General features: G+C 42.9%; 4 protein-coding genes across 5 annotated transcripts; 1 reads left to right on the top strand and 3 right to left on the bottom strand.

Annotated features, from left to right (window-relative positions):
• Window positions 1–4,044: 4,044 nt before the first annotated feature.
• Window positions 4,045–22,937, bottom strand: atg14 (autophagy related 14). The gene is made up of 12 exons (XM_080784898.1): window positions 22,528–22,937; window positions 19,365–19,555; window positions 16,800–16,862; window positions 14,823–14,865; window positions 14,053–14,134; window positions 12,042–12,279; window positions 10,771–11,003; window positions 9,559–9,676; window positions 8,293–8,383; window positions 7,966–8,051; window positions 6,043–6,214; window positions 4,045–4,855 (listed from the first exon to the last, which is right to left on the bottom strand). Exons 1-12 carry the CDS (start codon window positions 22,699–22,701, stop codon window positions 4,730–4,732), a joined length of 1,617 nt encoding a protein of 538 aa, XP_080641024.1. The 5' UTR covers window positions 22,702–22,937; the 3' UTR covers window positions 4,045–4,729.
• A 1,377-nt stretch (window positions 22,938–24,314) lies between these two features.
• tbpl2 (TATA box binding protein like 2) lies at window positions 24,315–28,098 on the bottom strand (the record flags this gene model as incomplete). Its single annotated transcript, XM_080783350.1, has 6 exons — window positions 24,315–24,391; window positions 24,863–24,957; window positions 26,002–26,169; window positions 26,327–26,418; window positions 27,150–27,237; window positions 28,007–28,098. 6 exons carry the CDS (start codon window positions 28,096–28,098, stop codon window positions 24,315–24,317), a joined length of 612 nt encoding a protein of 203 aa, XP_080639476.1.
• A 4,155-nt stretch (window positions 28,099–32,253) lies between these two features.
• On the top strand, window positions 32,254–38,609 carry jmjd7 (jumonji domain containing 7). Of its 2 annotated transcripts, none has more exons than XM_080783629.1 (9): window positions 32,254–32,535; window positions 33,238–33,391; window positions 33,573–33,711; window positions 34,858–34,975; window positions 35,455–35,511; window positions 36,321–36,416; window positions 36,861–36,937; window positions 37,053–37,212; window positions 38,321–38,609. In XM_080783629.1, exons 1-9 carry the CDS (start codon window positions 32,475–32,477, stop codon window positions 38,431–38,433), a joined length of 975 nt encoding a protein of 324 aa, XP_080639755.1. In that variant the 5' UTR covers window positions 32,254–32,474; the 3' UTR covers window positions 38,434–38,609. The 2 variants fall into 2 exon arrangements, with proteins under 2 accessions (XP_080639755.1, XP_080639756.1); XM_080783630.1 differs by having other exon boundaries at window positions 38,263–38,369.
• Window positions 38,610–40,271: 1,662 nt separating this feature from the next.
• On the bottom strand, window positions 40,272–49,775 carry ppie (peptidylprolyl isomerase E (cyclophilin E)). Its single transcript, XM_080783806.1, has 10 exons — window positions 49,736–49,775; window positions 47,174–47,272; window positions 45,607–45,650; window positions 44,930–44,956; window positions 44,554–44,635; window positions 44,322–44,425; window positions 42,313–42,436; window positions 41,958–42,143; window positions 41,332–41,474; window positions 40,272–40,479 (listed from the first exon to the last, which is right to left on the bottom strand). Exons 1-10 carry the CDS (start codon window positions 49,764–49,766, stop codon window positions 40,411–40,413), a joined length of 909 nt encoding a protein of 302 aa, XP_080639932.1. The 5' UTR covers window positions 49,767–49,775; the 3' UTR covers window positions 40,272–40,410.
• Window positions 49,776–57,551: the final 7,776 nt, after the last annotated feature.

Raw genomic sequence — 57,551 nt, forward strand, 5'->3', positions numbered from 1 at the left:
TGTGGGCTTTTCAATGGCCTCGCCCCTCGCTAAAGCATCACCTGCCAAGGCACGGGCGAGCAGTAGACGATGCTGCTGCAGGAATCAGGCCGTCAGGCCACAGGCCTGGAGGGACAGCTTAGCCAGCAGGGGGCAGTAGTTCAGCAGACAGGACAGACATTCAGACACACCATCGCCAAGTGGGTTCATGCCAAGGTCCAGTTCCTCCAAATACTGAGCATTATAGGAAAAAAAACATCAGGGGAAAACAAGTAATTAAATGAGCGACACAGAGATGCTGAGAAAGAATGATACTGCCAGCTCGAATTAAAATTCACAACAATGATATTATATAATATCTTACTTTACAGAACAATTCTCACAAGCTGCTTTTCAAAATAAGTCAAATTGTTTAATGAAATGGATGCCACCTGTACATGTTTGTCTCTAAATGTTGCAGCCCAACTAGCCAAAAGGGCCTACTCATGAATACATGCCCACCCGTTTGTGTAATTCTCCCAAGTAATTTAGCCGTTGACACGTCTCAAGCTCGTCCCAATTTTCTCACACGCCACCACAAATATTGGCGTAGAGGTACAAACGTGGTGCAAAGCTCAGCTGAGGCTCAGTGAAGCCGATGGGGCGAACATGTTACATTGTTGTAACTGATGTCACAAGCAGTCATAGGCCGGTCACATGAAATCCGAGATCTACAAGACTGAGATCCACATTGGAGCCATATCGTTTCTATGTGGATCCCGACTGAGATCCATTTATTTTGAAAAGGTTGGACTTTTCATTTACAAATACAACCCCTGCCCTTTGGCTTTGGCACAGCATAAGTCGCCTCCATGTGTTGCATGCGGCATGCCGGTGAATCAGAAGCTGCATGCACAACAGCTAGTCTAGTGCCTTTTGACAGCTGTAGCCGATTGCCGGTAGAGTTTTATATATTTACAATTATAGCCTATGGATACATTTCACAAAATACAACATAAAATGGATAAACGTCATAGCAGGCGGCACCCTTCACTTGGCTAGTCAGGGTGACATAAAATATGTTTTCTTCCCAAATAAGTAGACCATGCTAAAGTGGTATATAACCCACTTAATTTCTGTCAAAGTCTAGCTAGCATTCTAAAGTAGCTGAAAAAACATAATGACACACACTAAACTTTGACCCAATAAAACACATTAAACTGAAAGCAGAAAAGGAGCTACCGACACCTATAAGCTCACCACAATGTGTGTCACATCTCAGCAGTAAACAAGGAGGGGAAGTCACTAAAAGATCACAGCTCCACCCTGTTGGTGCCAACGCATGTTAAACTATTTCATTTCATTTCCCAGTTTGCACCACTCAGGCCTGTTGTGTGGTCTGTGGTCATTTGTCGTTTCTCATGACTGTTTGGCTGTGCGCTCCATGCACATTGCAGTCGAGTTCAGCTCTCGCTGAATGACACAAATGAGTGCAATCTTACCTCTTCATTTATCCAACATGCTGTGAGTGTGAGGTTAGGATCGTTTGATTTCGCGGAACCATTTTGCCTGTTTGTATAAGAAATCACCCTCACGTGAAGTGAGGGGCGCTCTTATCATCATACATCATCACATTCCGGCCAATCACTTTTGGCGTCCTCACTTTCTGTGCTCATTTTTTTTATCCTCACATTCCGGTGCTCAGACAATCAAATCATCGCTATGGGGTACACGCAAACACACAAAGCATGGGCATAGGAGGGGCTAGCTAGCACCCCTCAAAAAATCACACGTGTGAAATGAGAGGTGCTCTTATCATGATACATCACAGCCAATCAGCTGAGCACATTCCGGCCTCACACACACACAAAGCTGTGCATATAGGAGGGGCTGGCGGCCGTATCCTGAAATATGGACTTCAGGGATACACATGGAAACTAAATGGCTCCAATGTAGAGCTCAGACGTCATGCAGGAACGCCTACTGAAAATGACTTTCCGGCCTCGACAGCCCAAACACCCAAACAGAAAAGTCCTATAATGATAGCATTAAATGATGTTAAACTCTATTACAGACTATAGTGTCTGGAATGCTGAGACGTTCTTCATGCATTCAACACATTATATGAACAAATTTGTGAACACATTTTGGAATTACACGGGATAATTCACTTCTTTAATAACAAAGATGTGCATAAGGATCTATTTTAAAACAAAACTTTTGACTAAAAAGAAACCATCTGCACTATCTGCATCCTTAGCCACCAAACGGATATGGTACAAAATTGCAAAAATAGCAGCCAGAAACATACTGTACATGTAGTAGACACAACGCTGGTCGTCCGCTGTGGATCATGTGTGAACGTGGCCACCATTATGTCGGCGATGTTCGGATCTTTGCCGAACACTGCCGATCTACAAACTCACGTGTCGTATAACTTAAAGGGACACTTCACCCTTTTTGCAAAGAAATATATGTTAATGACGTTTAGAAGCTTTAGATCACTTTCCTGGGGGTATTTATGTGTGTAATATGTGGTTTTAGATATTTTAGATTGTAGCAGTGAGCCTGTTGTCTTTGATGTCATGGACACTGGTCTCACTACCTTCCTGGACTACAATTCCCATAATTCTTTGGTGCACTGCTCCACCTTGTGGATAGGGGGGAGAGCTGTCTTACTGAGACAACATGTAGTCCAGGAAGGAAGTGAGCCCAGTGTCCATGACATCAGAGACAACAGGCTCACTGCTACAATCTAAAATATCTAAAACCACAAATTACACACATAAAGACTCCCAGGAAAGTGTTCTAAAGCTTCTAAACGTCATTAACATATATCTTTTTGCAAAAAGGGTGAAGTGTCCCTTTAAGCTTAGCTTATGGCCGAATGCTGGGGTTGTTTACTAGGGATGCTAGGGTTCAAGAAGCCTCGGTACCCTGGGGCTGGGGAGGTTTGTTTTAGGCTTCAAAGTGGTTCAAGTAAAACACGTGGACCAAAACACACTTTCTTACTCGAGGCAAAGTATACGTCTTGCAGTGGCGTTATAGCAAGTGTCCCCTGACAATATGGCGACAACGTTGATGTAATGTCTTATGATCAGATTTTATGATTTGGAACCATATAGAACCATTGTTTGGTTACGGTATCCATGGCAAAAAGGGCAATCGTGGAGCAGCTGTGACGTGAACAAAGTTTCTCCAACGTTGGGTTGGAAAACCACCCCACTGCGGGTCCAAATTGATCTCCTGTGAGTCTGTAACTGTGTACAAAAATAACCAACTGGACCCTTGTGGCTCCATTTGGTTCCATTTGTAGGCCTACACTCTCAAGAACAGAGGATTTGATAAGAAAAATGGTATCAAATGGGGGTCCACGGCCTGGTGCATATCAAATCAAATTGGTTGAAATAACATAATAAAAAAAAAGAGGCTTAGAAGAATCACTGTTTTATCATGTACAATTTGACACGGATGATCTTGACTAAGACACTTCATAACGTGGTTACATTACAATTATGAAACTACAAGTCGTCACTGTCAGGTGGAAACGTTGTATGAACAAAACCGTCGCTTTTGATGTAGGTCGGGAGATGCTTATTGTCGGCATCAGCCTCCCTATTTTGGCCAATGCCACTGTTGGCAACAACATCGTCGAAACAATGCAGCGTTACCCTTGAAATGAAAATTGTTGAAAATCACTGCCATTAGCCGTGAAAACCTTCTCTTATTGGGGGTCTTTGGCGAATATTTTCAAATCGGGGTCCTCGGGGCTAATTAGTGTCAATTCGGGGGTCCTTGTTTGGGAACCACCAAGTGCAGTACTTAGTTTAGACTACGGTAGTCATTGGTTAGGCCAGCCATTAGTCCTATAACCTATCTCAAAGCGTCACCTCCCACGGGGGCAGCCCACCTAAACCTAACCTTAACCTTTAACGCACCCCCCTCACCAACCTTAATCCGGTCGTCTTAACCCATTTTGGTGTTGGCATCATGTTATGCTTTAGCTATTGAAAAATAGCAGATCTACAAGCTCGTAGCGCGCCACCGAGTGGCGCGCTACGAGCTTGTAGGTCTGCTATTAAAAAAAAAATCAAAGAACGACTGACATTTTTTTAGAATCTGATCTCAGGTCAGAATGGGTTCATCAGACCAGTGTGTGTGTGTCCGGTGGAAACCTCGTATGAATCTGATCTCGAGTCAGAATGGGTTATGACGCACGTCTTAACGTCGTTGCCCCGACAGCGACGACCTCGAGCTAGACAGACACGAGAGCGGACGTGGCGCACAGCTGGAGACGCATGTTTGACAAAGGGGCCGATTCATACTCCCATTTCAGAGCCCGATAAAAGTCGGTTCGGCGCTGTAGGAGCCTCTATACAATTTGACCCCCGTCATGCATTGCAGACCAATGAAACTAAATGAAAACTAGACTTCCCTTATTGATGGACACTAGACAGGTCAAGGTTCTACTCCAGTCTGGCCCAGAGTTCAGTCCCCGGGGACCCTCCCCGGGGACCCCCCCCCCCCCCTGGGAGTCCCTGAGGGGGTGCCGGAGCCGGTCCCCCAGCTAAATGATCCATAGGCCCTAATAATGCACACCAAACTGGGGGACATCCTTTAATATTTTTTTTTTCATTAGAACTACTGGTTTCGTCAACAACCAGTCCTCTGTTCGCCAGAAAAGCCAGTCCAAGTCCATTCCAAAAACCCACGCTAGTTTATATATATATATATATATATATGTGTGTTTTTAAGTGTGTGTGTGTGTGTGTCAGCGCTGTCCAGTGTAAGCTCGGAACCAGGAGGAAACGGACGCGGCGGCGGATGAAATCATCCCTCCAGAATTGGCTGCTGGCTGAGAGACCTGCATCAGAGTACTCTGAGACACATCCATGGGCTGGAGGACACACACACACACACACACACACACACACACACACAGACAGACAGGCAGGCAGGGGTTCAGATCATAGACTGTAAAAAATATGGACAAAGCGTTCCGCGGGTCTAACATGATCGTAAAATGAAGCCTGTCAGTCCTTGCAATGGAAGTCGCCATCTTTCTAGATCCGTTTGGGCCCAGCTGGCCCATTGGCTGGCCCAGACAACGAGGCGGGACTCCCCCCCTTCTTCTTCGTTGGTTTTTATTTTGACTCGAGTGGGTGGGGGATCCCGTTCATAGACTGTAACGGTAGCCCCTCAGAACATGCGCGACTTTATGGTAATTCTTTTCATAAATGGGACCATAATTTTCCAAAAAGAATATTATGACATTAGAAATGAGACTTTAAACTAGTGACTGGAAGCAAAAAGTATTCATGACCATGTTTATTATGGTAATACAGTCTAGGTGAAGTTGGGCCCAAATACATGGACTTCTATGGGGCTATGGGTTTTTTTGGGCCCAATGACAGCGCCACAACAGGCCATTATATGAACTTTCATTTCCTTAGTGGCTTCACAAAATATCTGTCTGACTGCCCCCCTGGTTCAGATCTAATCATAGTACATGTTGATAGTACAATGTGATTGATTGATTGATTGATTGATTGAAGTGTAATGCTTCCAAGGAAGCCCAGCCCATATGCACTTACAGCACACCTTTACCGTTACATTAAGCGATGAACCGACAATGACAAGTTCAAACAAACAACGATCAAATGAATAACCCGACTCAAAACAGCCAAGCTTTCATGGCCGGTAGAACGGCCGGATGGTATAACCGTGAGGGTTCCCAGTTGGATCCCTGTGGGACTCCCCCCAGAGTTATAGCGTCGAAGTGTCCCCGAGCGAGACTCTGAACCCCCCCGGTTTGCTCCCGAGTCCGACGTGCAGGTCGGTGCCTTGCCCGGGTTTCGGTGTATGAATGCTGCGTGTGAATGTACAATGCACAATCTACGTAAAGCGCCTTGGATAAAAAGCACTATATAAATGCACATTTACCATTCATTTAAATATAACGAGGGTGTGCCTATGAGGGCATATCACATGTATAAATACAGTGAAGGCGTACAGTACTACAGTATACCTGTGAGGGCATGTCACATGTATGAATACAGTGAAGGCGTACAGTACTACAGTTACCTGCGAGGGCATGTCACAGAAGCGTGGGCTGGGGACCGTCTCCCAGTCCGTTCCCAGGTCCGTCTCGTCGTCAGTCACCTCGTCCTCTCCGCTCTCCTCCGCTCCGCCCTCCTCTGGCAGCACAAACTCCATCGACTCCTCCAGGTCTGGACTCACCTCGAACGGACCCGTCCTTGCGCACACGCACACACACACACACAGACACGCAGTACAACATCAATTCTTAACCTTTTTGTTTTTGACTCCCGGATTGATATGCCTGGCCTAGGGAGTGTGGTCGTAGGTGTATCTGCTTATCGGTGTTTTGCGAGCATTGTAGATTTAAGGTTCCATTTTCGTCACCGCTAGACCCCCCTTATCCCTAAAACTTCTTTGCCTTTTTTCTTTTTCTTTTTCTCTTTTTAACTATTTGGTTTTGAGCTAAACATTTTTGAATAGTTAAAATGGTCCTTTGGTTCTGGTGGTGACTGACTGAATGTATATCAAATATCTACATGCTGAATCAAGCAACGTACAAACTTGTCTTGGGGATTTCACAAAAGCCTGAGTAGAACATTCTGATGCCATTTTGTAGTGCCTTAATGTGACCAGTGGGTGTCGCTGTTGCTGCACACAGAACAGACAGCATCTGTTTTGCCCTACTCTGGCCTCTTCAGCTCATTACCTTCACCTTCTTCCAAAGTATGTGCTCCGTATTGTCCTCCTCCGTTCACTTCATGGGGCCAGTCTCTTCTACATAGACTTCTATTGGCGAGGAGCACTGGACTCAGGCAACAGCCCAGCTTTAATGATCTTAAATCCCTATAGCCGATCTACAAGCTCACAATGCGTTGAAAACAATGCATTTTAAACTCCAGCTCATCACTCTCCAGGCTGCATGAACAGCAGTTATCTGCCCCTTCAATGTCGTCACTCTGTCTTACTCTATGGCTCTGGCGTTTAGTTACATCCAACCTACCTTCAATGTCGTCACTCTGTCTTACTCTATGGCTCTGGCGTTTAGTTACATTACAATTTTACAATTACAATTTAGGCATTTAGCAGACGCTCTTAATCCAGAGCGATTTACATTAAGCAAGAACAAAAAGCATGGGGAATACATCACATAAAAACATTTATCATGAAACATACGTAAGCTAAGAAAGTAACAGTGGAATATCTATAATGAAACTATAGGCTATACATCTATACTACTATGATATACATTATGTACTATGACGTGCTATGACTACATACAATGCACTTATGCTGTTTACATAACATGCTATAAGTCAGTATCAAATGCTATCTAAGTCTACAGAATTGCTATCTAAGGGGGTGGGGTAAGTGCTATGGGCCATGATGGAGTCTGAAAAGGTGGGTTTTCAAACTACGGCGGAAGATTGGGAGTGATGCTGCAGTTCTGACTGCAATGGGAAGTGCATTCCACAGTTTTGGAGCCAGAAGGGAGAAGAGTTTGGGACGTGTGGAGCGTTGTCCCGGCGTTTTTAGTGAGGGTACTTCCAGCTTCCCTGCGTTGGCTGATCTGAGTGAGCGGGAGGGTTTGTAGGGTTCGATCATACTTGCAAGATATGGGGGAGCCATACCTTTGGTTGCTTTTTAATGCCAGCATCAGAGTTTTGTATTCTGTGCGGGCAGCGACCGGGAGCCAGTGGAGGGAGCGGAGCAGGGGGGAGACATGTGAGAATTTTGGCTGGTTGAAGACCAAGCGAGCTGCTGCATTTTGGATCAGCTGGAGAGGCTTAAGTGCACATGCTGGTAGGCCAGTAAGGAGGGAGTTATCTGTTGTCTGGATTAGGAGCTGGGCTGATTCCTGGGTGAGGAACGGTCTAATTCGTCGTATGTTACATCCAACCTACCTTCAATGTCGTCACTCTGTCTTACTCTATGGCTCTGGGTTAAGGGCGTTAAAGGTTAACCTACCTGCCCAGACTGGGGTTGTCGGGGGCGACCAGGAACATCAGGTTCCTCAACGTGTGTTGCGGGTGGAGCTTCTCACTGTCAACATGCTAGATACACGCACGCGCACACGCACACACGCGCGCACACACACACACACACACACACACACACACACACACACACACACACATGCCAACATACATAAACAGTAATTATGCTACAATGATGAAGAGACAAGATGCATTGTGTATGAGCACACACTGACGCGCATGTGCGTGCAAGCGTGTGCACACACACACACACACACACACACACACACACACACACACACACACACAGCAGTGTTACCTGAGAGAAGCAGAGATGCAGTATGTTGGTGTTGAGTTTGGTCAGAGTTCTGGTGAAACGGTAGCGGCTCAGGTTCTCTCCACAGAACTCACTAGAACACAAACACACACTAGGGCATTCACTAAAACAATTGGTGCATCGATGTCATTAACCCAAATCGATTCAGATTAGGAGAAGTCAAAAGTTAAAAAAAAAATGTTTTTCTTTGCTCAATGTGTGCGTGTTTGTACCGTGTACAGAATTCAAACTGTAGCATTGATTATTGCATACCACACCGGAGAGCATTCGCCTATTAGTTTGCATTGCGTTCAGAACGCGCCCTTAATTCAGAACCTAACTGCAGGTTGTGTACGTGGCTTTCAACGGTGTCCCATTATTGACTGGCCGAATTTGAACTGTGCCGTGTCAGAGAAGTAACAGGAAGAAGCGCGCAAACTTTATCCCCGAACGATATACCCCCCACCTATGTCTAGACGTATGTCTTCTATATTGTGTTCTGAAGGTCGGGCTGCTGACTGCCACCAGTGTTGACGAGTTGTTAATTGGGTAGGTGGAGGTTAATTAGGACAGGTGTGTGTACCTGTTACAGAGCTTCTTAAGGAGTTGTTAATTGGGACAGGTGTGTGTACCTGTTACAGAGCTTCTTAATGAGTTGTTAATTGGGACAGGTGTGTGTACCTGTTACAGAGCTTCTTAATGAGTTGTTAATTGGGACAGGTGTGTGTACCTGTTACAGAGCTTCTTAATGAGTTGTTAATTGGGACAGGTGTGTGTACCTGTTACAGAGCTTCTTAATGAGTTGTTAATTGGGACAGGTGTGTGTATCTGTTACAGAGCTTCTTAATGAGTTGTTAATTGGGACAGGTGTGTGTACCTGTTACAGGGCTTCTTAATGAGTTGTTAATTGGGACAGGTGTGTGTACCTGTTACAGAGCTTCTTAATGAGTTGTTAATTGGGACAGGTGTGTGTACCTGTTACAGGGCTTCTTAATGAGTTGTTAATTGGGACAGGTGTGTGTACCTGTTACAGAGCTTCTTAATGAGTTGTTAATTGGGACAGGTGTGTGTACCTGTTACAGAGCTTCTTAATGAGTTGTTAATTGGGACAGGTGTGTGTACCTGTTACAGAGCTTCTTAATGAGTTGTTAATTGGGACAGGTGTGTGTACCTGTTACAGAGCTTCTTAATGAGTTGTTAATTGGGACAGGTGTGTGTACCTGTTACAGAGCTTCTTAATGAGTTGTTAATTGGGACAGGTGTGTGTACCTGTTACAGAGCTTCTTGGGCAGGTTGACATCCAGGATGTGAGACAGGATGTTAGCTAGCTGGGTGGCGTAGCACAGCGCCGCGCTGATGGTGTGAGCAGGATTGATATGGTCCAGCTCTGTTGCGCGCACACACACACGCACACACACACACACACACACACACACACACACACACACACACACACACACACACACACACACACACACACACACACACACACACACACACACACACACACACACACACACACACACACACACACACACACACACACACAGGGGTCAACATGTTAAACCCTGTATACTTAGTTGACTGAAGTCAGACTCTGCATTGCCTCGCTTCTTTTTACTTCTTTTTTCTACACTGAATATCCTCACCAAAAATAGGCACTCTATATAAGCTCTTGTAGATGGGCTATTTTCACAGGAAGTTCACCCCAGAATATAGAAGACACTAGGGATGTGGCAAAAGCTCAGAGCGGCCACAAAAAGCTTTATGTGGACATAAAGCGGCCAATAATTGCATATCTTTTTGGGGTTCCTTGACATGAAAATGTTGAGAACGACATGGAAACTTTCAGAAAACTGTCAGGACTTGGAAGACATTTTGTAGAATCAGTTCTCAGGGGTAAAAAAAAATGGTTTAACCAATTCAGAACGGGAACCCCTTTTGGTGTTTAGACATTGTGTTATACTTTAGAAAAATAGCAGATCTACAAGCTTGTAGGTCTGCATCTTCAAAATGTGGTGCAAATCTTTGAATGTATATTCTTCCGGAGCGAATGTTTTTAACTCAAGTCTTTGCTTGTGGGTTGCCCCGGTACTCCCCGGAACAACATATTTTCAGATGGGGGGGGGTCCACGGCCAAACACAGATCATTCTGGGGGTCCTTGACATGAAAAAGGTTGAGCACCACTGATATTTCTTTCCAGCTCTAAATGGGTTAACCCATTTTGGGCCGGAACCCCTTTTGGTGTTAGCATCATGCTATGCTTTAGCAGCTATTGAAAAATAGCAGATCTACAAGCTCATAGCGCGCCACCGAGTGGCGCGCTACGAGCTTGTAGGTCTGCTTTTTTTTTTTTTTTTTTTACGGTCAGGATTTAGAAGACATTTTTTTAGAATCGGATCTCAGGTCAGAATGCGTTAAAGAACCACCATTCTTCGGTGGCGTTAGAATCTGATCTCAGGTCAGAGGTGTATCGTCACCTGGTCCTTGTTGGCCGCTGCTCTTCTCCTCCACCCAGCTGTAGTAGGTGGAGCAGTCCCCGTTGCTGGGCAGGGTGACGGGGGTCCCCGTGATGCTGATGCTGGTCTCTCCGTTCTGGTCGTCCCAGACCCAGCGGCCGGACAGGTACGTGGTCCGGCGGGCCTCCGCCAGCTCGCTGACCGTGCTGGAGGTCAGCGCCGGGTCGCACTCCGCCAGCACGTCGGCGGGGTCTCTGAGGGGGACGGGGAAGAGGGGACGCGTCACGCAGTGTTGTTTTCATCCACTGAAACTAGGACGAAAGATGTTCGTCGACTACCTTTCCCCCCCCCCCCCCCACTGACAAAAAAACGACATAAAAACTAAGCCATGATGACTAAAACTATGACAAAATATACTGACAATTTTGCTTCGTCAATGAAATAAAAACTAGACTAATAAAAATGTTAGGAAGGGGACTAGTGGACAAGAGATCCAGTATGAGTCATCTTTACACTTGGTTGCGTGCTGACAATAGCAGATCTCGCGGGGTCCCGTCGCTGGTCGCGTTAGAAGTGATCACACCTCTTTGTTTTTGTTTTTTTGGCTACATCTAGCACCTTCCAGGATGGCACCGTGACACCTCGAAATGGGGTCTGAAGCAGCAACTCGCGGCTCGCACTCAACCGTCGGCACCAGGGGGGGCGCCAAAAGGCCCTGACCGCCATTATATATACATTTAAAAAAAAATATATATTATTATTATTATAATTTTTATTTTTTTTTAAATTATTATTAATATATAGTTTTTTAATTCCCATGTTAAACACGTGTTAAAAAGGCGTTAAAGACGTTGTTGGCAGTCTAGGTCCTATGGGACATCATAAAAAAATTAAAAATAAAATAAAAAGTCCTTGGCAGTCCTTGGCAGATCTACAAGCTCATAGCACGCCACCGAGTGGCGCGCTACGAGCTTGTAGGTCTGCTATTTTTGAAAGACAATCGAAGAACGACTGATGTATAGAAACATAGCTTTTTCAGAAAACTGTCAGGATGTAGAAGACATTTTTTTTAGAATCTGATCTCAGGTCAGAACGGGTTAAATGGGGGTCCGCGGACTAATGCATGTCAAAATTAAAATGGTAACTTGAGAATCACTGCTGGTGCAGTGAAGAAATCTTCTCTTGTGTGTGGGGGTCCTTGGAAAACATATATTCAAATCTTCGACATGAAAATGTTCGGGGGAGGGGGGGGGGGGGGAGAACCTACTGTACCTACAGTACACCTACTGTACCTGCTGCCCTGCTTGTCCTCCTGCAGGGGGAAGATGTGCGCGGTGAGCTCCAGGGTGTTGTCCCGGCGCTCCTGGGCCAGGAGCTCCAGGCGAGCCTGCAGCTCCTTCCGCCGGCGCTCCAGCATCTCCCCCAGGCGGCGGTTGTGGCGCCCGAGCTTGTCGCGCTTCTCCCGGTGCCTCCCGGCTCGCCGCTGCAGCCTCTGGCTCTCCTCCTGGGAGCGCAGGAGCAGCTCCTTACCTATAGCGGGAAAGAAGGAGGAGGAACACCGTTTCTGACCCGAGATCAGATTCTAAAAAAATGTCCCCTACACATCCCTGACAGTTTTCTGAAAAAGCCATGTTTCTGTGTGTCAGTCGTTCTTCGGTTTTTCAAAAAAATAGTCTGCTGACCTATACACAAGCTCGGTGTGCGCCGCGCCGCTCGGTGAGCTTGTAGATCTGCTATTCCTCTGAGATTCCTTGCGAAGAAGCATATGCCTTCAATGAGCGGACCCATCGCCGAGCTTCGGCGTGCGTGAAACAGAAGTCCCGGGGGAAAAGACGCGCTGTGATTGGTGACAAGTGGTCACTTGAGTGTCGGCGAGAGACATGGGCGACGTCACTTTGGGCTCCCAAGCGTGCCTTCAAGCGCTTCCCCAGGTCTCGCGTTGCCAGACTGTTGCCTCTCGCAGTTTTCCAACGGAATAGTTTTCAATGGGCATAGTTCCTGTTATGGCACTATACCGCTTGACTCCCTGCCTCCATTGGAGACACGTCGCTCCAAATGAACCGCTGCGGCCAATGAGGGATCTATGATACATACTATAATATAGTAAATATCATGTTTGCGAAACCACTGGTATATTATACCAGTGGTTCGCAAACCTTTTCATGTCAAGGACCCCCAAATTGACACTAATTTGACCCCCATTTGAAAAGATATACCCCCATAAGGGAAGATTTGTACGGTTCTAGCGGTGGTTCTCAACACGTTTAATTGCAAAGACCCCCAGTTTGACCTGCAAATTAGTACTACAGACCCCCATTTTAATGGCATTTCTATCTCTGGGACACCCCAAATGTATCAAAGTTAATTTAACTCCGAGAGTGTACAAATGGAACCAAACGGGTCCATTTGGTTCCATTTGTATACATACACGCTCAGAGTAACAGACCCATTTGGTACCAAACTATCATTAAGCTGGGGGGACCCCCTGGTTTGGGAACCACTGGTAATATACTGCTATATTTAACAGACTACCGGGGACAAAACCCTTTATGTTCCGCTACGAACTGGCACTGCAGCCATGCTGCTCTGTGTGTGTGTGTGTGTGTGTGTGTGTGTGTGTGTGTGTGTGTGTGTGCGCGACTGAAGCATGGTGATTCATTTGCATACTTGAGTTAAATAATCTCACCTGTGTGAACCCCCCCCCCCCCCCCTACTGGTATTAATAAGTCACATACTCGTGCTCATGACCACTGATACATACATAGGTGTGTGCACTCAAAAAGAGAGAAAAAATTGAATCTTTATATTTACTTAAAAAGGATAGTTTCTATTGCCGACCGTTTGAGGATCCAATGGAGTTGGGAGCGCATTTTAAACTCTTCATTGGTTCTTTGTGTACATATACACACTGTGTGTGTGTGTGTGTGTGTGTGTGTGTGTGTGTGTATATATATATACGGTATATATATTCTAAGATTTGTTTCAGGCTTTTCTGCCTTTATTGATAGTATCAAGTGAAGGTTGACAGGACAGAGGGAGGTAGAGACATGCAGCAAAGGTCGTCATGAGCGGGACTCGAACACGCGGCGCGCCGCCAGGCCAGAGCGCCTAATAATGTGGCATGCGGCCGGGACCACTCGGCTGGCGGGCTGCCCAGTTCAATATTATTTGAACCGACACACAACAACAACGGTGAAAAGGGTGTTCAATGGCGTCCATTTGTGAAAAAGCAAAAGAGGAGGAAAGGAGTTAACCCGATTTCTGCCGGACAGCAACGGTGTTGTATATAGAGGTTAAACTCACATGTGGTCACTTCTTCGTTGCCACAGCAGATGGCTTCTTTCAGCTGTTCCACCTTCATCTTACAGGACATGATCTTCCATTTCTGGGACAAAGAGGGTCAGAATCATCATCATCATCCATCCATCCATCCATCCTTAGCTCTGGCCCACGTGAACAGCACCACTGTTCCTTACTATGCCTGCTCTGACATAGTCCCCAAACAGAACCGCAGTACGGGCAATCAGTCAATCATACTACTAATAACCAGTCATAACAATATTAATCCATAAAGATATCGATGACTTTATCAAAGAAGTTAATCGATTGATAATCAATCCCGATGTCACAATAGACAAACATTCCGCAAACATCTACAAGATCACAGCACGTCACGTATGGAGGCATTTTCTTTGTACATTCTTTGTACACATCTGCTATTTTCAGAGAAGAGATTTGGTGCAGAGGGGGGAAAAAGGAGTACAATAGTACATAACTTAGGGGAACCCCGGGTCAAAGATTATAGCGTTTATAAATCGTATGAACGCCAACGTCCATATTCGGAGGCGATACCTTTGCTCAGAATAGAGGGTATGCGTGTGACATCATATCGCCATACCCGGAAGTTATGTGGGAACGCCTACTGAACTGAGTGGCTATAGACGGTGCATACCGTCTATAGCCCGTAAACATCGACAACAACAACAACGCTATTTTCAGCAACGGTTCGCCTCAGAATATGGACGATAGCGGGTTTATATGCTTTATTAACATGATGACTGACGTTGTCTTACCATCTGATCAGCCTGAATCTTCCCATCCATGGCCTGCATTACACTGGCAAAAACAAAGCCAAAACAATTTCACGTTGTACATTCAGTTACTTCAGTTGTTTGGTGTTCTACACATACAGTAGGCCTGATACACCATAATACTGTCCGGTGTTCGCAGCTATAGACACTGTAGACCAGTGGCTCCCAGACCTTTTTCATGGCAAGGACCCCCACGTTAACCCGAATTGGCAAGCGGACCCCCATTTGAAAAGGCATATGCCAGGGACCCCCGATAAGAGACGATTCGTACGGCTCTAGCAGTGATTCTCAACCCGTTTAATTTCAAGGACCCCCAGTTTTGACATGCATTAAGTCTAAGGACCCCCCCATTTAATGGCATTTCTCTCTTTCTGGGACCCTCAATTTATATTGTAGGAATCAAATTAGAGTGTACAAATGGAACCAACGGGTTCCATTTGTACACTCTCAGAGTTACGGAACCCACAAGGGTCCATTTGGTTCCAAACCATCATGTAGCTGGGGGGACCCCCTGGAACTCCAAGGGACCCCACTTTGGGAACCACTGCTGTAGAGAAATACAAGCCAGGGCCATGTGTGTAGTGTACTGACATACTACTCTGGGTCATTGCTTAACCCATTTTGGATTGAGGGCGATTTAAAAAAAAGGCTTCTAAATCCTAATAGTTTCCATGTCTGTTGTGTTCAACCTTTTCCATGTCAAGGACCCCCGGAATTATCTCTATTGGGCCACGGACCCCCCCCCCCCCCCCATCTCAAAATATGTTGTTCCAGGGACTCCCCAGAAGCAAATATCTGTAGTTAAAAATGTTTGCCATGAAATATATATATTCAAAGATTTGCACCACGACTTTTCAAAAATAGCAGACCTACAAGCTCGTAGCGCGCCACCGAGTGGCACGCTACGAGCTTGTAGATCTGCTATTTTTCAATAGCTAAATTATACCATGTTTAAAACACGAAAAGGGGTTCCCGCCCAAAATGGGTTAAAAATGTTCGCTATGAAATATATATTCAAAGATTTGCACCACATTTTCACGACTTTAAAAAAATAGCAGAACCTACAAGCTCATAGAGCGCCACTCGGTGGCGCGCTATGCTCTGCTCACTGGCAGGTGAGTTAGCAGAATACTAATTCATTTGTCACTATTGTCACGACTATAGAGCGTCGCAGTCCTCCCCCTTTCAGAACAACGAGTGGCCCAGGAAATGGTTCTCCATTCATTTTCTCCATAGGGCTTTTCCTAAAGTATTTATTTAAAGACGGTTACGCCGCGGAAACAAAGCCAACTCGGATCGTGACAAGTCATGACAATGAACACAATGTTTTGGGCCGATCAAATAATTTATGAGAAGAAAAACAACAAAAAATTTGTTGTAACCTGCCGTTTTTTTCTACTTTCTAATTCTGTTTGGCCCAAAACATTGGGTTTATTGTATATTCTTACGTTTTTGGGTCTGAGGCTAAATCTCATAACCATAAATAATGGTCCTTGAAATAAAAAGGGTTGAAAATATAATATATAAAATAAAATAAAGTGCTTCAAAAAAAGGATAAATATAAATATAGTCTCAAGTTTCATTCCAAAGAGAATATACTAGCACAGAATACTGAAAACCAGCGGGTCCCTTTTCATTTGTAATTGTACGGTCGTTACGTTTATGTGAAGCGATTGAGAATCTGTCTGTCTGTATTAATGACCCGTCTGTAGTCTGTACAGTAGAGTACACTGTATCATCGTCAAATCATATCACAAGGCCATTCAACTTTACATCGCTACATCAATATCTGATATATGGTGCAATTTGATAGGCAAAGATCAAAATGGTCAATTACTGAAGAGACTGTACATAATCTCTGAACTAATCATCTTCAAAAAGGATGAAACGCCATTCCATGTCCTTGCATTAAGTTGTTTTTTTAGATGATGTAAGATTGCAAATTAAAAGTTCGTTTACCTCTGTTGAAGCTGCTCCTTTTCTTCCCGGAGCTTCTTCAGTGTCTCTAGTTTGTCAATGTATCTAGACAAAAGCACAAAGCACACACGTCCGTCATTCACATGGAATATGAACGCTTTGCTGTCCCTTAAAACACATTTTGTGCCCAAGACGTCCACAGACGTCCTAGGAATTACCGCATGTGGTGACGTCTTGGTAAAAAGAAAAAAAGAATCCCTTAAAAAATGTCAAAAAGTGTGCACCCTGGGTCGCCAAATTATGAAAGGGCACACACTGTAATGTGTTAATGCAGTGGTTCCCAAAGTGGGGTCCGGGGCCCTTGAGGGAGTTCCAGGGGGTCCCCAGTTTGGAACCAAATGGACCCTTATGGGTCTGGAGTGTACAAATGGAACCAAATGGACCCGGGCCGTTAAGGGTCCATTTTGTACACTCTCATAGATAAATTAACATTGATTATACAATATAAATTGGGGGTTCCAGAGATAGAAAATAAATGCCATTAAATGGGGGTCCGTAACCTAATGCATGTCAAACTGGGAATTAAAACGGGTTGAGAATCACTGCCTCTTATGGAAGGTCCTTTTTCAAACGGGGTCCATGGGCTAATTAGTGTCAATTTGGGGGTCCTTGACCTGAAAATGTTTGGGAACCACTGGCTTAATGCCAAGACGAACAGAGCTTAATGACAAATTTAGAAGTAGTCGATGCACTGATTTGGAAGAAGCAGCGATGTGACCTCAAACTCGCCACTGCCATTTGTGTATTGGCTCATTGATATCAAACACACGCCAGAACACTTAAAACGAGGAACAGGACATGAAGGAGGCACCGTATCAATCAACACGTCGTCATCATCATCATCATCATCATCATCATCACATTATCACATTTCAGTTCTAAACATTGTAGCTGGTACTGGTAGACACTCTCCCTCTGGCTTTACAGAGATGCGTCTACCAGCTACAAGTCAACAAACTGGGTTAGTAACCTGAAGCCTGCTGCTTGGATCGTGGTACATGAATGTTTCACTGTCTGGTGGTAAACACGGCACGGAGCCAACTAGCTCAAACTAACTACTACAGGAAGCTAAACAAATGGGTCACGGCGGTCGCCCCACTACGAAAAATAAAGAATAGATAGACTATGCGCATGCATAAGGTGAATGGCAAATGGCAAGTGGATTTAACGTTGTCTAATGCAATCAGACAAGACTTTTCTATAGAAGAGACACGTTTTAATTCTCTAGGAGTAGTTCTTGACATAAGGTACTTTAATCTGCTGCACTGTGGGGCAAGAAAGTTCCAAATAACTAAGATATTGTCCATTAAGCCATTTAAGAAAAAAAATCTTATTTATATATCAAATGTTCCCTCCTAGTTGTGTACAGATGTACTGTTAGGTTACTGTTAAGTCCTACCGGTTATGAATGGTATGTAAAGTTGTACTGGTGATTGTTAAAGTGAGGTCCAGGGACCCTCGACGGGCATCCAAATGGACCCTTATTGATCTGTAAGGCCCCTTTTCCAGTTGGAGAACCAAAGTTATGTTGGTGGAAATGGAGCCGGAGAGCATTAAAGGGACACTTCACCCTTTTTGCAAAAAAATATATGTTAATGACGTTTAGAAGCTTTAGAACACTTTCCTGGGGGTCTTTATGTGTATAATATGTGGTTTTAGATATTTCAGATTGTAGCAGTGAGCCTGTTGTCTCTGATGACATGGACACTGGGCTCACTTCCTTCCTGGACTACATGTTGTCTCCGTAAGACAGCTCTCCCCCCTATCCACAAGGAGGAGCAGTGCACCAAAGAATTATGGGAATTGTAGTCCAGGAAGGTAGTGAGACCAGTGTCCATGACATCAAGAGACAACAGGCTCACTGCTACAATCTAAAATATCTAAAACCACACATTACACACATAAATACCCCCAGGAAAGTGATCTAAAGCTTCTAAACGTCATTAACATATATTTTTTTTGCAAAAAGGGTGAAGTGTCCCTTTAAGAAATGTGGAACCGAATATGGGTTCATTGTTTTTGCACAGTGTGCACTGTGTCAAGAGTTATGGGGGTCGTTGAAATGAAGACGTTTGAGAACCACTCGTTTGGCGACATTCAAAATCCAAGCCGGGTTGTACTCGTAACGATGCCCCTGGGAAAGTCTATATCCCCGGCCGGGGTCACACCAAAGACCAAATAAATGGGACCCAAATGCCTCCCTGCTTGGCACTCAGCATCAATGGGTTGGATTGTGGGGGGGGTCAAATCAACTAATCAAAATTATTCCAGAGCGCGGCACGGCAGCCGACATTGGGTCAAATGTGGGACGTTGGGTATAACGTGAGACTTAATCGTACGGCTTTGACGTTGTTTTACCGGGGTTAGGTTTAGGCATATAGTTTTTACTGAGTTTAGGTTTTGGGCTGTGGCTGTCAATCACAGCGACTGGCCAATCACAGCGCAACCCGGAGAGGTTTTGTAATGACGCCCACACGCGTGGTGGTGTGTGTGTGTGTGTGTGTGTGTGTGTGTGTGTAACGTTCTACTGGCAGCACGCGAGCGAACCTTTCGGGGTTCCTCCCGTCGATGTACTGGAAGTCTCCGTGGCGGACGCAGCGGGCGCAGGTGAGGCGGCGGCGGGCCGTGCTGCAGAGGGGACAGCGCTCCACGGCCACGTACAGACCCTCCGCATCGTCCACAGACTCCACCATCACGCCGCCACCGCCCCCACCGGCCACCGGGGGGCGGTAGTAGGCCTGCCAATCATCAAGTACACTTTAGTGACTTTAGGTCACGAAGACTGATTGTCACACAAATAATTGCGATTAACGATTTAATTGTGTTTTTTGTTGTTCGATGAACATCGAAGTATATATATGAATAAGAATTAGATTTACGTTTTGGCTTCTATAGGCTTTGAAGTTGCACAAGGCATATATGATAAATAATCCTGAATACAGAAATAAATGACATATGGCATATTTAAAAAAAACATTAGAAATAGCATATCTACAAGTACCGTTGCATTTATATAGTGCTTTTATCCAAAGTGCTTTACAGAGATACACCAATGGTGGAGGAAAGGAAACCAAGGCACCAACCTGCACCATCGGGAGCAATTAGGGGTTCAGAGGCTCAAGGACACTTCTGACACTAACTCTGGGGGAGCCCGGGTTCGAACTGGAAACCCGTTATCCGGCTGTTCTACCGGCCACTCTACCCCTGAGCCACCACCTCTACCCCCTATAAGTACACAACGCATTCCCATCGCAGTGTGTTATGAGCTCGTAGATCTGCTATTTCCACTCGTTTTTTGTTTGAACTACAGCACATGAACATTTATTTTGACATGGAAACGATTATGACGATTATGCAAAAAGAATTGTGATTATCTCAAATAGTTGGGATTAGACGATTATGTAATATAAGTGTGACAGTAATCACATGCATCAAATGCAGAGAGAGACAGTGTAGTAGCAGTGCCTCGGTAAAATGCAGAGAGAGACAGTGTAGTAGCAGTGCCTCGGTAAAATGCAGAGACAGACAGTGTAGCAGGCTAGTAGGCTAGCACTGTAGCAGTGCCTCAGTAAACTAGCATCAGTCGGATAAACCAGTGGTTTTCAACGCTTTTCACATCGAGGCCCATTATTTAGTCTCCATTAGGAGAGGCATCCTTTGGTTAGTCTTAGACATAGCATTGGTTGGTTAGACATAAGGTTGGTGAGGGGTGCCTTAAGGGTTGGGAGAGGGTTAAGGTTAGGTTTAGGTGTGCTGCCCCGTGGGAGGTTAGGGTTAGCGATAGGTTGTAGGACTAATGACTGGTCTAAGCCACGGACCACCACCATGTGATGAGATTTAGCCTCTCACACCCAAAACTAAAGTATGTTCTGTATTCGTTGGATAAGATTTTGTCTACAATTCCGTGCTTTTGGCAAAGGATCAAAATAAGAATTCTTCACATTCTCTAATTGTGTAGAATTAGAATAATGTAACACTTGAGAGCGTAAAATGAAACTCGTACGAGTCCATTTGATCTATAAAACTCTATAAGGGTCCATTTGGTTACCAACTCGGTCATTTATCTGGAGAACCCCTCAAGGACCGGCCCACTTCTGGCGAGCCACCCCGTGTCCGAAACAGTAGAGAAATGTGACAGTTACCAAGTGGGGGTCCCCAGGAGTGTGTGTGTGGGGGGGGGGAATGGTTGGGAAATGACAGTTACCGTGCCGCGGTCCCTCTACTGTACCCTCTACTGTACTGTAGCCTACTGTACTGTCACTGTACTGTACTGTACTGGCACACCCAAAAGCATAATTAGGTTGCGCACAGGTGGTAAAAAACAACCATGTTGTTTTCGTGCTCATACCCAGCCAGCCAGCTACCCACCCAGCTACCCACCCAGCCCTGGTCCAGTGCTTACAGCGAGTCTCTCTCTGACGCCCTGTGGAAGTCCCTTCCGCAGCCCTCTGGTGGTATTCTCACTCCCGTGTGAGGATTTTCAAATCCCAGCAAATAAACAAAACGACGTAACTACTCACCGAAAACAAAGCCTGCTAGACCTTGGTAAAAGTCTATTCTCGGAGCTGGGAAGCGTCTCAGGTCCCCAGCTTCTCTCTAAAATGCACTATTTTAATCATTAAATAAAATGAATCGAACCAGATCGGCGCAGGCAAAACCCGGAAATGCCGTAGTAGAAGAAATTACTCTGCCCGGTAAATTCAGGGTACATTGCGTTATTAAAATGGCACAACGTGCATTTTAGAGAGAAGCTGGGGACCTGCGACGCTTCCCAGCTTCGAGAATAGACTTTTACCAAGGTCTAGCAGGCTTTGTGTCGGTGAGTAGTTACGTTGTTTTGTTTATTTGCTGGGAATTGTAAACACTCGCACGGGAGTGAGAATATCACCAGAGGGCTGCGGAAGGGACTTCCACAGGGCGTCGGAGAGAGACTCGCTGTAAGCACTGGAGCAGGGCTAGAGACTCCTGTTACTGAACAAACACTATATAGCAGTGAATTTCAACCTTTTCCTATATGAATATGTTGTTGTCGTTGGGATAAGATTTTGTCTACAATTCCATGCTGTAATATATTAGGCGAGATAACAGGCAAACATCGATCAGAATGACAATTCTTCTACATTCTCTAATTGTATGAACTCCTCAATTAACTAAAGCAGATGTTTAACAATACTTTTACTCTTGAGAGTGTGAAATGAAACCAAAAGGGCAAGGCTTTATTTGGTTTCATTTTACAATCTCAAGAGCTAAAGATCTATAAGGGTCCATTACTTAGCTGGGGACCAGCTGGAACCTCCTCAAGGACCACTGGTTTAGCAGTGGTTCCCAAAGTGGGGTCTGGGGACCCCAAGCTAAATGACAGTTGACAATTGAACCCCAATGGGTCCATTTGGTTCCATTTTGTACACCCTCAGTTAAATGAACAGTGATTTACAATAGAAATTGGGGGTCCCAGAGATAGAAATGCCATTAAATAGGGGGTCCGTAGCCTATTGCATGTCAAACTGGGGGTCCTTGAAATTAAACGGGTTGAGAATCACTGCTAGAGCCGTAAAATCTTCTCTTATGGGGGTCCCTGGCATTATGTTTTCAAATGGGGGGGGGGGGGTCCGCGGGCTCATTAGTGTCAATGTGGGGGTCCTTGACATGAAAAGGTTTGGGGACCACCTGTTTTAAGTGTCTTAGGGTGGTGACAGACAGACAGCCGTACCGGGGGTGGTGTGGCGGTGCTCGGGGCTTGCGGGGGATGAGCAGCGGGAGGCCCGGCCCGGAGGGGCGGCCGTCCAGCCGGCTGGGACACCGCCGTCGGGGAAGAAGAGGCTCCGTCCTGGTCCTCCTCCTCCGTGAGGTCGGGCACTCGGAACGAGGACGCCGCCGCCGCCATGCTAATGCTAACGCTAACGGCAATTAAACACAACACGTCGTGGAAATTTTAAATTTTAAAGATGTATTTGGCCGCGACGTGACGCGGTCATCTTCTCACGTTGTGTAGTACTGGAGCGGCGTTTTCGTTCTTCAGGGCCCAGGGGGTGTTACGGTTTTTTTTAGGAGGGGAATGCTAATAATAAACACAGCCCTGTTGTTGTTGTTGTCGTCTAGGTACTCGTCTCCTCCCTCCTCCACCACACTTCCTGGTTCATCAGATCACGTGACGTGACGCAGTTTGTTTATGTGGTGACGTACCTGTTGAGGGCAGAGTCTGAAGCCATGCTGCTGCTGCTGTGGTGGGTTTAATATTAGGCCTACATTAAAATGATTACTTGAAATTACACACCTCTCTTTAAAAAATAAAAGGAAGAATCCAATAATATAATGTTGATGGGAATCCAAGTGAATCAAACAAGTGGTTGAAATTTATATTCACAGTTTGTGAAGTGAGGGCTGTACAGTTTATATCCAATTGAGGACATTTTATTGAGAAATGGAATCGAGAAAGAAATAGAAATCCTTTCAACCTTGCTTCCCAGTTTTTGGGAGGCAAAAACATGAAATTGTGAAACAGTGAATCGTGCTCATGAAGGCGATCCTCATATAGTTACTGCAGAGCGCACCTCATTAGTGTGAAGAACAGTATTTACAAAGAATGTATACAACGGAAATGCTATTGCACTGGTATTGTCAAACAGAACTATGAAGCCTTAAAGGGAGTCCATGGTGGAAAGTACAGTAACTATATATTTACTAAGTATAAGTACTGTACTTTAGTACAAATTTTAGGTATTCTTTTACTTTACTTCATCGGATCTCATTTGAAAACTTTAGTTAATACTACTAAACTAGATTTTGATTATTACCCTATTGGCCTGATTATAAGACTGTTTTTTTCCAATGGAAATATCCTAAAAAAGTTGTGAAACTGAATAATGAGTACTTTCTTTCTACATTTTGATAACAATACTTTTGTGCCTTCACTCACGTACATTTTATTTACATAGTATGTCTACATTGTGCCGTGTGATTACTTCTTTCTCCACTGATCAGGCTCACAGCCACACTCTAAAATGTTCATTTTTCAGGAAATATGTTTCAGGAAATAAAGAAAACCTTACATTATTAAAACAAAGCAATACCGCCTCATCAAAGTTGGTATTGTGACTTTATATATTGTCGAGGGGAAGAGGGGGTGGAGTTAGCTGGTTACTGCCAGAGAGCGACAATGATGTAGTAGTGGGGAGTCGCATTGTGGTCTGACAACGTTGAAGACCCCTGTGGCCAGTCCAGGAGTAAGGCAGACAGTGAACATATGAAGAGGAAATGTAGAAGTTTCCAGGCCAAACAATAATTCCAGTTTTATTGCCTTCAGGATGGATTAGCAATATACATAATACTGTACTGACCTTTTGTGCACAATACAAAAATAAAAAATATATTATTTTACCAGCTTTCCATCCACAGCATTACATTTTTAACAAGAAAATTAATATAATAAAGAGCTATGCCTTTTTTTTTTTTGCTTTTCACTACTAAGCAAATGATTGATGTTATACAATTCAATCTTCAGTGCTTCCTGAATCCCTTCAGAATGGGGTAGATGTTCTCGAACGCTTCGTAGATCTCGCCACGGTCTTTGGCTCCTGAATGACCAGAACACAAGCTAAGAATCACACTCCGCCTCACCTGCCTCCTATAACTATAGCAATACTAGTATAATTATGCTGTTTAGCATGTCATACTTTCATATTTGAAATTCACAAGTTGGTAATAATTCCTTAATACTACTACTAATGTATCTATTACATTTTTTAGCACCCTGAGCAGTACAACCACAGTGTTCTACTGTCAGTCACTGGGAGCTGACCAGTACAACCACAGTCTTCTGCTGTCGGTCACTGGGAGCTGACCAGTACAACCACAGTCTTCTGCTGTCGGTCACTGGGAGCTGACCAGTACAACCACAGTCTTCTGCTGTCGGTCACTGGGAGCTGACCAGTACAACCACAGTCTTCTACTGTCAGTCACTGGGAGCTGACCAGTACAACCACAGTCTTCTACTGTCGGTCACTGGGAGCTGACCAGTACAACCACAGTCTCATATCGTTTAGTACCTGTGAGAACAACTTTCCCAGAGACAAAGATGAGGAGTACGATTCGAGGTTTCACCATCCGGTATATCAGACCTGGAAACAGCTCTGGCTCATAACTGAGAGAGAGAGAGAGAGAGAGAGAGAGAGAGAGCGAGACACACACACACACACAGTTGCATAGTGTATACGTCATGATGTGACAGTTAAATAACTGTGCATTACGAGAATAATGTCCTTGTAATGTACCTACTGTAGGCCAGTGGTTCCCAAACTGTGGTGCGTGCTATGGATTTATTTTAAATATATTAACAAATTATGCCAATATATGGCAAGTATATACAGAATATAGCATATTATGCTACGTATATGCCATATTCAGGTTCATATATAGGAAATATTTGTCTCTATATAGATAAATTATGCAATTTGTATTTCCATGTGGGGGGGAGGGTCAGCTAGGTCGAGAGGTAACAGGGGGTGCAATGCAAAACGTTTGAGAACCACTGCTTTAGGCTAAATGTACATTATTGTAATATGTCTCCGTTATCGCTGCCTGTCTGTCTACCTGATGAGCCTTCTGTCTGCCTGCTGAGCTGTCTGTCTACATTCTGGGCTGTTGGGTCTACCTACAGAGCCGTCGGTCTGCATTCTGAGCTGCAGAACTGTCTGTCTGTCTGTCTGTCTGTCTGTCTGCCTACCTGTCTGTCTGCCTACCTGCCTGCTGATTGATCCGTCTGTCTGTCTGCATTCCGAGCTGCAGTGGCGTGCACAGACATTTAGAGGGGCAGGTGCTCAAGTGAAAAAAGGGCACCTTGTGCAGCGCATTTTGGGGCGGGAACCCATTTTGGTGCTTTAGCTATTGAAAAATAGCGAGTGGCACGCTACGAGCTTGTAGGTCTGCTATTTTTTTTTAATCGAAGAACCACTGACATAGAAACATAGCTTTTGATTGTGGGGGCCTAAATAATATAGTAGAAGCGTTTTTTATCAATAATTGATCAATGTCACCATGGTCCACACACTACAAATTAAGAAAAAAAAAAAAAGAAAAAAATATTTTTTTTTCTTTTTTAAGAGCAAAATTGCCAAAAGGGCAGGGGGAGCTCTAGCACCCCCTAGTGTCTATCTGTGCACGCCACTGCCGAGCTGTCTGTGTGTACCTGCTGAACTGTTGGTGCGTGAGCACCAGTCCCTCCAGTCTGATGGGGAAGCAGACGTCACAGCTCGCCACCATGTTCTGGATCTTGAACTCCATGAAGCGCGCCGGGAACCCCAGTTTCTGAACCACGCGGGCGTACTTCCTGGCCGCCAGCCGGGACTGTTCCTCACTGCATCGAAAAGGACGGACCACAGGTCAGTCACGGTCAGTCACACACACACACACACACACACACACAAATCACTTCAAGAAGTTCAGATTTAACCAAGGGATTCCACTGCTCTCTAATGGTGGTCGGCACAGGTGTATGATGATGTGTGCCTGACCTCTTGGCTCCAGTGCAGACCATCTTCCCGGAACTGAAGATGAGAGCCGTGGTCCTCGGTTCCCGAATCCGCATGATGACTGCAGCGAATCTCTGAAAGCACACGACTACTGACGCTGTAGGTTACATTACCTTTATTATTATTCCAAGACAAGTGATGGAGTTTGGAAGCACTCAAACGGCCCTGTGTGTACCACCTGTTGTGGTTGTGTTATTGAAAACGAGCACTTCCAAAGTCCAATACTTATATTTAACTTAAATAATAACCTGCAGGGAATTTCTTGACAGAAAGTAGCTCATAACATGTCTACGGTGGATTAAACAAACACTTTGACATATTGACATAATTCAAGCTTTTCGTACAGCTGCAATGTGTTGGTGTGTTTAACGTTGTTTAATAAAATCAGATACTGTGTAGGACTTTTCTGTTTGGATGTAAGGGCTGTCAATGTTTGGTGCTGCAACTCTAGATTAAACATATTAAAAAACAAACATCTAATGTGGGTGGCTGGCTGGCTGGCACGCATGCACACACACACACAAATTGGGGGGGAAATACCCTGTATTCCAATGGATGCAATGTAGTTATAATAGCTTGTCAAAACCTTTCATTTGATACATATTTAGAAAACCCACAGACACACTTTCAGAACAGCGAAAACAGCACATCTGTGAGCTTGTAGATTGGCGTGTAGATTTTTTACTTTTGTGCGACGAAGTCGGACGTTATTATTTATTTGTGTATTAAAGGAAAAAAAACTTAGAAATGTAGATACAAGGTTTCTGCCCAACAGCGACGATATATATACCATAATGTACAGTACCTTGGGGTTGTACTCTGCATTCCTGGCATGCAGCGCGATAAATTTCAGATCTAGTGGACAGCCCAGGGTCACCGTTGACACAATATTCCTACACACACACACACACACACACACAATGAAGGCGACAATTAAATGTGCAATCCGGACCGAACTTCTTTGAATGACTGTCTAAAACCTTATCGCAGTCACTCTATGTGGTAGCGTATACTAATACAGTGTAACTAGTACATGTGCAGTGGTTGGAGGCTGGAGGTGGTCTCCCTACTCTTATCGAGACATTTTAGGCCTTGGTCAGACTGGCAGCCAGTGGTGGAAAACGTTTTTTTTTTCTAAAGTAAAAGTATCAATAGTGCAATGTAGAAATACTCAGTTACTCAGTTTACTGAACAGGGCCTTAAATCCTGGCGCCCGGGTAGGACATGATCTACTGGTTGACAAATAGTACTCAATATCTCCCCTGGACAAGGAAGAAATTCCCTCTCGAAAGAGTGGCAAAAGTTTGGTTGAAATGCGACGTTCTAAAATCTAAATCCTATACACGAATTGTGCTTATATAACCAGGCCCCGCTTCTGTGGCCAATGCAGAAGTGCCTCTCATCCACAACAACTGCGGACTAGAGCTAAATATATAACTGTATGGATTAGACCGCGCCGTCTCAAACTAACTTGAGCCACGTGAGACCACACAGAGCGAGCTAAAGCGAGCGAGTTGCCGCGTCGAACGCTGCGAAGTTTCGCTTAGCCGACTCAGGGCCGTTCGAGCTGCGACCCGATAGGCCCCGAGAATAGTAAATAATGTTCTTGGGCGAGAGCGTTAACAAAGCTTTAACAAAGTGACTTTGGAATAGCGGACGCACTGCAGCATTGGAATGATTCCAGAACGCTCCGTGACGGGGGTCATGGGCGTCATAGGGGTCATGGGGGTCATGTGGCAGAAAGGAGAGGCCATGGTTCCTGTCCCAGGCTCCGCCCCGAGCGCAGAATCTCCAGGTGCCTCCACAGTGGTGGAATTCTGGGTGTCGTAGTCTGTAAAGATGCCGCTGTCCTGAGTCGCGTTCAACGAAGGGTTTCCACCTGAAAAAATAATACGAAATAGATAATGAAAATAATATATAATGCAAATACATCTAAGCTTCTTTCATTCACTTTCGTTTTTCAGAGATTGGAATATACATGTATAACTTATAACTACTGTCTCCCATCACAGACTTTCCCCACGAGGATCAAAAAGTAATATCCATCTGTCTGTCTGTCTCTGTTCAATTCATTTCAACAGGCTTCATTGGCATAACATTGGAGTTGCAATTTACAATTTACAATTTAGGCATTTAGCAGACGCTCTTAATCCAGAGCGATTTACATTAAGCAAGAACAAAAGCATGGGAATACATCACATAAAAGCATTTATCATGAAACATACGTAAGCTAAGAAAGTAACAGTGGAATATCTATATAATGAAACTATACATATATACTATATACTATACTATGCTATACATATGTACTATGGCATAGTAGTATATATGTATAGGTAGTTTATATGTACAGTATATGTAAAATAATATCCATCTGTCTGTCTCTGTTCAATTCATTTCAACAGGCTTCATTGGCATAACATTGGAGTTGCCAAAGCGCAATTACAATTATGACAAAAAATAAACCATATGACAAAATATCAATTTTCTTTTTTTTTAATAATCTTTATCCCACAATTTTGTAACCCAGTTTTCTTTTTCACCCAGTGCCAATTATCTAATGTAATCCTGGGCGCTACACTTCCTCTGCCAACCTGGGGGGGCAGCGGACTGACCTCATGCCTCCTTCTATGCATGAGGAGTCCAAGCTGCTTCTTTTCACCTGACAGAGGGGAATTTCCCCGGCCGGACGTAGCGCGTGGAAGGGACACGTTATTCCGACCAGTTCCTTTCCCCTCCATCAGGCGCCCCGGCTGGCCAGGGGGAGGTAGTTTTAGAGACCAGGATTACGGCATGTTTTTGTGAGGGTATCTACCCTAGGGGACACGGGGAGAACATGCAAACTCCACACAGAAAGGCCCTATCACCAACCCCCACCTCGGGTATGGGCACTGATGACACGGAGGAGGGAACACGCCGCCAGTGCCCACAGTGTCCCCAGTGGGAATCGAACCCAGGACCTTCTAGCTGTGTAATTGATATTGACAAAATATCAATTAAATGAAATAAAGCAGGTGGTGCGGTATGTTAAACATCAGTCAAGAGTGTTTTCCTAGGCCCTGACTTCATCACTATAACAAAAGAGTGACACACATCTTACACAAAGTAACACTTCTGTCTACTATCCGTCCATAATGCATAAGATACCTGTATTGTTCTGATCGGAGGCTGGGTCTTCCTGGGTGCTGAGTTCGTCCGGCAGGAAGCTGAGATCCAGATCATCTCCCAGTTTGTTCCCCTGCTCCCCCGTCGACGAGGAGAGGAAGCTGGCTTCCTGGAGCTTAGGACTCGCTCCCAGCTCCCCATCAAACATGAAGCTAGATGCATCCTGCAGAGAGAGAGAGAGAGAGAGAGAAACGGCTCTCAACCCATTCTGACCTGAGATCAGATTATAAAAATGTCTTCTATGTCAGTCGCTCTTCGATTAAAAAATAAATAGCAGATCTACAAGCTCATAGCGCGCCACTTGGTGGCGCGCTATGAGCTTGTAGATCTGCTATTTTTCAATAGCTAAAGCACGACATGTAAGTCTAAGTCTAATATCCAAAATCACAGACAATATCCAGTATAACAATAATATAATATGGATATAATATTGATACTAGGGATGTCCAGATCAGATTTTTTTCTGCTCCCGATCCGATTCCGACCACGCGATCGGATCGGGACAACCGATGCTATGTTCTCATTTTCAATGTGATGTCAGTCCAACTTGCCATACGGAATCTATCATTGTAAAGCACAATAATAACTGTTCAAACGTTTAACCACCTGGTAGCCCTATTTTGGGCATGTGTGAAGTAAGCGGCGTTCTTATCATCGTACACTAGTATATTCCGTGCTCAGCCAATCAAACAATTTACGCGGTACACACAGACACACAAAGCTGCGTGCGTGCGTGCGTGCATGTGTGTGTGTGCATGCGTGCGTATAACATCCTAACAACCACACCAATTGAAACCAGCACCGTTAATGTAGTACAGTATGTGCAGAATCGAAATGCATTTACAAATGAGTACTATAAACGAATAACAGTTTAGTTGTACTGACCCCTTATCCATCATTGATATACATTATGGATAATTAGTGTGGACTTAAACTGTTATTAGTCTATAGTAGCCTACTCAAATGTACAAACATCCCTGTGTCGTTTCATCCATGTTCCATCTCTGTGATAACCCAGAGACATCTTTGACAGCTAACCAGACACCAGATGTTGTTGTGGTTGATGAAGAGTCCAGGGAAGTGTCTGTATTAGAGATGCCACGATGGACCTTTGACCTTAGCCGAGGAAGCTTTTATGACCAGACCATTTGTTTTCATATATGGGCCTAGGACATGCTCAAAGATTGGTTGATAGAGGGCTAAGGGCTTCAACAACTTGGGATGCCCAAAAGGGAGGCAAAATGGCTGGTAAAGTACTGTGCTGTCTCTGCTATAACTGGCAGCCGCCTTGTATCGCAGAGATGCTGTTACTTACAGGGGTAGAGAGTGGCTGGATGTGGATGGTAACCGCAAGGTTGCCAGTTCAAACCCGGGCTCCCCCAGAGTTAGTATCGAAGTGTCCTTGAGCAAGACTCGGAACCCCTAATTGCCCCTGATGTGCAGGTTGGTGCCTTGCATGGTGCCTTGCATGGTGTATGAATGTGTGCGTTTGTGAATGGGTGAATATAATGCACGATCTATGTCAAATGCACCATTTTATTGTATCATGACAATTGAAAACATATGCCATGATGTTGTTAATGTAACCTTACAATATGTGTGTCCCTGTAGTTTCTCCTCTATGTGGACATAAATGAATGGTTAAAGTGAGTAAGGGTAAGATAGATAGGCCTCTAAGAAGGGAGGCTCCAAGGAAAAAAGAATGAGAACCACTGCTCATGGGAAACACACTCTTATGAAACATATAGTATAGTGAAGTTATCTTCACCTTTTTTAATAACCTGTGATATTATCAAACATAAATAGGCTATCAGTAGCCTATATCAGACAAAGGGAAATGCGTAGCCTACTTAAATTAGCCGCAATTTGCAACTCTAGTTTTTTTACAATGGGTTGGAAATTGCGGCTATACTTAAATGTACATTTCAGAGTGAACAGAAGCAGGGATCAAATAAAATAGCAGGCTGCTATCTCCACCAGCCATAACAATGCAAAGAGTGGCATATCAAAACAAAAAGCAGAAGCACAGATTATCCCAAAGTAAAATCCAACCCTGCTGCATGTCTTTACTGTTCATTTAGGATTATGATTGACAACACAACAGTCAGTCGAATCCACACAGTACTACCCACTCAAGAGTGTACAAATCAACACTGATGATTTGTAAAGTGCTTTAAATACTAGACCCGGGGTTACACGACGAGATGTCTGTCTCTCTGACTGTACTTACACTGGCAATGGTGTCATCAAAGTAGTGTTCCAAGGCTGATTCATCCATTGTAAACTAGAGAACATTTCAACAGTCACGCTGCAGCAACAACAACAACACAGCGCCCATGCCATGCACCTCTCTGGATCAATCAAAGTGTTGATGATGCACAGGTGTGTGTAGCTACTTGGAAAGAAACTGAAGCCAGCCAGAGCCAACTAGCCAAGTAGCCTATCTATACTACTACCAGGCCAGCCAGCTGTGGAATTTGGAAACGTTTAGTTTCACCCAGTGCAAGCTAATATCTGAAAAGAATGGCCATCTGTTGTGAGAAATAAATCTAATATTTATATTGTATTATTGACTTGTATCATCTTCTGCTCAGTTTTCCTGAATGAGAAGTTGCTGTAGTTCACTAACTGGCCTGTAGGAGGAGACAACGTGTCGCCACCACGTCACCACGCACAGCCTGCAGCTTCTTCTCCTGCTACAGAAGAAGGGTCTGCACACTGTGCGCATGCGCCCAGAATGTAAACAAAGCAGCATGGCCGCCTGGGCTGTGATATGGCTGTGATCTGTCATCTGTCTGCTTCTTAAAATACACATTCATAATTATTATCATCGTAATTAATGTCACGATAACTAAAACAGTCAGGGTGGATGATATAGTCTATTCACTGTTGTGTGTTTTCACGTCTAGAAATGTGAAGTTCGGCCTGCGGTATAGTTCTCTATTAATAAACCAATGTTATTAATATGGCAGAGCAAATAGCAGCTGTGGAGAAATGTCTGACACGGTTTGCTCAAGAGGCACATGGTGAGTCATTCTCATCAACCGTTTTCATATCAAGAACCCCGATTTAGATTTTTTTTAAATGTCGACTGGGACCCTTAAGTTCCTTTCCTTTAATAGAGGTGCTCCGTGGCACAACATATTTTCAGATGGTTGTCTGTGGCCAAATAAATTACAAATGCATTGGGTGCCCTTGCCTTGACATGAATAAGTCCATTTGGTTTCATTATTTGTACACACATGAACACTCAACTATTGTATATGTATTGACTTGACTATTGAGTATTGACCATGAACTTGAACCCACTAGTGTCCCTATATTCTGGGGAAATAATATTTTCAGTGAAAATAGCAAATCTGCAAACTCTTAATGCGTCAGACTCAGGTCATTTTTAATCTATATATCTATCTATCTACCGTATCTGTCTATCTATCTATGCTCATTTATTAACATTGTTTAATATTGAAATACTTAAATGAGCACTTCACCATTTTAAACCTTTTAAACCTCGTTATTATATTTGGTCCTCACCAATTCACTTTGACAGACTGTTGCTGTTTCTACTTTATTTGCAGATGAATGTGTTCTCAGATTTAAAAGCCTGGGCCCCGAGGCTGTATAGGTCCTCACAGAGTAATCTAGTAAGAGAGTGGCGACACTAGCGTTGACTCCCATTGTAACAATGGGATGCGGAAGTTGAAAGTTGAAGTTCTTTTCCCCCCCAGAACTGTACCTGAACCAATCAGTGCCTTACTTGGATGAGCCCCCACCTCCTCTAGACTTCTACCGTGACTGGATTGGTCCAAACAAACCCTGCATCATTCGCAATGCCTTCAACCATTGGCCGGCCCTGTCCAGGTGGAGCCCCTCCTACCTCCGGTAAGGGTCACACACTGTATAAGTATTTGTGGCATTTCGTGCAAAATGGGCCCGTCACACAGAAGCCAACCATAGGCAAGAGATAAGGTCCACGAGTGACCAATTTGCATGAGTTTCGGACCATTAATGTGGAGTAATGGCAAAACGCCAAATGTCGTTTCACTGCTTTTTCCCCAACCAGGGAGACGGTGGGGTCAAAGGTGATCAGCGTGTCCGTGACCCCTAATGGTTACGCTGACGCGGTGAACGGAGACCGCTTTGTGATGCCAGAAGAGCGGCGGATGGCGTTCTCCTCCCTGCTGGACATCATCGAGAGGAAGGTCAACACACAGTGTTGTTTTTGGCAGCAAATTTAGTTTTTAGTCTTTTGAATATATAGCTTCCATTTAGTTTTAGTTACATTTTAGTCACCTGGAATGTTTTAGTGTTAGTCTAGTTCATTTAGTTTTCCTCAGTGGAAAAAAGTTTGTCGACGAACATCTTTCGTCTTAGTATTAGTGGACGAAAACACTGGGTCAACAGATCCATCCATATTACATTCATTATTATTGTGGGCTAGGCCGAACTTCAGATCAATAGAGGGAATGCATGTGACATCATCCTCATACCCGGAAGTTATTATGCCTACTGAGTGGCAACCCCCCCCCCCCCCCCCTACTTTCTGGCCTTGACAGCCTATACAGCCAAACAGAAAAGTCCTATCTGATAAACGATGTTAAACTCACTTTATGCATGCGCATATACCCTCTATAATAATCAGGATTGTTGCCTTTTCAGACCCAACCTCACCCCCTACATGTGTTTCTCCTTGGATTGCTTGTGTTGTTAAAGGGACACTTCACCCTTTTTGCAAAAAAATATATGTTAATGACGTTTAGAAGCTTTAGAACACTTTCCTGGGGGTCTTTATGTGTGTAATATGTGGTTTTAGATATTTTAGATTGTAGCAGTGAGCCTGTTGTCATGGACACTGGGCTCACTTCCTTCCTGGACTACATGTTGTCTCAGTAAGACAGCTCTCCCCCCTATCCACAAGGTGCAGTGCACCAAAGAATTATGGGAATTGTAGTCCAGGAAGGTAGTGAGACCAGTGTCCATGACATCAGAGACAACAGGCTCACTGCTACAATCTAAAATATCTAAAACCACATATTACACACATAAATACCCCCAGGAAAGTGATCTAAAGCTTCTAAACATCATTAACATATATTTCTTTGCAAAAAGGGTGAAGTGTCCCTTTAACTTTCCTCCACCACAAATGTTAAGAATTTTATTTCTGATAAATGCCTACAATCTGGAAATAAAAATGTAATCGAAACGGTCCATTTGATGACATTTTACTCTCGAGAGTTAAATGAAAACTGAGGATTCTTTCTTCTGTATACTAGTGGAGAGGTGCCTTGTACCCTATTATAAAACTACTTACTTACCGTATAATAATAATAATCCTAATGTTATTTCAGGTGGAGCAGCGCGGCGGCGTCTTCTACGTACAGAAACAGTGTTCTAACCTGACAGAGGAGTTGTCTCAACTGACTGAAGATGTAGAGTCTCACATACCCTGGATGAGCCACGCTCTGGGTACCAAATGGCTTCTGATACAATTAGGGATGCACCGATGTATCAGCCTATATTTGCCGTTATCGGTCAATATCGGTATCAGAAAATAAAACTGACATGATGAAACGATGACAGTATAGGGCTATAATATGTATCTCTTTACCTTTTGCGTTGGCTATGTTGCTGTGTTTGTTATATTATATGCAGCCTACCAAGACGTAGATTCTGAACATTTATTTCTTGTATTGAAGAAGATTATTTCCCTGGCACAAAAGGGGGAAATAAAAAATACAAAAAAACTATATAAACATATATCGGTATCAGTATCGGCTAAATTGGGGCCAAGAATGTCCATATCGGCGCATCTCTAGATACAGTGTCATGGTCACATGTCAAGTTATTATTGTATAAACATTTAAAATGTAAAATAAATACAAAACTTTAAAAAGCCCCTAAATGGCATGAAATAAAAATGTTTTCTATGTTTTTCTTCTCCTCAGGAAAGCTACCGGATGCAGTGAACTTCTGGTTGGGTGAAGGCAGCGCCGTCACTTCCAGTAAGACCTCCACCTAACATCATGAGCTGTATTGACTTTACTACTGTTCACCTAGAGATGTACCCATTCCCATACCATTCCCCCCCCCCATCCCGATTCCCATAACTTGCGTATCGGTCGATACGGAGTACCAATCCGATACCCGTGTGCAATTTAAAAACATCCGAGGACAGTGGTTCTCAAAGTGGGGTCCATAGACTCTCGGGGATTCATTGAGGGGGGTCCAAATGGTCCCTGACAGGTGTGCAACTCTGGTTCCATTTGTTCACTCTCAGAGTTATGGGAGGCCTTAAAATGAAAAAGAAAAAAAACCGCCTGAGAACCACTGATACATTCCATTAATAATCATTAAAGTGCAGCTACAAGTTAGTAAAATAATGCAGTAAGGGCTAGATCCCTTAACCCTTATCCCTAAACTAATATGCAATGTTTTACTATTAAAGAAAACCCTTTTAAAAATAGTTAAAATAGCCGATCTACAAGCTCACAATGTCTCTATGTAGATCGGCTAGTTGAACTATTTTAAAATAGTAAATAGTAAAAAAAATGGCAAATACGTTTAGGGATAAGGGTGGCGCAAGATGGAGCCAAATATAAAACACAGGTAAGTGCAACATCAACTGAAGCATTCCAATTAGAAAGTGTATTACAATCATCACGTGATAAATAAAGGTTATGGGAATGGCATAGACTGGCATACTCGCCAACACTTTAGAAATATGGAGATAAAAGGTCCTATAGTAATGTTAGTGCATGTTTCACTAGTGACTGCATGCAATATGTCAACATATTTCTCTGTGCCGTTTCAGTGCACAAGGATCACTATGAGAACCTGTACTGTGTGATCTCCGGAGAGAAGCAGTTCATCCTCCTGCCTCCATCAGATCGCCCCTTCATACCCTATGGTAAGTAACCATGGTGACATAGCTTTACCACGCCTTGCACTAACCCTGGTGACAACACGTTAACCACACCTTCTGGTAACCGCAGAAACGCTAATGCTTCTGGTAACCGTAGAAACTCTAGCCTCTGTGAAGGCTATAGCGTAGAAACGCTAGCCTTCAAGAGACAATAAAGTGGCCGCACACTCGTAGCCAAAGTGCCGATTTATCCTGGATTAAAACCAACGTTTTGGCAGCTAACTGCCTTCTTCGCGGTGTGAAAAGGGCAGGTATAGGTGCCGAAACGTTGGTTTTTCATTACTCTGCGTGCAGAATCAATTATTAGCACTATGGCTACCAGCTGTGTGCGGCCACTTTATTGTGTCTTGAAGACTATCATTTGGAACCGTTTTGAAACATTATCACACATTTGGCTACTCTCTCTCTCTCTCTCTGTCTCTCTCTCAGAGTTGTACCAGCCTGCGGTCTACAGACAGAAGCCCGATGGAGATTTTGAAATAGTTGATGTTGCGGCGTCTGAAAAGGTGAGCCATTTTCCTTTCGTACTTCTCGTCTTCCACGTACAGAAGAACACCATCTCACCGTCCGTCCGTCCATCCATCCATCCATCCATCCATCCCCTCTCCTCTTCCCGTAAAGGTCCCGTGGATTCCGTTGGACCCGTTGAATCCAGACCTGGTCCGTTACCCGGCGTACCGCGGGGCGCGGCCACTGAGCTGCACGGTGAAGGCAGGAGAGATGCTGTACCTCCCCTCGCTGTGGTTTCACCACGTTAGACAGACCCACGGCTGCATAGCAGGTACAGTACATAACGGTACACAACAGGCCCCTTTTCCGATTCGTTTGGTTGAACGCAATGTCACCGATGTAGGATCTGATGATCCTTGTATTCCTTATTATTGGCTAATTGTGATGTTAGCTAGACCCTCCTATGCCCAGGTGTGTGTGTGTGTGTGTGTGTGTGCACTGCGTGCGTGTGTGTAGCACGGAATGCAATGATTTGATTGGCAGATGTAGATGCAACAGTATGATAAGAGCGCCTCTCACTTCACGTGAGTGGGATGTTTTGATTGATTCAATACTTCATAACTGTAAACCGCACACGAGGTACAATCAGACATTAAGGCCAAAAGGATAACACAGTTCATCAACATAGCATTAAAACGTAATGCTGTCGCCTCACAGCTAGAAGGTCCTGCGTTCGATTCCCGCTCGGGACGCTGTGGGTGCTGGCGTCATCAGTGCCCATACCCGAAGGCGGGGTTGGCGAAAGGGCCTTTCTGTGTGGAGTTTGCATGTTCTCCCCGTGTCCCCTAGGGTAGGTACCCTCACAAAAAAGATGCAGTAATCCTGGTCTCTAAACTGCCTCCCCCTGGCCAGCCGGGGCGCCTGATGGAGGGGAAAGGAACTGGTTGGAATAACGTGTTCCTTCCACGTGCTACGTCCAACCAGGGAAACTCGCCCCTGTCAGGTGTAAAGGAGCAACTTGGACACTCAGGCATGAAGGAAGCATGAGTTCAAGTCCGTTGCTCTCCCCTTTGTCCCCCAATGGGTTACAAAATCGTGGGATAAAAAATATATTTTTAGAAAACGTAACACAATACAATAATACATACAAAAAAACAAAAAAAAACACTATATACAAAGGAGAACCCCCCCCCCCCCCCCCCCCCCCGGGACCCTGTCCTGGAATAGTAGGGGTTGAGGTTGAGGCATTACATTTAGGTTCTACGGATAAATATTGTACAAATATCAGATCTGCAAGCTCACAACACCTTACAGGATACACTCCTTTATTGGGTGATTGTCTGATGTCCCTGATCTGGGATCCGATCTTGTGTGTTTTCAGTGAACTTCTGGTATGACATGGACTGATCTGGGATCCGATCTTGTGTGTTTTTCCGCAGTGAACTTCTGGTATGACATGGACTTTGACATCAAGTACAACTACTTCCAGCTGCTGGAGTCTCTGGCCGGTCTCACGCTGACGACATCAGAGGATGGCCAGCCCACATCATAGGTCTCTCTGCATGGCGTAATGATCATAGACATAGAAGTATAGAAAGCCAGCAGCATTTGTGGTGAAAACAAATAAGTGTCTTTTTTTCTATTTTCCTTCATTCAATTTGATTCTTATTTTTATCTGGTGTATATAGGCAACATTGTTTTTGAAATATCAAAATGAAAGAATAACTTTATGCCTACTGCAAATTCAATAAATGTTGATGAAATGTAAAAGAAAAGGAAAGCCTCTTATTCCTATTCATATTTCTTTGCCGTAGCGACTGGGAGCCACGGGAGGAGGGCCTATAAGAGCTCTAGAGCCACAGGTTGCCTACCCCTGCACTAACCCATTAAGACCTGGCTGGAACACATCTGTCACTTAAGCTTTTAAACACTTTAACTTTATTTTAACCATAAGCTGTTGGAAAAAGAACCACCGCTCAGCGCTGAAAAGCATTAAGAGAGGTGCCACAATATGTGACCGTGGTCAAAAAATAGTACCACTGATATAGAAATAAGACATTTTTGAGGGTCACGGTGGCACAGTCGGTAGTGCTGTCCTGGGTTCGATTTCCGCTCGGGATGCTGTGGGCGCTGGCGGCGTGACCTCTCCTCCGCGTCATCAGTGATCATGCCCAAGGCGGGGCTGACGAAAGGGCCTTTCTGTGTGGAGTGAGTTTGCATGTTCTCCCCATGTCCCCTAGGGTAGTTTACCCCACGTGCTACGTCCGACCAGGGTAACTGTCAGGTAACAGCCTGGACACTCGGGTATGAAGGAAGCATGAGTTCAAGTCTGTTGCTCTCCCCAGGCTAGCGGAGGGTGTGTAGAGCTCAGGACCACAATAGATAATTGACACAGGGGTGAAAATGAGTTACAAAATCGTGGTATAGGGGGGGGGGGAGAAATGAAATAAGACATTTGTAGAATTTGGTCTCAGGTCTATAATTACTGCACTGAATGGTTATTTGTTTGGGTGTGAGCAATTTCTTCCTACAGAATCAGCTAATTTGTGGTGCATCGCCATCTTTGGTTTTTTGCCCACACTGTAGCGATGCTCACTGGCACTACTCTGAGCCTGTGACCCATCAGCCGACAGACACCTTCTTCCTTGACTGACTGCAGTGCACGGGCACCTCCTGGAGCCAGATGCAGTTAGTCGCCGGCCAACTGCTGTTATACCCGAACGGGTATCATTGGGCCTGATCGAATTGCTGAACGTCGGATTTCTTTTGCTCTCTTGGCCAGTCAAAGCGATCTTGGGCATGGACGATCTGAGTGGGTTCTTTAGAATGTCTTCCAACCTCTTTGTCATTGTGGCCGACTGATCGTCGGAGGTTGTGGGATCATTCATCACATTCCCAAAGGAGGTGAGGAGGACGCCACGCCATGTGCCCAATGAGGACACTGCGGTCGGAAACAGTCAACAGAAACTCTACGCTGGGTCTTTACTCTAGTCAAGAATATTAATAAAATAAAAGCACATGGAATTGTGAAATCGATGAGGATAAAATATGCAATTCTAAATTGACATAACATGAATGTAAACAAGACATGCTGAGGAGGATTACAAGACTTTGCCGTTGGATGTGACCTCACTGACCTATTTGGAATGTCATATGAAAATGAAAGGGAACACATATTGCCTTTGGTAGAATAGCTCTAACAACAGCGTTGTACAATTATATCACTGATGGTTTTCTTTTAGATTGAAGCTCTTCGTGCCAACGTGTGGGGAATCAGTGGAACATATAAACCATATAAAAGTTGATGGCAAAAATTTACCTAGTTGCACAAAAAACAAATAAAACTGCACACCAGCCATGACAAATTTGGTTCTAATTCTTAATTAAAAAAAAAAGGTTTATTGAAATATTTACATGACAGAGAACACAAGTTCAAAAATAGAGTAGAGACAAAAAACTCCACTTCTGTCATCCCCATCTGTCATATCTCTCACACACACACACACACACACACACACACACACACTTTTCATACATATTCTCCGCAGTCAGAGATGATCACCTTCTGCTTGGGCTTGCCATCTTTTGCTCCTTGAGCCTGTACAGACACAAGACAGGGTCATGCTGAGGATTACAAGACTATAGCTTTGGAACCGACCTCCATTGCTTGGACAGTCTCTAAATAAAATGCACATGGTAGAAATGTTTCAATTACTAATCATGCATCAGAATCAGTTTTTTATTGTCACAACAATACACACTAGGAATACAGGGGAACAATACTGTTCTCCACAACTTATGGTGCTTGTCACATTTAAAAACAATAGACACATAAAAAAAAGAGGCAAAGACGTTTAAAAACACTCAAGATGTTTGTTTTGTAATTTGTATATGGCGAGCATTCAGGGTTCTAATGGCCTGGGGGAAGAAACTGCAAGCAGCCCTTTGCTAAGTCCCTTCCCAACCCGTTCCTTGTCCAATAGGCACGTTAGCACAGTGAGGAGAGCTCTCCTTCTCCCCCATTGAGATGCATGTTAAATAATGGGATTTCTCCATAATAGATCATTTCAGTAGCAAGAGCATCAAAATGTCTTACGAGGCCTGCAGTAGGCTATGCAGTGGACACATTTGCATGACACTATTTAAGTAAACTAGAAACATGAGGAAATGACAGAGGGAGAAATCAACTTTCAGCGACCACCCGACAGGAGTTGTCATGTTGCACGGTAGACTACGGTCATTAGTATTATTGCCATCACCCGGGTGGGTCAGTCGTGTAACTTTCTCGACAGTAAGCCATGTATATGTTCAACAACACAGCCATGCAAAATAACATTGACAGCTATGATTGGATACAATCGCGTTTTCGGGTGGGATTTAGCGAAGGGCTAATGTGTGATGATTGTTGAAAATGATACGGTATACAATAACAACATACACCAGATCTTACCTCCATTGCACGGACCACCTCCATGCCCTCTATCAGGTCTCCAAACACCACATGCTTGCCATCGAGCCAGTCCGTCTTGTCCGTTGTGATGAAGAACTGAGAGCCGTTGCTGTTTGGACCAGAATTGGCACTGGAGAGTTGTCCTATATGACCAAAAGAGAAGCCTTGTTAATACCCACGGCAGCAAATACGCTGATCTTACCCTAATTTAGCCCATTTAGACGCATCTGTGTTACCTTATAGCTTTAAACCACTTCAACCATCACTTTATTTTAAACAATCTGTTGAAAAATAGCAGATCTACAAGCTTGTGGCGCGGCATACAGCTTACGAGCTTGTAAATACAGGGAGTATCTGTGGTTTGAGCGCCACGGTTACGTTTTTCAGGATTTGGAAGACATTCTGTAGAATCTGGTCTCAGGTTAAAATGACCATGTACATCCAAAAATCAGCATGTTTTTTTCTCCCCACACAATCTTCTGACAATTTAATAATAATGTCTAGCTCGACGTTGTAACATGAGACCCTAATTATGCATGTAAAAAACATCAATCAGATATATGCCACGACCTGATTAATACCAGCAATTGCAATATCCGTGTGCACTTAAGCAACTCGGGTCTCACCTGGAGCCGTGTGTTTGAGGACAAAGTTCTCGTCGTCAAACTTGCGACCATAGATGGACTTTCCGCCGGTTCCGTTGTGGTTGGTGAAGTCGCCTCCCTGACACATGAACTGAGGGATGATACGGTGGAAGCAGCTGCCTTTGAACCCAAAGCCTTTCTCATGTGTACACAGGCAGCGGAAGTTCTCTAGAAGAAAAGACGACATCTTTTCATCAAACCATGTGCCTTTATCGGGGCTTGTTTCAACCCGTTATTACACAAACAATTCATTCAAATCTACCTTCTGGCAGAGTCTAACGGAAAGCTGTATTAAATAGAAAGAGACAGAAAGAGAGAGAGAGAGAGAGCGAGAGACCTGCAGTCATGGGAACGATGTCAGCTCGCAGTAGGAATCGAAGTCTTCCTGCCGGCTTGTTCCCAATCTTGATGTCCATGTAGACCTGAGGGTTGACTCTGCCCTTCTTGGCTGGGGGCTCACCCTGGCAACAAGGATAATAAGACAATAATATCACCGTCTCAAACAGACAATCACAACACACTGTCTTGACCCACAAGACAGACCATAATCCACAAGACGAGCTCTGGTAGAGCAACTACACAAGCCTCCACAAGTGGTAACTAACTGTATTGTTCCCAGGTGCAACAACTCATTCAGACAGTCTGCCTTCTAAGCAAAGGGGCCAAACTTTTGGAACGCCCTTACCTAAGGCACTAAAACTAGAGACGGACGGTAACGTGCTCTACAAATGACTCAAACTATGGTAGAAATCCAATCAACTGTGCTCACATGTAAAGTCTCGGACTGGTTATCGGAGTGATTATGTTTGCTCCGTTTTGTAGGTTAATGTAAGGTGTACCGTCATTTTGTTGTAAACTATAATTAGCATACCGGTAGTATATTATTAGATCAGATGCATTTGCATGTATTCTCTGTAATTAACAACCATTATTGTTAGCATAGCCTAGGTAGATAATATTTTGTATATAAAAGGCCTAACCATGGACTGGCGTTGCAAATTAGCCATGGCTATAAACGGTTTCATGTTTTTATAACTTGATAGATTGTTTTTTTTTTTTACTGTCCCTGTAAAATAAATTAAATAAAAAAAGACAGACAGACCAGACACACAATTCACCCTTTGTCTAGTCCCACCCGTGGTTGTGCCCCTCTTCACACCCATTGGTTGCAGTTCCATGGTTGGACAAAAATCCTCTCTCCATCCACTACCATTGAAATAACATGTTTTTCAGTTGCTTCATATTGATATTCTGTGCATTCAATTCAATTATTTTTTTCTTTTTTTTTTAAGATATTTTTTTGCGGCTTACGCCTTTTATTGGTTTTTTGAAGGGACAGACAGGAAACGGGAGAGAGATGGGGGGGAAAGACATGCAGTAAAGGCCGTGTCGGGCTCGGGAGTCGAACCCCGCGGCCACACTGCGACTGGATTACCAGTCGGGTGCCCAGACGGTTACGCCACCGCCTGGGCCTTCAATTCTTATTTTAACCCATTTTGGACTGAGGCTTCTAAATCCTAACATTTTCCTGAAAAACCTAGTTTTCTATGTCAGTGGTGCTCAACCTTTTTCCATGTACAAGTTCGTAGCACGGCACCGAGTGTAGATCTGCTATTTTTCAATATAAAGTATAACATAATGCTTGAAACACCAAAAGGGGTTCCCGCCCCCAAAATGGGTTGAACTTGGTGTCAGTAAAAAAAAGGAACATCACATGGTGACTCGGCATGTCACGTTTGTTTTTAGTTTTTTCCCCCCCAACTATGATGTTTTAGCAAATTCAACATGAACAAGGCAGAACCGAGGCGGAACAAGGCAGAAAGAGCCTGCTGGTTAGTCAGTCAGGGACCAATCAGAAGGCTGACAAATGGTGTTGCCAACGAATATTTCATAATTTGAATGAATATTCGAATGTACAAAATAAAAGAATAATCGAATATTTTAAATGAAGATTCAAATTAAAAAAACAAAAAAACAATACAATTGCTGTGTGAGTTCTTCCGAGGACTCTGTGCCACGTAAACTAAAACGTTAGACAGAAATTAGGCTATAATTATGAATCATTCATTTGATTGAATTGAAGAGAGTGCATTTCTCAGCACCAACCACAGCCCATACAGTACCGGACCATATAGATAAAGAAAGAGATAGTATTACAGCATATCAGGCTGCAATATTCATATCACATTCATATTAAAATCATATACATTCGACATTCGAAATCATTCGAAAAATTGTTTGAATACATGTGGTGTTCTAAAAGGAATATTGAAATATCATTTTTGGCCCAATTCTGGCAGCACTACGGTACTGAAAAAGGGTGAATTGAAAAGACCGCATTCTCACATCTTGCGTTGTGGTACCGGCGGCGTCCGCGGCAGACTCCTCCGTGTCACCCTCCTCGGCGGTTTTCCCGGAGAACTTCTTTAACCAGTCGTCATCGGACCACACTGAGGGAACGAAGACAGAGGGAGCCACGGTGAAGGACAGGACGGTCACAGAGTCTAGATCTGTGTACATCCAGTCCAGTCAAGTCAAACAGCACTGTACGACACGTCTTCTAAACATTAATAATCACCTGGTCGGGAAGAGCCCTCCTTGATTCTCATCGGTTTGGCGATGTTCACCCGGATTGTTCGTCCAAACAGCTCAGACTCGTTCTGGGGGAGAAAACGGCAGAGGCCCAGTGTCATTTCTTCCCCGTACTAGAGATTTGACACGTACTGTCTGTATGTGTGGACATTGTGGACTTGTCATCGCTTAACCACTTATAATGTACTTCGTTTGTATGCCAAGTAGAATGGCTAATATATGGTGAACACCTATTTTTGGAGAAGAAAAAAAAAAAAGTAAATAAAGCTATATTTCTTTGTACATTTGTTTATTGACATCATGCCCAAAACAGGGACACCAGCTTCAAAGTGGTTTAAGTGAGTCAGGTGACCTCAACTCACCATGTTGTCAATGGCAGCCGCTGCATCCTATGGAAGACAACATCCAGAAAGAGATGTTAATCACAAATGCACGAGATCAAGCACTCATACTCTGTGACAAAGCTATGACCTACAACGTCCACAAGGTGGCAATCTACAGTACAACAAGTCACTGGAGTGCAGTGTTGTTTTTGGCAGCAAATTTCTATTTTAGTTTTAGTCATAGTCTCTTGAATAGTTTTCACTTAGTTTTAGTCACATTTTAGTCACCTGGAATGTTCTTGTGTTTAGTCTAGTTTTAGTCGACTAAATGTCATACGATTTTAGTCGACTAAATTACAGTTGATTTAGTCGAAAAATGTGTTTTGACAGGCCTTGATGTAGTTGTAATGACATATTTTACACTTTGGTTGCATGCTGAAAATAGCAGATATACAATCTCACAACGCGTCGCGCTGCGAGATTGTATATCTGCTATTTTCAGCATGCAACCCAGCATAAAACTGGATCTCTTATCCACTAGTCCCTTACTAACATTTTAGTCTAGTTTTTATTTGTTGACAAAATTGTCAGTATATTTAGTCTTAGTTTTAGTCATCATAGATTCGTTTTTATTTAGTTTTAGTCAGTGAAAAAAGGTCGTAGTTTTAGTCGACGAAAACAACACTGCTGGAGTGCACACAGTAGCAGTAACTTACCTCTGCCAGCTCAAATTCAATAAAGGCAAATCCTCTGTGCTTCTCTGAAAAACAACCAATGAAGACGTCAACAATCTACAACAAAAAGTCATGCATATAAAACGGATGCGGGATAGGTCGGCACTAAAGAAAACCTAAAACAAATGTAACATGTAATGTGTTGAAAAATGCTAATTTTCAACATTATATCATTAATATAAGAGTTGTGTGGAAATAATATAACGGTCCCCCCCATTCTGATTGGCCTAGAAGAAATGATGACTAAAACTAAGACTAAATAATATACTGACAATTTGTGTCAACAAATAAAAACTAGACTAAAATGTTATGAAGGGACTAGTGGACAAGTATAAATCATTTTACACTTGGTTACATGCTGAAAATGGCAGATCTACTAGTGCAAGCCCTCGCACTGATCTTGAAGATCGGCTATTTTCAGCAGGTGCAAAAATCAGTCTTTACGACGGCATCAAGGCACCGCCAAAACACATTGTAGTCGACTAAATCAACTACAGATGTAGTCGACTAAAACTAGACTAACACTAAAAGATTCCAGGTGACTAAAAAAGACTGACTAAAACTCAAATCAAAAACTGCCCACCTATCCTGTTACCATACGAAACACACAGAGGAAGTAAGCAATCCACATGCATCTGTTCCATGTGAAGAAGCATCGGTTATGGTCATTATCAGATCACCAAACAAAGATGGTGGCTGTCAACAGTAACACAGACGTCCGCCAGTGACATCATCGATGGGGAATCCAAGCTAATAGAAGGCTACAGGCTTTCTATTTCTGAAAAGTCGCAAAGCGATAATGGAAGCCATCGTTATATATATATATATATATATATATATATATATATATATATATATATATATATATTATTATATTATTATTTTTTGAAACAAATCTTAACATTTTATTTGTAGCCGTTTCTTGTAGTTTTACTTAATTTTTTGCTTTAACCACTTTAAGGTTTTTCCTGTAGTGATGCACCGAATATTCGTCCGCAGGAAATATTCGGCAGAACAAGGCTAAAAATTTTCTGACTATTCGGTTTCGGCCCAAATAGGCAGAAGATATATCACCGGCGAATAGTGTATGCAATTAATGCATTCAAAAGAGCCGAATAAACGTTTAATGGACCCATTATAGTGATTTTTATTTAAGTTAAGTTTTGCCATAACAGTTTTTTTGGCCATAAATCAGGTAGCTTTAAGGTACGGCCATGACAGCAATTGTAGGTAAAAAAAAAATCATATTCGGATATTCGGTTTTCCGCCAACTGTTTCCTATATTTGGTATTCGGCTTCGGCCAAGAATTTCCCTTTCGGTGCATTCCTAGTAATGAATGACACAAAATAGAGCTGCTAACTTGGACGTGGTTGTTATTCATCTTTCTATAAATCTATAAAAAACTGTATCTATTAAAGTGCTGAAAAGAAAAAGGTTTAATTTGAGGAATCATACTTATTATTGTTATTATTAGGTGTTGGTGTTACATACACTAATAATAGTGGCACTATTATCACACTTGTACAACATAACTAATCGATGCCTTACCCGTTTCATAATCTAATGGTATCTGAATGTCTGTGATGTCACCAAATGGAATGAATGCTGCATGCATCACCTTCTCGTCCACCTCCTCGGCCAGGCCACCTGTCACAAACACAACAAATATCTTACATAAATGTATCAAAACTGTCAAAAGAAAAAGTTTAAAAAAGGGGGGGGGGGAACAGCGGCTGGTTAAAGTAGCACTATGCAACTTTTTTTTTAAATTAATTAATATTTTCTGTATGGTATGTTAGCCCATTTAGACATGAGGACGATTCTACAAATGTCTTCTAAATCCTGACAGTTTTCTGAAAAATCTATGTTTCTATGTGAGTGGTGCTCAACCTATTTCATGTCAAGGACCCCCAGAAAGATCTGTATTTGGCTGCCAACCCCCATCTGAAGATATGAAGTTCCAGGGACCCCCCCCCCCCCCAGAAGAAAAGGTTTGAGTTAAAACATTCACTCTGAAAGAATATATATTCAAAGATTTGCGCCACATTTTCACGATTTAAAAAAATTGCAGATCTACAAGCTCATAGTGAGGCTGCGCTATGGGCTTGTAGATCTTCTATTGATCAATAGCTAAAGTATAACGTAAATGCTTAAAACCGTAAACACCAACAGGGGTTCCCGTCCTGAATGGGTTAATAGTACAATATAATACAATTATACAATTGGGGTGGTTGTTCAATCCCAGGCTCCTCCAGGGTCAAGGTCCCTGCACACAGAGCACGTTTTTCGGATTATTAGCTGCGTTTTCTATGTAAAGTGCCTTGGAGAAAGGCACTATATAATAAAAGGCACCATTTTAGTTAGACATTCAGTTGGTGTCAAAGCCAGGTCATGTCTCACCTAGACACAGGATCTGACATGAATCTTGACCACTGATTAAGATTCAATTTATCCCCTGATCAAGCAGGCAGGCTCTGGTCAAATAAAATGTCAGCACTTGTGCAGGGAAACCGGGTTCAAATCCAGAGTAGAACGTTGCACAGTGCAGCATTAAACAAAATGCTGTCAATATTTAATAATAGACAATGACAAATCGGTAGCTAAATATAATTCCAACCACCGTAATCATCTCAATTTAAAATATGCCATTTGCCATAAATATATATTTTTGTAGAGTTGTTGTAGTCAAACTAATATTGTTCATGCAGTTTATTTGTAGTATGTGTAAACTTGAAACATTATTGTACTGTAAAAAGGTCTCTTTTCCCTTGATCTTTATCTTTTTAGTATAATAGTATTAGTTTTACTATAATTAGATTAATACACGATAATCAACACTAACACTTAAATGTAGAACACACCCAAATCAAATCATAAACGTACGTGTTCAATCAATCATAGCAAATGGCATAAATAATATTAGTTTGCCTCTTCTACAAAAATCACACCCATGTGAAGTGAGTGGTGCAACTCCGTGTCCCCGGACTCGGGGTTCCCGGACGTTCCAGACCCACAGGAACGTGGCCGGTTCCGGCAAGCCGCCCCACGTCCAAATGAGAATTACCATGTCGGGGGTTCTCCGGAACATCCAGACCCCTAGGAACGTGCCCAGGGGGCCGGGCCGATTCCGGTGAGCTGCCCGCTTCCGACACGGTTGAGAACCGTTACCGTTTAATCATTTCTTCTGTTTTCTACATGAATATAACCACATTCAAAATGAAATGGCAATTTATGACTCCTATAACGTCGTTGAAGTGGGACTCAAACAATGTCCCTGGGACTCATCTAAAAGACCATCCCTGCATCCCGTGACTCATTACATTGAAAACCTATTTACATCACTGCCCCATTTGTACACTCTCAGAGTTCAATTAACTTTGATTTTACAATATAAATTGGGGTGCCATTAAATGCCATTAAATAGGGGACCGTAGCCCAATTCAGGTCCAACCGGGGGGCCTTGAAATGAAAATAGTTGAAAATCACTGCTATAGTCGTAAATATCTTCTCTTATGGGGGTGACTGACAGGGGGTCCTGTGACTCCTTTCACCCCCATAAGATAAGATATTTACATACTTTGCACATATATTTGTATATATTTTCTAATGGGGGTCCATGGGGTACGGACTCCCTGACATGAACAAGTATGGGAAGCACTTTAAAGTGCTCGTTTAAGACAAGCAGATCGCAAACGCAAATGGGTGAGTGGGGAGTCAATGGAGGGTATTGCAACTCTAGATCAATCCCATTATAAAAAAAAGAGTTGCAAATTGCGGCTAGTCTGTCTGTAGCGTCGCCCGATTAGGCTATTTCGTCGTATGACGGTGTCCAGACGAGCGTAGAAAAATAGCCGATCTACAAGTCGACAACGCGTCGCTTTGTGAGTGGAGCTGAGCTTATAGATCCGATATAATTCAGAGGAGCCAACCCAACGGGAGAATGAAAAACAACAAAGCCTACGTGAGTCTCAAAGAAAGCGTGACATAAACCTTTCTGAATAACTAAAGTAATGTAACACAACTGAAACAACATGTATTACACGCGTCTTGGGTAAAGAAACGCTTTAAATGTGTGGTGGGTAAAAAATAATGTTTTTAAATTATCCTCACCAACATAAAGCACTCGTTTGGTCGACGCCATGTTGGATCGAAAGCGTTCAACTTTGACCTCAGTCAGCAGCGTGACGTCATTGGTTTGCTACCAAAGGATGGCTGGTGGGAGGCAAGGTTGTCACAGCGCCACCTGCTGTTGGCGGTATAACATATACTTTAAAGTAGCTATAAGCAATATGTCGAAATTGTAATGACTTTTTTTCTTCTACAATTCAGACACACAGCCAGCAATGGATAAAACGCTCCTCCACAAAACATTAGTCTCTATGACACATCTAGGGGCCACAATCTCCATTAAAATATTTCCCTAGAAGCTTAGTTTAGACATAGCTCTATACACAAAATACTGTACCCCCTCCAACTTATACTTTCCCCATTTTCAACTGTTTGTATTTTATTGTGAAACTTGCGTTGCTTGCCTTGCTTTGTATGTAAATGTAAACGTATGTTTTCTCATGCCAATAAAGCTCCTTTGAATTGAATTGAATTGAATTGAATTGAATTGAATTGAATTGAATTGTCCCAAAAGACCACTCTACTTCAAGTATACACCCAGGCAGATGCGTGCATGCGACCTCGCCCTTTATAGGGCATCTTTCTGTTGAATATCACCGTGAGTTAGACCACTTCACAGAATGCATGGAAATCCATACGGAGCATTACAGCCAGAGTACATTTGCTTTTGGGCTCCCCCATACATTTGGTTTTAACACGGCACCCATGAATTGTATATACTCTTCACTTATATTTATGGCATATTTTACTACTTCTACTTTGAAGGTCATGTAGTCTAAAGGCAGCTCTAAAGGTCATTCAGTCTGCTTTTCACCACCTGTCCTTAGAAATATTGTCAAAATCGAAACATCCTTTCCACCTCCCTCTACGCATGTTTATTCAGTGTGCCATGGCTGCTGTAATTCCTTCATGTTTATTCACGGTGTGCCATGGCTGCTGTAATTCCTTCATGTTTATTCACGGTGTGCCATGGCTGCTGTAATTCCTTCATGTTTATTCACGGTGTGCCATGGCTGCTGTAATTTCCTTCTATTCCTGCCTCTCCCAAAAACCTTACCCACTGTCTTGGTTCACAATGCAGCTGAACAACTTAGTTTTAACTGGCCCGATAAAATGTGATCACATAGGATACACCCATTCTAGGTTCATTGCACTAGCTCCCCATTTCCATTTTGATTAGAATTCGATGGATTATTTATGGTATGGGTGTTGTGTTGTGTTGTGTTGTGTGAGCAGTTCAAGGAGTTCCTGGGAACATACAACAAGCTGACAGAGAACTGTTTCATGGATTGTGTGAAAGACTTCACCACCAGAGAGGTGAAGCCAGAGGAGGTAACGCATTGTTCACCATGGTCTCACTGTCTCAATAATTGTGGTTTGATTGATTTGAGTCAAATAGTTCACTGGTTCTCAACCTTTTTAATTTCAAGGACACCCATAAACCCATAAGTACAAATGGCACGAAATTGACTTGAATTTGATGCCACTATCTTAGTTACTCACATACGTTTCCTAACTATCAATGATTTAACTTGGAACCTCAACCCCTTCAAGGACCCATATTTTATCAAAATGTACAACATTTTTCCTAATCAACATGGAAAGGGTTTCTAATTGATAATATTTAACGTACAAGTAAACAAATAAGACTGACAACTTTATGATGGCTAAAATAATTGTATATACAGATTAGACAATTATGTGTTAATTGTGACTATCTGTACTTTCTGTCTGCCTCTCCTCCGTCAGACGACCTGCTCGGAGAGTTGTCTACAGAAGTATCTGAAGATGACCCAGTCCCAATTCTGAAAGTATACGTTCCGAGTTCAGTTCTACCTCCTGAGCACGGCCCTGATGAGAGGGGAAATCATTTGAACGCGAGCCATAGCGTATTGAAAGTGAATCCATATTCTGGGAAATACCTTGGCCTAAATGTTCACGTTGTAGTCAAAAAGAGCCATAAAACCGCTCCAGAACATTCACACGAAGGTCAGGTGGCGTCTAATGTCCCAGAAGATGAGACACAGCTGGACACTTAATAACAGAGCCTTGATCCCAGGTCTGTCTCCAGATCCTAAAGCTTAAAAATCTGTATTATGTAACTTTGTTTTTGTTAATAAAATGTCATTTTTTTGACCAATCTGTATGGTACTGAGTGAAGGTAAAAAGAAAATTCTATCTCCCCTGAGTAAGCAAGCAAGTGTAACCCGGGGGCATCAGGCTGACACTCTTGATCAGTGGTGTCAAAAGTGTCCTTGAGCAAGACACTGAACCCATAATTGCTCCCGATGTGCAGGCTGGTCATCGGTGTATGAATGTGTATGTGAGAATGGGTGAATAATGTAAATAAAGGCACTATATAAATGCACCATTTACCATATTGTAACCAACTACTAACTAGGCTATGAATTAACGTTTTAGATTAGGATATAGCACCTAGCATATAGGCCTATTTATGTATTCTGAATAGGCGTGTAGAAAATGCCGTCCAAAATATATTTAAAATGTAGGTAATTTTATTGATAGTTTAATAGACTGCATGCACTCATCTATATTCGCTACAATAGTGTCAAATGAATGCCACGTCCAGGTGACACATCGTCACATCAATTCAATTTAAAGGGACTTTATTGGCACAGGAAATACATTTCATCCTCTGGCTTTACCAGATTGTAGGCCTATAGCCTACATGGTCAAAACAACCTGAACAGAGCCTGCAGTGTAACATTTCATCTTTGCAAAAATGTAAATGGCATGAGCTAGTCAGACATTTGAAGCAAAAGGTTACAACACAACTTGTTTCTATATGTACAGAACGTATGTGGATATTCGATTATTTAAAAAAAAAAATATATAGGCCTATATAAAAAAAAATATATATATAACTTCTGTACATTAATTCTATACCGAGATGCATCACGTATAGCATAAATCATTTCAGATATTTCATGTATTAAAAAAGAAAACCTAAAAAAAAAAGTGAGAAAGACACGCGTGTTCATCTTCTTTGGGAAACATTCAACGCATTTGAGTGTCTGTGTTCTGAGAAGGAGAAGAACACATGTCTGAAGAACCTGGAGATACAGAAGTGGAGGCCAGAGTGGTAGAACCTATGGAACATAGGAGGAAAAGCAACGTTCATTATTACTTAAACCGTCACTATTTACTGTATTTCTTATTACTTTCTACTGGACATCAAAACCAGTGGTTCCCAAAGTGGCGTCCGACTCCGAGGAGGGAGTTCCAGTTCCCCAGCTAAATGATAGCTGGGAACCAAATGGACTCTTAGTCTGTAACTCTGAGAGTTAAATTAACGTTGTTTTATAGGCTACATTGGAGTCCCACAGATTCCATTAAATGGGGGACTGTAGCCCAATTCAAACTGGGGGCCCTTGGAATAAAAATGCTTGAAAATCACTGCTAGAGTCGTAGAAATCTTCTCTTATGGGGGTCTGCGGGCTAATTAGTGTCAATGTTGCCAGTCCTTGACATGAAAAACTTTGGGAACCACTGATCTAAACACCACACACAGGGTTTTTTTTACCTTCTCTGCGCCGCCTCTTCTTCATCTTCTTGCGTCGGCGGTCGATGGACGCCACCTCCGTCTTGAGAGACGCGTAGTATATCCTGATCTGGTCCAGTTTGTTCAGCAGGTACTCGATCCGCTCCGGGCTGGACAGAGAGACCAGCTCCTCTGGACACACTGCATACTGGACGGCGCGCTCTGAGCCGGGCGGGGAGAGGAGCTGCTCCTCTGGAGACAGTGACAGTTTGTCACCATGGTCCAGGGTGGAACCGGGCCGCTCTGTGGAGACACGTTCCACGGGGAGACGCGGGCAGAGAGGAGGAGACTCCACCACGGTCACCACACCACCACCACACCGGTCAGGCCCGGCAGACGACTTGAAGAAGTCCATGGTTATCTCATGCACGCGCTCGCTGCGCTGCACCTGGGCGAAACCAAAAGTACAAACCATATCAATCGGTGAGTGATGCTGAAATGTGATTTGCGTCAAAAACAACATCTAGATGAGATATCTCTGACTAGGAATTAGGAGTGTAAACTTAAAAATGGTATTGCAAGTTGTAGCTTTTTCACATGACATTATATTATATCAGTATTATAATATAGGCATATTATGTTATATGGCCCATAGCACTTACCCCACCCCCTTAGATAGCAATTCTAGTAGTCATAGCACGTCATAGTACATATGTGTAGCATAGTAGTATAGATGTATAGCTTATATGTATAGTTTCATTATAGATATTCCACTGTTACTTTCTTAGCTACGCATGTTTCATGATAAATGTCTTTATGTGATGTATTCCCATGCTTTTGTTCTCGCTTAATGTAAGTCGCTCTGGATTAAGAGCGTCTGCTAAATGCCTAAATTGTAAATTGTAAATTGTAAATTGTAATCATGCATGCAATGTGCATCATGTATCTATATCGTAAACCGAATCTGACATGCCTGCCCCAAAAGTAAAACGGGTTAAATTGTTAATAAGTCCCAAACTGAAGTAGGCCTAGGCCTCTACCTTGGGGGTGTGCCGTCCATCAGGGCTGCTGCTGTGGTGCTCAGCCTCAGAGGTGTGGTGGCGTTCTTCCACAGTCCTCCGTGTCCTCTTCTGCGGCGGCGGAAGGTCCACGAAGTCATTGAAGCGACTTGGCTGGCGTTGTCTTCTCTGTTGGCGTAGCATAGTGGAGCCGACTCTGAGTCCCAACTAAATGAACTGAAGGCCTTTTATTATGTGCTGTTGCAGCCTGTACCACCTGAGTCTGACCATACCCCCTTGACCCTTCATTACCATCACCATGGTCATTGATGTCCTCCTCTAGCCTGTCGCCGGACACACTCCATGCATGGGCATGTAAATGAGGCTACTAATGGCATGTGAACACTCCCTAATGGTTATTTTGTGAGTCTCTTGATGAGGCCATCATCATCATCACATCATATCCAATGAGTGAGGCCCAAAGTTAAAGGTTCTTCTGCATGTGATATTATTCTTGTTAAAACAACTCACTCAACACTCAAATATGTTGATAGTAATCATTGCTACGTGTTCAGCAACAGGGGGTGTCCACCACATCAATCCAGCGCTAAACAGAAAATGCATGTATTTACAGCTCAGGACACCGCGTCGTCAAATCAGGACAGAGAAAACTGGAAACTTGAAGTGATAAAAAAGCAAATAAGAATGAGAATATGTTTAATTGATTGAACACACGTATGACCTCGAAGTGCCACTTTAGTGGTACTTTTATGCCATGTTTTGAAACCCTATAGCGTTTCAAAACATTGCATAAAACAGCAATGGCAACCAAACAGCTTACCTACACATCACACCTATCCCATAGTGGCTAAACTATTATATATACCGGTATATATATAATATAAAATATTCAGTTGTCCACTTTGAATGAAATCGTGTATTAAACCTGCCTGAAAGTGTATTTTCTGTTTAACTTACTTAAAGAGCTACTAAAGAGAGAACAAATATATAATGGTTATTATACTTGATGATGACTGATTATTATAGCTTATAGAGCTTTCACGTTTTAACACTGTATTTGATTAACTGAGGCTTTACAAAAGGTAATATAATACATATTACATACGAGGCAACTAACTAGTAGAGTCACAGAAAGTGGCATTCGTCTTTGTCGATTAATATTTCAGGGGGGTATGAAATCCATCTTAAAAACGAATTAAAACAAACAAAATAAAATAAACGAATTAAGCCTTTCAAAATACATGTAAATTAAACCAGCTGGAAACGCATTCAGTAATAATAAAACTAAACTAGAATTGAAAATATAAAGTCAAAACGGAATAATAAAACTAAAGATGCAAAAGACGACCGGTATAATAACCTTGATAATGAGTGAACAATAAATAGCTTGTCACCATTGCAGCATTTATTTTCACTGTGTATATAATTCAACCTCGGTTTGGAAAAATGTTATTGAACTAAATGATCCTTTTTACTTAGCAAAATGTAAGCCATTCATCTGTATTTTACTGCTTGTGGCAAATAATTGATTATGTTTATTAAAGCATATTCTTGTTTTTATCAAGTGGAACATTGGATTGTCTGTATAGTTTAAATTGTTTTGGGTGGCAGATTATATAGAAGCATCAATCAACCAGAGGATGTGAAATTACCAAGAATCAATGCCATTAAAATAACAAACAAAAGGTGTTGAGGGCATCAGGCTGATGTCCTGATATACTTAGCAAGGTATAGTTGAACAGGAATGTGGTGTGTGAGAGAGATTAATTAGCATTTAGCAGCCATGGTCACATACTGCACATGGAGGGGATTAGCACAAACACACACGTCTTGAAGAACTCTACATACTATTAAACAACAGAGCAGAGACAATTCTCTTGCTGGTGTTGGCAACATCTTACAGAATAAGTATACAGTTCAGCATTGTGTTTTTGTACATGCATATATTAATGTAGGCCACTGGCCACGTTATTTTGGTCCCCTCTGTATATTCTATATACTTTTTATGCTCACTATATCTCATTATGTCCAAACATCTGCTGCTTTTTGGTGCTTCCGTGTGATGCTGTAGTCACTACAGTGTAGTGTGATCAAGTAGGCCCTATACTGATCATATACAGTCTATCAATGCAGGGTCTGTTCCCACTTACCTTTATAGGGTTTAGGGTTAGCGTTATAGGTTTCTGGTTTAAGGACTCCAGTGTTTTGTACTATACAATTGTATGTATAAGTAGAGAACAAAGAACATTTGTTTTTTGCCATCTTTGTTGAAGAGTCTGAGCAATTATGTTTTAGTTTATTTTATTCCAGTGTTTTTAGTTGGCTAAGACTAGATAGTGTAAGTAGCCTAGGCAGGCCTAAAGTTCAATGGAGTGTTCAAAGACTGAGCTTAAATCAGAATTTGCTACTAAAAGTAACACTAAGACTAAGTTGCTAAAATACCATTTAGTCTTAGCTTAGGTTTCTGGTTTAGGTTTAGGTTACTTTAAGTGGGGAACATAGAACCTTTAATGCTAAATGCTTTAATACTATAGTATATAAATTAGGCTACTATAGTGTGATGAAGTATAGTGCATTAATTTAGACTAGTGTGATGAAGTATATAGTGCATTAATTTAGACTAGTGTGATGAAGTATATAGTGCATTAATTTAGACTAGTGTGATGAAGTATATAGTGCATTAATTTAGACTAGTGTGATGAAGTATATAGTGCATTAATTTAGACTAGTGTGATGAAGTATATAGTGCATTAATTTAGACTAGTGTGATGAAGTATATAGTGCATTAATTTAGACTAGTGTGATGAAGTATATAGTGCATTAATTTAGACTAGTGTGATGAAGTATATAGTGCATTAATTTAGACTAGTGTGATGAAGTATATAGTGCATTAATTTAGACTAGTGTGATGAAGTATATAGTGCATTAATTTAGACTAGTGTGATGAAGTATATAGTGCATTAATTTAGACTAGTGTGATGAAGTATATAGTGCATTAATTTAGACTAGTGTGATGAAGTATATAGTGCATTCATTTAGACTAGTGTGATGAAGTATATAGTGCATTAATTTAGACTAGTGTGATGAAGTATATAGTGCATTAATTTAGACTAGTGTGATGAAGTATATAGTGCATTCATTTAGACTAGTGTGATGAAGTAGGACATTAATTTAGACTAGTGTGATGAAGTAGGACATTAATTTAGACTAGTGTGATGAAGTAGGACATTCATTTAGACTAGTGTGATGAAGTATAGTGCATTAATTTAGACTAGTG

This window comes from Protomyctophum bolini (genome assembly GCF_963924005.1).
Source record: "Protomyctophum bolini genome assembly, chromosome: 15".
NCBI lineage: Eukaryota > Metazoa > Chordata > Actinopteri > Myctophiformes > Myctophidae > Protomyctophum > Protomyctophum bolini.

What these genes read in the sequence shown, in the direction of transcription:
- atg14 (XM_080784898.1), bottom strand. Translation starts at nt 22,701, where the DNA reads ATGGCGGCGGCGGCGTCCTCGTTCCGAGTGCCCGACCTCACGGAGGAG. An exon ending in GACGGGAGGAACCCCGAAAG is followed by an intron (nt 16,863 to 19,364) that starts GTTCGCTCGCGT and finishes GCTTTTGTCTAG; the next exon opens with ATACATTGACAAACTAGAGA. An exon ending in GAGGACAAGCAGGGCAGCAG is followed by an intron (nt 11,004 to 12,041) that starts GTACAGTAGGTG and finishes CGTCCCCCTCAG; the next exon opens with AGACCCCGCCGACGTGCTGG.
- jmjd7 (XM_080783629.1), top strand. Translation starts at nt 32,475, where the DNA reads ATGGCAGAGCAAATAGCAGCTGTGGAGAAATGTCTGACACGGTTTGCT. An exon ending in ATGTTGCGGCGTCTGAAAAG is followed by an intron (nt 36,938 to 37,052) that starts GTGAGCCATTTT and finishes CTTCCCGTAAAG; the next exon opens with GTCCCGTGGATTCCGTTGGA. An exon ending in GACCCACGGCTGCATAGCAG is followed by an intron (nt 37,213 to 38,320) that starts GTACAGTACATA and finishes GTTTTTCCGCAG; the next exon opens with TGAACTTCTGGTATGACATG.
- ppie (XM_080783806.1), bottom strand. Translation starts at nt 49,766, where the DNA reads ATGGCGTCGACCAAACGAGTGCTTTATGTTG. An exon ending in CCGGTACCACAACGCAAGAT is followed by an intron (nt 42,437 to 44,321) that starts GTGAGAATGCGG and finishes CCTTGTTGCCAG; the next exon opens with GGTGAGCCCCCAGCCAAGAA. An exon ending in CCTCAAACACACGGCTCCAG is followed by an intron (nt 41,475 to 41,957) that starts GTGAGACCCGAG and finishes TTGGTCATATAG; the next exon opens with GACAACTCTCCAGTGCCAAT.